The 58,420-nt window shown below is 36.0% G+C and overlaps 2 protein-coding genes across 2 annotated transcripts; one reads left to right on the forward strand and one right to left on the reverse strand.

Moving 5' to 3' along the window:
* Positions 1 to 1,249: 1,249 nt before the first annotated feature.
* On the forward strand, positions 1,250 to 3,437 carry LOC114930063 (glucose dehydrogenase [FAD, quinone]-like). The gene is made up of 2 exons (XM_029308371.2): positions 1,250 to 3,080; positions 3,195 to 3,437. Exons 1-2 carry the CDS (start codon positions 1,272 to 1,274, stop codon positions 3,345 to 3,347), a joined length of 1,962 nt encoding a protein of 653 aa, XP_029164204.2. The 5' UTR covers positions 1,250 to 1,271; the 3' UTR covers positions 3,348 to 3,437.
* Positions 3,438 to 28,505: 25,068 nt separating this feature from the next.
* Positions 28,506 to 37,468, reverse strand: LOC114942173 (fatty acid synthase-like). Its single transcript, XM_085480709.1, is given in 9 exon segments — positions 28,506 to 28,924; positions 29,494 to 29,767; positions 29,769 to 30,975; positions 31,061 to 31,402; positions 31,474 to 31,949; positions 32,139 to 32,347; positions 32,350 to 35,304; positions 36,969 to 37,313; positions 37,380 to 37,468. Coding segments are annotated over 9 exon segments (6,249 nt in total). The 5' UTR covers positions 37,426 to 37,468; the 3' UTR covers positions 28,506 to 28,529.
* Positions 37,469 to 58,420: the final 20,952 nt, after the last annotated feature.

The raw sequence follows: 58,420 nt of genomic DNA on the forward strand, positions 1-58,420 counted from the left end.
TGTTTGCTGGGCAGGTATTGCATTCTCGAGATGCGCAGAGAGATCAAAATTAGTGGCACATTTTTGACCAATCAATGCTTGCCCATAATGCAAAAGTCATTACAGGCAAGTATTTGATTGGCTGCTTCAAATTTAGTCACCGCCATTATGCGCAATGTAATACTTGTAATAATTCAAATAATGTGCCTCTTATAAATATAATAATAAAAAGGTTTGCAGTAATTAATTATCAATAAATATATATTTTATCGATAATTATCGATAAAAGAGTGACCAAAGAAAAAACTATTTGTATAAACTCGAAATTTAAATAATACTGATACATCGCATTTATCACGATTACAGTTTTATATAAAATTAATGTCCATAATTATAATTGTTAGAATTGATTAAAGAATTGGTGTAAAAAGAGATCAGGAACGTTAAATGGTTAGAAAATTGTCTTTTATTATTGTAATACAATTTAATATTACACAATGTGTTTTTTTTTATTCTTCTATTAAATTTTTACGTTGTCGATTGACTATCTAATAATATTTTTCTATGTAATACATGTCATCCAATAAATTATTGTTATTTCCATATATGTTTTTTTTTTGTTCAATAACACTGTTCTGTTACACTTATTACATTCTCGTGTTCTTAGTTTCTAACTAAAAAACTGTTATATTATGAATTTGAAGAATTGTGCTTTTTTTCCTTGAAATGTGGTATGTATAACAATACAATGTTTAATGAGAGCAAGTCGATGTTATTTTATTTACTTTTTGCGATCATTCTTAGAATAATTGATTCGTAGCGACCTCTTTTCTTCCTTGTCACACTACATATTGGATCGCTGCATTACATTAAGAATATATTATCATATACTATATCAGGTGTTCAAAATAAAGCGTAACAAACTTATATCTCGAAAATAAAGCATTTTAGAGAAAAATGTTTTAAACAAAAATTTTATGGCTTCAAGGGGGACATAAGATGGTATAACTGATTTGATCTTGGATAATCATTTGAAGGTCATCTTCAATTTCTTAAACAAAACCCCTATTTTTTATTGCATATTCTTGTAGCTTATCTCGAGACCTTTTCAAAGCACTCTAATAAAGTACTTTTAGAGTTTATTTTGAACACCTGGTATATGTGTTGTACATTTGCATATAGTGACACATATATGTTACACAACATATGGATCTCAATAAAAGTATATATATCCGAACATCCAGATACAAGCCTGTATTACTGTGCTCCACTCAAGCCAATTGCTCGGATACATGTTGAACAAGATGTGGAAAGTCTTTTGTGTTTTCAGTATCGTTGCCTTGATCGTTCCGACACAGTCGGCCAGGAAAATTTTTCCGAAACAATATAACAATCTGTACGGCGAGGACGCGAATAATGTACCAAATTTGCAGAATCTGCTCAGAAAGGGTGTTGGAATCCTGAACTTTTTGGAGAAGGGTCAATTCAATCTGAATCAAGAGATCCCGGACAGGACCCCGAGATACGGGGATGTTTACGATTTCGTGGTAATCGGTGCTGGCACAGCCGGTGCCACGGTAGCCGCGAGATTAAGTGAAGTTTCTCAGGCAAAGGTGCTGCTAATCGAAGCTGGACCCAACGAGAACCTTATCATGGATATCCCGCTGACTGTTTACTTCCTACAGCTAAGCAACGACATCAATTGGAAGTATCAGACCAAGCCCTCCGACAAGTATTGCCTCGGGATGGACAACAATAGGTGCAACTGGCCCAGGGGAAAAGTGATGGGTGGTAGTAGTGTGCTGAATTTTATGATTGCAACCCGGGGCGGGGCCGAGGATTACGATCACTGGGCTGAGATGGGGAACGAAGGTTGGGCCTACAAAGATGTCCTGAAGTACTTCAAGAAACTGGAGACGATCGATATCCCAGAACTGCGGTCGGATACTACTTATCATGGAACTGAGGGACCCGTGCACATCTCCTACCCCTTATTTCATACCCCATTAGCAGACGCATTCCTGAGAGCCGGCCAAGAGCTGAGGTACCCAATAATAGACTACAACGCCGGAAAGGACCTAATAGGATTCTCGTATTTACAGACCACGATTCAAAATAGCACTCGCATGAGCAGTAATAGAGCCTACCTGTATCCCATAAACACTCGTAACAATATTCACGTGACGCGCGAAAGCATGATGAGGAAATTGTTGATCGATCGACGCACAAATCGAACGATCGGGGTGGATTTTACAAAATTCGGCCGGCTTATCTCCGTGTTTGCGAGTAAAGAGGTGATACTGTGCGCGGGCGCAATTGGGTCGCCCCAATTACTGATGCTGTCCGGTATTGGGCCAGCCAAACACCTCGCCGAACTCGATATAGACGTTGTCCGAGATGTTCCGGGGGTCGGGGAGAATCTGATGGATCACGTCACCTTCGGCGGACTAACGTGGATGGTGAACGAATCAGTTAGTTTAAAAATACAAGAAATGATCAATCCCGCTAATCCATATATAGCGGATTTCCTAACCAGGCAAACGGGTCCGTTTACGATTCCGGGCGGGTGCGAGGCTCTGGGCTTCATAAATACTAAGAGTCCAGAAAAACTCAGCGGTTTGCCGGATATAGAGTTTTTGTTCATCGGTAGTGGCATAAAGGGGAATCCTTTTTTACCGATTGTGATAAATTTGAACGACGAAATGCGTCAAATATGGAATAAATATATTAATAATTATGGCTGGAGCATCCTGCCGATCCTGTTGAAACCCAAGAGTCGTGGGCGGATAAGATTGCTGGGTAACGATGTCAATGTTAAGCCTGAGATCGAGGCGAATTATTTCGACGATTCAGAAGACGTTAAAACGATGATCGCTGGCATCAGAGCCGCGATGAAGGTTAGTCAAACAAGGGAGATGCAGGCATTCGGTTCGCAGTTGTGCAATGACACTTTGCCCGGATGTGAAAACTACATCTATGACAGTAATGCTTATTGGGAATGTATGATCAGAATAATCTCTAGTACCTTGTATCATCACTCCGGTACTTGCAAAATGGGTCCAAAGGAGGATCCGACCGCCGTTGTCGATTCTAGATTAAAGGTATGTGGAAGAATACAGTGTAGCATTTACAAAAGATACGGTAAATATTGTAATCTACAAATTATATGCAAATTTATGGGTATTTATATACTTATGTAGCAACGTTTTGTACAGGTGATCGGTATTCAAGGACTCAGAATAGCAGACGCATCTATTATGCCTGAGATTATAGCAGGGCATATAAACATACCTATTTATATGATTGCCGAAAAACTAGCAGATATGGTCAAGGAAGATTGGGGTTACTTAAAGAAGTCATTATCGTGATGTCATAGTAATTATACCAGTTGTCATGCAAAAAATTATTTTATTATTAATTAAAATTACAAATGAAATAATAATATACTCAATCGTTAACGTGACAAATGAAAAGTATAAAAAAAAAATTTCTTAGAATAAATAAAATATCTTGGCATACCATGAAATATTCATGTCAGATTATTATATATGTAACTGATATAATTAAAAACTAATATATGTAACAGATAGTTAATATATGTAACTGAAGAGGACCCGGTCAGGGTCAAAACGTTTTACCAATTTTATTGAATAAACTTCAATTTTACAAAACGCTCTAACCACAGGACTTGGCGCAAAAGCTCATTTCATTTTTCCAAAAAATGACAATTTTATGTAAAAATAATAAATAAGAAATAAAAACAAAGTGATAAATATAAGGCCAACTTATCGAGCTGAATATTCGAGATGTTCAGTCAACTACCATTTATTACATGTATAAATTATAAAACTACAGTCATTATATTAAAAACTAACGCAAATACAATCATTCTATAACGTTTCGACCGCACGCGGTCTTCTTCAGTATAATTATTGAAATATAAATTCTTACAATTCACATAATATCGAAATTTAATTATAGTTATTCAGAATCAAGAGTTTTTGAGCAATTAACGCGTGTTTCAATCCGTCCTGTCCAACAATGTTCGCCTCGATATGATCCCTGATTTTGTTCAGATCTCGGATAGTTTCATCGTTAATATGCGAGAAATTAACCCGTTCCGTAGGCGCTGCGATTAATAAAAAATTACCGATCAACGTATGTCCAAATTATAATATGTATCCCCTACAATTGGTAGTATGCTTACCTATCATCGTTCTTCTTGACAATTTTGCTACTTATTAACAGTTATTAAGGATGACACATAACAAACCAACAATACAGAAAGACAGCTCATTTCAAACTCTACTTGATCGGAGAGCGTGCGTGTTTATATATGATCTAATATCTATGTTTTACTCGTTAATGTCCTATTTGTCCTATTATTATTTCTTGTTCGCTAATATATCCAAAATATCAAAATACGACTCGCTAAATAACTCAGTATCTTTGTTTAAATTTAGTCCATTTTTTGTTCCTTGATATGTAGCATCTCAGAAATGAGTGTTTTATAATCATTATTTTCGTTGTCCATGATCTTAACATTGTCCCAATTAAAAGTATGATGTTCATTTATTATGTGTTCAGAAATTACTGAATGTTTCGTTGAGTCCAACCTAATATTATTTTATGTTCTTTATTCGCGTCTGCAATTGCCTCTTTGTTTGGCCTACATAAGATGCATTACAATTATTGCAACTGATCTTATAAACCACATTCGAATTGCATGGATGTTTAGTTTTATCTTTCTGCGCTTTAATAATATTATCCAGTTTGTTGAGACATCTATACCCTACCATACAATTTTTATTTTTTACCGAGGAAACAATCATTTCTGAGATCCCATCTATATACGGAATGACAAAGAATTTTTTATTGACCGAGTCATTTCTATACTTTTTGTTCTTTCTATGTTGGCCTGTCTCTCTATAATGCTCCCCTTAGATATGATGTGTTCTATCCGATGATTAATTTTGTTAAAAATCAGATCAAGAGGGTAACCATTGCTTCTGAGTATATTAATAATTAACTCCAAATTTTTATTAAAAAATAGTGGATGTGATAGCAATAGACATCTGTCTACAAGGTTATATATTATTCCAATTTTGTGGCATAATGGGTGGTTTGAATAAAATGATAACGTCCTTCCTGAGAAGGTTTCTTTTGATACCAGTCTATATATATTTTGTTATTAATAATTTTAAGTGATAAATCTAACAAATTCAAGCTATGGTCAACAAAATGGAAAACGTTTTAAAAGATGTCAACACTTACACTATTGTTAAAAAAAATCCGTGCAAAAGAATAGAGAACGATTTGAATGATTTGTTGAAGAGATGGCTTAAGGAAGATTATATTTCAAATATTATAAATTACGTTGTAGTGATTCTCTCCTTCCAAAGCGTCATGGATTACCTAAAATCCATAAGGAAACTATCCAGTTAGAATCATAGTTTCATCGGTTGATACAGCTCTATACTCGCTGGCTTCGTTTTTACAAAAACACCTTACGAACTAGCCTACCCAAAGCGAAAAGTCATATTAATAATAGTTTTGATTTGTACAGCATAGTGTCTGGTAAAAAGATTTGATGAGAATGATAGGATGTTTTCCTGGATGTGGTGTCTTTGTTTACGAACGTTCCTCGGATCTTGCGATTGACGGTATTAACGATAGATGGGATCACATTGGAATAAATACTAAAATACCGAAAAACGAATTTTTGGGGGGTATAGAAATTCATATTGACTTCTACATATTTACATTTGATGACATAATTTATAAACAGACGTTTGGGACCCCTATGGGGTCACCGTTATCACCAATTATTGCAGACCTGGTTATGCAGATCTTGAGGATACACGTTGAATTTGGAAGGTTGTTTTATTTTCGTTATGTGGAGACATAATAGTGGCCACCCTCTATGACTAATATGACTCAGATTGTGAATAATTTTAACAACTATCATGAAAGACTATAAAGTTCACGGGTCGAACAAGAGGTTAACCATAGCTTAATTTCTTAGATTTAAGCACTTAAAATTATAATAACAAATATAATATAGACTGTATCAAAAAGAACCTTCTAAAAATTTAGGGCATCCTAGGGGGCCCCCATTACCCAACCGTTTTTGGGGCCGTTTTATTTAAGGGGAGATTTAGAAAAAAATTTTTTTTAAAACTCTTTAAAATTAAAACTTTTAAAGTTTCAATTTTCGCCCTTTTACAGATATGGGGGGGAGGGACTTTTTTGTGTTTTCCCAAAATTTCCAAAAAATTTAAAATTTTCTAATAACGTTTAATAATTTCAGACCCTTTTTTTGGAAATTTACTCCCAAAATTTAAATTTGTTTCTTCTTTTAAAATTCTTAAACTCCAAAGTCATTCGTAGAGGGAATAAACTTATCACGAATTGGTTTAGGAAACCTACTTGTTCGGGTAGATACATTAACTTTTTATCTTATCACCCAATCAAATATAAAATTAATACCATTTATAACTTAATAGACCACGCAATTTTACTTTCCGACGATCAATTCCACCGGACCAATATTGAGATTGTTAAAGATATTTTAATTAACAATAGTTTTCCTAAACACATTATCAATAAATATGTAAATAGAAGAATAAAAATTTTTTAAAAAATGACGGCAATAGTGATTTTCTGGAATCGTTGTCTAACGATAGTTCTGCTCTGCATCCGAAAAAAGCATGTGTTATTCCGCTACCATATGTAGAAGATGTTAGTGATGATATTAAACGTTCACTTAAAAAATTTAACCTGAATGTGGTCTACAGTATGCCTAAGAAATTAAATACTTTGATAAAACGTGGAAAAGACAAATTAAACAACAAGTTTTGAACTAATGTAGTGTATAAGATTGATTGTAAAGATTGTGATGCTTCTTATATCGGCCAAACAAAGAGGCATTTATGTACGCGGATTAAAGAACATTTCAATAACATAAAATTGCATACAACTAATCACTCAGTCATTAGTAAACATAAATGTGAATTTGGACACGAATTTAATTGGACATCGCCAATCATTTTACATAACGAGAAACACATAAGAAAGAGAGAGATTGCTGAAATGTTCTTAATTAAGAAGCATGACAACACAATTAACTTACAAAGGGACACTGAAAATTTGACAAATATTTATGATAAAATTATAAAGGTCGTATAGATTTCTTTTTAACTGTGTCAATTTAGTTGTTGACTGAGCATCATACTAATGAGACGTGTTTCTTCTTTTTCCTTATTTATATTTATTACTATGATAATTTATTAGATTCTTTTTAAGTACAATTTGATCAATACATCGTTTATTAATTAAGTACGTCCTTTGTAATTCTAATTTATATTTTATTATTATTTATTATAAATGCGTTCTAAATGTAAAAACTACTGTCTTTTTGTTTATAGTGTATTTCACTTGATAAGGACCACAACCAAATGGTCGAAACGTTGTGAATTTAATTAAATAAACTGGCTAGTTACGTCGATTTAACTCTACCAATTTATATTTACCACTAGCGATATATATACTATTCCTAAATTATTAAAAATAATTAAAATTAAAAAAATTTTTTTAAATATATATAAATTAAAAATGAAAAAAATTAAAAAAGAAAAATTTTTTTTAAATTAAAAAATAAAAAAAACTTGACGAAAAATCATCGTAGATTAAAACATTTTAAAACTTTAAGTTTTAACTTTAACCCGGAGTCGCTGATTTAAAAAAAATTTTTTATCTTTCTCTTGTATGCTTTAGAAATGGACACATTGATTTCTTCCTTAATATTACATATTTTTGACACTGGACCTTGATAAAAAAGTTTCTCACGAAAAATTCTACTTGAATTTCATAAAGTACAATATTTTTGCTACAAAACGCTATTTTTAAAATTTTCTTACGACCTTTTTTTAAGTGAGTTACATAATTTTAAAGGTAAACCTTTATTTTATTTTTATATATCGAGACTCGGCGAAAAAAAATCGTAAAAAAAAAATTAAAGAAGCATTTTACAGCTTGCAATTTTAACATTAATGTATTATTGGTAATTTTAAAAAATTTTTTTAATTTCTTTGTTCTGTGCTAAAAACAAACATATAGTTTTGCTTTATAAAATTATGTATTTTTGGCACTTTGATAAAAAAGTTTATCTTGAAAAATTCTACTTATATTTCATAAACTATAACATTTTGCCTACAAAACGCTACTATTTAAATTTTCTTACGATTTTTTTTTTGACCGAGTTATTAATTTTAAAACTAAATCTGTATTTTTTAGAAATGATGTTCATGCTCGACGAAAAATCATCGTAGACAAAAAATTAAAAAAGCATTTTAAAGCTTGAAGGTATATAGTTATATGTGTTAAGTTTAAACTTAAATAGAATCCAAGTGAACAGACGACTTCTATACTACTGCTCCATCCTCTGTCCTCCTCCCTCTTCTATTCAATTTGCTCTCTTAAGATGTGATGTAACTAAATCTTGTTAATTATTCAATTTGCTCTCTTAAGATGTGATGCAACTAAATCTTGTTAATTATTGATGATTTATCGTGATTTTTTTTAATTGACGCAATAGGGTGTGACTCTTTAAATATAACACACTTTACATATGATTTAAATATTAAGATTTATTCTGATTTTGGAATACATTAAAATTATATTTGTAATTATTCTTCAATTGAAAAACTCACTGATATTTTTTATCTTGAGAGATAACGACTACTTCTTGTGATTTATAATCGATTTTCCAAAGAACAACATTTGCATTTATTATTATTATTTTTTTTTTTCATTATAAATCACCCAAGGAAGCCATTAGTTATACATACACATACACACGATGTGCAAAATCCAACCGGCAACCTCCACATAGTGCACATTGGGTAACGCTAATATCGGTGATACACGTCATTTTTCAAGAAAAAAGGTTGTCTTTGAAATCGATGAAAAAAAATTGTAAAAAAATTTAAAAAAAAGTATTTTATAAATAAAATGTTGTAGTTTATAAAACATGAGTTAAATTCTTTCGAAAAAAAATTTTTCATGAAACTGCGGTGTGTCAAACATATGCAATTTTAAAGAACAAATCATTATTTTTAGATTTAGCATCAAATAAAAAAGATAAAAAACTTTTTATAACCACCGATATCGCGTTAAAGTTGATATTTCGAGCTTTAAAATGCTTTTTTAATCTTTTGTCTATGATGATTTTTTATCGAGTTACGACATAATCTCCAAAAAATACAAGGTTTATTTCAAAATCGTGAAAATCGGTCAAAAAAAGCATAGGAAACTTTTAAAAAAAGCGTCTTGTAAGAAAAATATTGTACTTTCTGAAACGATAGTTGAATTTTTCGAAAAAAATTTTTTTTATCGAGTTTCAAGTTGTCAAAGATACGTAATTTTAAGAAACAAAACAGTGTGTTTGTTTTCAAAGCATACAATAGGGAAGATTAACAAAATTAAAAAATCCATTGACTGTGCGTTAAAGTTGTGTGCGCGACGGAAAGCAGGATAAGAAGGTCGGAAGCAAAAAGACAGCGAAGCACTGCACTCAACACACGCGTAACGTGAACAAAAATTATATTTAAACTACGAACAACAAAAATTACAATTGTTTAAACCGCACAGAAATTGCCAGAGAATTAACTGATAAGAATAAACCAAAAGAAATAGCCGAGTCGATAATTAATAACTAAATGTTCCGCAAGCAACGGTAATTAGACACGAAACACGAAAAAGACAAGCGATCTTTTTCGTAAAGTATAAGCACACTCTTGACGCAACAAGCAATCGGAAAAGAGCGATCACGAGAGAGGAGGTTTATATAGGCCCGTATTTCTAGAATAGTCGAGAACAATTCCATTTATTTTATCGTTCGGCTGAGGGCGAAAGAGCGTTTAGTGTAATTATTTACAATAAATTAATACAATTGTCGCTCGTATATTGAAAACAAAGTGATAAATATAAGGCCAACTTATCGAGCTGAATATTCGAGATGTTCAGTCAACTACCATTTATTACATGTATAAATTATAAAACTACAGTCATTATATTAAAACTAACGCAAATTACAATCATTCTATAAACGTTTCGACCGCACGCGGTCTTCTTCAGTATAATTATTGAAATATAAATTCTTACAATTCACATAATATCGAAATTTAATTATAGTTATTCAGAATCAAGAGTTTTTAAGCAATTAACGCGTGTTTCAATCCGTCCTGTCCAACAATGTTCGCCTCGATATGATCCCTGATTTTGTTCAGATCTCGGATAGTTTCATCGTTAATATGCGAGAAATTAACCCGTTCCGTAGGCGCTGCGATTAATAAAAAATTACCGATCAACGTATGTCCAAATTATAATATGTATCCCCTACAATTGGTAGTATGCTTACCTATCATCGTTCTTCTTGACAATTTTGCTACTTATTAACAGTTATTAAGGATGACACATAACAAACCAACAATACAGAAAGACAGCTCATTTTAAACTCTACTTGATCGGAGAGCGTGCGTGTTTATATATGATCTAATATCTATGTTTTACTCGTTAATGTCCTATTTGTCCTATTATTATTTCTTGTTCGCTAATATATCCAAAATATCAAAATACGACTCGCTAAGTAACTCAGTATCTTTGTTTAAATTTAGTCCATTTTTTTGTTCCTTGATATGTAGCATCTCAGAAATGAGTCTTTTATAATAATTATTTTCGTTGTCCATGATCTTAACATTGTCCCAATTAAAAGTATGATGTTCATTTATTATGTGTTCAGAAATTACTGAATGTTTCGTTGAGTCCAATCTAATATTATTTTTATGTTCTTTCATTCGCGTCTGCAATTGCCTCTTTGTTTGGCCTACATAAGATGCATTACAATTATTGCAACTGATCTTATAAACCACATTCGAATTGCATGGATGTTTAGTTTTATCTTTCTGCGCTTTAATAATATTATCCAGTTTGTTGAGACATCTATACCCTACCATACAATTTTTATTTTTTACCGAGGAAACAATCATTTCTGAGATCCCATCTATATACGGAATGACAAAGAATTTTTTATTGACCGAGTCATTTCTTATACTTTTTGTTCTTTCTATGTTGGCCTGTCTCTCTATAATGCTCCCCTTAGATATGATGTGTTCTATCCGATGATTAATTTTGTTAAAAATCAGATCAAGAGGGTAACCATTGCTTCTGAGTATATTAATAATTAACTCCAAATTTTTATTAAAAAATAGTGGATGTGATAGCAATAGACATCTGTCTACAAGGTTATATATTATTCCAATTTTGTGGCATAATGGGTGGTTTGAATAAAATGATAACGTCCTTCCTGAGAAGGTTTCTTTTTGATACCAGTCTATATATATTTTGTTATTAATAATTTTAAGTGATAAATCTAAGAAATTCAAGCTATGGTTAACCTCTTGTTCGACCGTGAATTTAAGTCTTTCATGATAGTTGTTAAAATTATTCACAATCTGAGTCATATTAGTCATAGAGGTGGCCACTATTATGTCATCCACATAACGAAAATAAAACAAACATTCCAAATTCAACGCTTTGAGAACTGTATCCTCAAGATCTTGCATAACCAGGTCTGCAATAATTGGTGATAACGGTGACCCCATAGGGGTCCCAAACGTCTGTTTATAAATTATGTCATCAAATGTAAAATATGTAGAAGTCAATATGAATTTTATACCCCCCAAAAATTCGTTTTTCGGTATTTTAGTATTTATTCCAATGTAATCCCATCTATCGTTAATACCGTCAATCGCAAGATCCAGAGGAACGTTCGTAAACAAAGACACCACATCCAAGGAAAACATCCTATCATTCTCATCAATCTTTTTACCAGACAATATGCTGTACAAATCAAAACTATTATTAATATGACTTTTCGCTTTGGGTAGGCTAGTTCGTAAGGTGTTTTGTAAAAACGAAGCCAGCGAGTATAGAGCTGTATCAACCGATGAAACTATGATTCTAACTGGATAGTTTTCCTTATGGATTTTAGGTAATCCATACGCTTTTGGAAGGAGAGAATCACTACAACGTAATTTATAATATTCGTTTTTTGAAATATAATCTTCCTTAAGCCATCTCTTCAACAAATCATTCAAATCGTTCTCTATTTTTTTGCACGGATTTTTTTTAACAATAGTGTAAGTGTTGACATCTTTTAAAACGTTTTCCATTTTGTTAATATAATGAGATCTTTCCATTGCCACCGTAGCATTACCCATCTCGAATATTCAGCTCGATAAGTTGGCCTTATATTTATCACTTTGTTTTCAATATACGAGCGACAATTGTATTAATTTATTTTTAATATACGCTGGCCTTACAATGCGTCAATTTAACACAAAACGGACTGATTACTATTTTAATTTTAATTTTATTCATAGAGTTTTTGGAAGAATAACCGCAGATTATTTTAAACAATGGATTAATGCGAATTACTTGTTAATAAGAGCGAGAGCAAAATTGGAATTTTTAAGAAATTGTAAAAATGGCGATATTTTTCCTACACATTTAGAAGGTTTTTGCCGCATTAAATTTAACGTTTTTCATCACAGATCGATCAGAAGACTAGATAGTATGTTGTACAAATTCAAAACAAATGCGATGAGCATTGAAATCTTTGATTTGCATAGACAGGTAGAGTCATTACAAAATAGGATTTTTCATCTCACCAGCGGGTTATTTAATCGTTTACCTGTACTCGCGTGGAATAGAATTTTCGAACATCATAACATTGCTTTTAAAAATTGCCACAACAGATTGGTTACTGCACACGAAAAGAAATTCAATTGGCTTAAGAGAAAACAACACTATAAGTATATCAACAGCATCAAACCTATAGATATACATTGTTCTTTACATTTTGAAACTTTACAACCGACGAAAATATCACAAAATTCTCTCAGGGCAATCACTAATGATGCCAAGGAGATCAATATACACATAGAAGCCAATAAATTTCTCAATGATACAATTAACCCTTTGGAAAATACTAATAAAAAATGGTTTGTTAATCTTTCCAACACAGACATTCCGCCTAACGTTTCTAATCTGTTGCAAATGGGTGATAAATTCTGTCTTCCGAATATTAGTAAAAAAACAGCGATACATGAATTCATCAAAGACATAGAGAGTAATAGCAAACGAAATAATATTAATAATCTCACAACGATCAGAAATATCGCGGTTCCAAAATTTGCACAACTTCTGAACACGAAGGATAAAAATGACGTAAGTCAACAAAAATTACTTGGTGCACACAGAGATTTAATAAAATTTTGTAAAGACAATCCGAATGTTCTATTCACACGCGCGGACAAGGGTAATGCTACGGTGGCAATGGAAAGATCTCATTATATTAACAAAATGGAAAACGTTTTAAAAGATGTCAACACTTACACTATTGTTAAAAAAAATCCGTGCAAAAAAATAGAGAACGATTTGAATGATTTGTTGAAGAGATGGCTTAAGGAAGATTATATTTCAAAAAACGAATATTATAAATATAAATTTAACGTATAAGACGGGCAACAAGAGCCAAATCGCGGATGACAATGCGTTATCCTAACGAAACTAAATAATTTTTCGTTAGAATTAAATACCGGTGCACAAGGCACCAAATTTTTACTTGGACACGGCCAAGATTTTAACTATGAAATAATCTCATATTTTGAGATTTAATTTCAATACCCCTTTAACCCCCCTACGGAAAATAAATAAATGAATGCAAGAGAAAAATATAGATCCGAAAATCGCTGAATCGGGAATATTATAAATTACGTTGTAGTGATTCTCTCCTTCCAAAAGCGTGTGGATTACCGAAAATCCATAAGGAAAACTATCCAGTTAGAATCATAGTTTCATCGGTTGATACAGCTCTATACACGCTGGCTTCGTTTTTACAAAACACCTTACGAACTAGCCTACCCAAAGCGAAAAGTCATATTAATAATAGTTTTGATTTGTACAGCATATTGTCTGGTAAAAAGATTGATGAGAATGATAGGATGTTTTCCTTGGATGTGGTGTCTTTGTTTACGAACGTTCCTCTGGATCTTGCGATTGACGGTATTAACGATAGATGGGATCACATTGGAATAAATACTAAAATACCGAAAAACGAATTTTTGGGGGGTATAAAATTTATATTGACTTCTACATATTTTACATTTGATGACATAATTTATAAACAGACGTTTGGGACCCCTATGGGGTCACCGTTATCACCAATTATTGCAGACCTGGTTATGCAAGATCTTGAGGATACAGTTCTCAAAGCATTGAATTTGGAATGTTTGTTTTATTTTCGTTATGTGGATGACATAATAGTGGCCACCTCTATGACTAATATGACTCAGATTGTGAATAATTTTAACAACTATCATGAAAGACTTAAATTCACGGTCGAACAAGAGGTTAACCATAGCTTGAATTTCTTAGATTTATCACTTAAAATTATTAATAACAAAATATATATAGACTGGTATCAAAAAGAAACCTTCTCAGGAAGGACGTTATCATTTTATTCAAACCACCCATTATGCCACAAAATTGGAATAATATATAACCTTGTAGACAGATGTCTATTGCTATCACATCCACTATTTTTTAATAAAAATTTGGAGTTAATTATTAATATACTCAGAAGCAATGGTTACCCTCTTGATCTGATTTTTAACAAAATTAATTATCGGATAGAACACATCATATCTAAGGGGAGCATTATAGAGAGACAGGCCAACATAGAAAGAACAAAAAGTATAAGAAATGACTCGGTCAATAAAAAATTCTTTGTCATTCCGTATATAGATGGGATCTCAGAAATGATTGTTTCCTCGGTAAAAAATAAAAATTGTATGGTAGGGTATAGATGTCTCAACAAACTGGATAATATTATTAAAGCGCAGAAAGATAAAACTAAACATCCATGCAATTCGAATGTGGTTTATAAGATCAGTTGCAATAATTGTAATGCATCTTATGTAGGCCAAACAAAGAGGCAATTGCAGACGCGAATAAAAGAACATAAAAATAATATTAGGTTGGACTCAACGAAACATTCAGTAATTTCTGAACACATAATAAATGAACATCATACTTTTAATTGGGACAATGTTAAGATCATGGACAACGAAAATAATTATTATAAAAGACTCATTTCTGAGATGCTACATATCAAGGAACAAAAAAATGGACTAAATTTAAACAAAGATACTGAGTTACTTAGCGAGTCGTATTTTGATATTTTGGATATATTAGCGAACAAGAAATAATAATAGGACAAATAGGACATTAACGAGTAAAACATAGATATTAGATCATATATAAACACGCACGCTCTCCGATCAAGTAGAGTTTAAAATGAGCTGTCTTTCTGTATTGTTGGTTTGTTATGTGTCATCCTTAATAACTGTTAATAAGTAGCAAAATTGTCAAGAAGAACGATGATAGGTAAGCATACTACCAATTGTAGGGGATACATATTATAATTTGGACATACGTTGATCGGTAATTTTTTATTAATCGCAGCGCCTACGGAACGGGTTAATTTCTCGCATATTAACGATGAAACTATCCGAGATCTGAACAAAATCAGGGATCATATCGAGGCGAACATTGTTGGACAGGACGGATTGAAACACGCGTTAATTGCTCAAAAACTCTTGATTCTGAATAACTATAATTAAATTTCGATATTATGTGAATTGTAAGAATTTATATTTCAATAATTATACTGAAGAAGACCGCGTGCGGTCGAAACGTTTATAGAATGATTGTAATTTGCGTTAGTTTTAATATAATGACTGTAGTTTTATAATTTATACATGTAATAAATGGTAGTTGACTGAACATCTCGAATATTCAGCTCGATAAGTTGGCCTTATATTTATCACTTTGTTTTCAATATACGAGCGACAATTGTATTAATTTAAGCAATAAAAAAACTAATACATTACGAAAATGGACATTTTAATCAATATCAAACAATCATTCTTTTTAATGTTAATATTTTGTTGAATTATCTTCAAATTTGAAAGTATTTTTAAAAATAAACTATATTTTAAGTCAAAAATATAGATCTTGCTTTTATATAATTTTAAATTGCATCAAGTGCTTATTTTAATTTTTTAATTTTGTTTTTCTAATTATTTCTTATTATTAATAGTCGATGGAATTTACATCAAGAATTTGTGAAGGCATTACTGATACAGAGTGCTGAAAAATACATATATTTATAAGCTAGCATTTGTGTTATGCAGTCTTATTTAAATAATCGTAAGTAAGTCATTTATGTGCTAGCATTTACATGAAATATACAGCTATTTCAGCTGCATATTTCATGTAAATGCTAGCACATAAATGACTTACTTACGATTATTTAAATAAGACTGCATAACACAAGCGCGCGCTTCACGCGCGCTAAACAAGTTTTTCCTCCGCGAGTGTACATAATTTTAATTTGCCGAATATCAATTATGTAAATAACTCTAATTCCCGAATTTCTATTATACATATACATAATTTTAATTTGCTGAATTTCTATTATGAACATAATTTTAATTCGCCGTATTTCTTTTATGTCCCTGTAAAAACCTACCCTACCCTACAAAAATTAATAATATAAAAAAATTATGCTAAGTAAAAATAAAAACTTTAAAATATTTTAATTTTATTTTTTAATTAACCAAAAAGATTATATAAAATAATTTTTTAATTTCCTACATCCTACAAAAAATAATATTAAAAATTTGCAATAATTAAAAAAATTAAAAATAAAAATAATTAAAAATGGGTAGAGTTAAATCGACGTAACTAGCCAGTTTATTTAATTAAATTGACAATGTTTCGACCATTTGGTTGTGGTCCTTATCAAGTGAAATACACTATAAACCAAAAGACCGTAGTTTTTACATTTAGAACGCATTTATAATAAATAATAATAAAATATAAATTAGAATTACAAAGGACGTACTTAATTAATAAACGATGTACTGATCGACGGTTTTTTCAAACATCTTACGGAACAATATAAAAAGGACACCACCTGTCTCTTCAAATCATGGATCAATTATAAGAAGAAGCTTTACACATCTAACCATCAACTAAAATTCTTACTTCGATGCCAAAGACACGACTTACTCCCACCACACATCAGGAATTTAAAGATTAGCATTTCATTTCACAGTAATTATGCGAAACGCAAATTTAAAAACATTATTAAAGATAATCAATTGAGATTATTAAATTTAGAAATTAAGGATTCGAATATTAATTTAAGCGTTATACGTGCAAAAATTGATAAGATTGAGAAAAGATTGTTTGAATTATTACCTCATGATTTAGTAGTTCAATTTTTTCAATTTAACAAACAAAGATTAAATTATTTTAACTTTAGAACTAAAAGTAATATTATCAAAAAATTCAATAATATTAAAGAAAACCAAAATAGTGGTTCGAATCCGTTAGAAAGTATAGATAATTCAAAATGGTTATTAAATATTAGTTCCAAAGATTCCTGATATCGTTTCCAGACTTTTAAGTTTGGGTGATAGTTTTTCTTTACCTTTACAATTTTCTGATAAGAAAGACCGACTTAATTACACTCTTGAAGTTGTAAAGAACTTTGAGTCCAAATCCCAATTTGTCCCTGTAGATTCATTGGAAACCACAAGAATCGCTATAACCAATTCACTACAAAAATTCTTATCGAAAAAGAAACATATAAGTTACTTTGATAGATTTATACATAATGCTTTTTCATTATCTAGCAAATATTTACAGAATAATAAAGACTTAATTGTCACTAAGACTGAGACTGATAAAGGACAAACCACTGTCGTTATGAATAGGAACGAATACTTACAAAATATGGAACTTATGTTGCATGACTCCTCTACATACAAGATATTAAATAAAAATCCTATTAAGAAACTGACTAATAAAATAAATACGTTAATTAAATCTTGGCTTAAAAATGACATCATCGACTACTCTACATATAATTTTTTAAACTGTACTAATGGGAATTTACCTCGTTGCTACGGACTTCCAAAAATCCATAAAATCGATTACCCATTGCGCATTATTGTTTCATCCTTGGGCAGTCCATTATACAACATTTCTAGTTATATTCACAACATATCACTTAATTCTGTTAAAAAACCATATTCATATGTAAAGGACGGGTGGACTTTTGTAAAAAAACATAAGAAATATTACTATTAATGACGATGACACAATGATTTTGCTTGATGTCAGTTCTTTGTTTACTAATATCCCTAGAGAACTAGTGTTTACTGCTATTGAAAACCGTAACCGTTGGAATGATATTGGTAAAATAACAAAATTAAATTTGCAACAATTCCTACATGCAGTCGAAATGATATTGAGCTCGACCAGTTTTCAGTTTAACGGACAATTTTATGAACAGATCTATGGCAGTCCTATGGGGTCCCCATTATCACCGATTTTAGCCGATTTAGTAATGGACGATTTAAAAACAAATTGTTTAAACTCATTAAGTTTCAATGTTCGAACCTTTTACAGATATGTGGACGACATTTTTGTGATTTTACCAAATTCCAAAATAAATGAAATTCTAATAACGTTTAATAATTATCACGAGCGTTTGAAATTTACTCACGAAATTGAAGTTGATTCTTCTATTAATTTCTTAAACTCCAAAGTCATTCGTAGAGGGAATAAACTTATCACGAATTGGTTTAGGAAACCTACTTGTTCGGGTAGATACATTAACTTTTTATCTTATCACCCAATCAAATATAAAATTAATACCATTTATAACTTTTTACTTTCCGACGATCAATTCCACCGGGCCAATATTGAGATTGTTAAAGATATTTTAATTAACAATAGTTTTCCTAAACACATTATCAATAAATATGTAAATAGAAGAATAAAAATTTTTTAAAAAATGACGGCAATAGTGATTTTCTGGCATCGTTGTCTAATGATAGTTCTGCTCTGCATCCGAAAAAAGCATGTGTTATTCCGCTACCATATGTAGAAGATGTTAGTGATGATATTAAACGTTCACTTAAAAAATTTAACCTGAATGTGGTCTACAGTATGCCTAAGAAATTAAATACTTTGATAAAACGTGGAAAAGACAAATTAAACAACGAGTTTTGAACTAATGTAGTGTATAAGATTGATTGTAAAGATTGTGATGCTTCTTATATCGGCCAAACAAAGAGGCATTTATGTACGCGGATTAAAGAACATTTCAATAACATAAAATTGCATACAACTAATCACTCAATCATTAGTAAACATAAATGTGAATTTGGACACATTTAATTGGACATCGCCAATCATTTTACATAACGAGAAACACATAAGAAAGAGAGAGATTGCTGAAATGTTCTTAATTAAGAAGCATGACAACACAATTAACTTACAAAGGGACACTGAAAATTTGACAAATATTTATGATAAAATTATAAAGGTCGTATAGATTTCTTTTTAACTGTGTCAATTTAGTTGTTGACTGAGCATCATACTAATGAGACGTGTTTCTTCTTTTTCCTTATTTATATTTATTACTATGATAATTTATTAGATTCTTTTTAAGTACAATTTGATCAATACATCGTTTATTAATTAAGTACGTCCTTTGTAATTCTAATTTATATTTTATTATTATTTATTATAAATGCGTTCTAAATGTAAAAACTACTGTCTTTTTGTTTATAGTGTATTTCACTTGATAAGGACCACAACCAAATGGTCGAAACGTTGTGAATTTAATTAAATAAACTGGCTAGTTACGTCGATTTACTACCAATTTATATTTACCACTAGCGATATATATACTATTCCTAAATTATTAAAAATAATTAAAATTAAAAAAATTTTTTTAAATATGTATAAATTAAAAATGAAAAAAATTAAAAAAGAAAAATTTTTTTTAAATTAAAAAATAAAAAAAACTTGACGAAAAATCATCGTAGATTAAAACATTTTAAAACTTTAAGTTTTAACTTTAACCCGGAGTCGCTGATTTAAAAAAAATTTTTTATCTTTCTCTTCTATGCTTTAGAAATGGACACATTGATTTCTTCCTTAATATTACATATTTTTGACACTGGACCTTGATAAAAAAGTTTCTCACGAAAAATTCTACTTGAATTTCATAAAGTACAATATTTTTGCTACAAAATGCTATTTTTAAAATTTTCTTACGACCTTTTTTTAAGTGAGTTACATAATTTTAAAGGTAAACCTTTATTTTATTTTTATATATCGAAACTCGGCGAAAAAAAATCGTAAAAAAAAATAAAGAAGCATTTTACAGCTTGCAATTTTAACATTAATGTATTATTGGTAATTTTTAAAAATTTTTTAATTTCTTTGTTCTGTGCTAAAAACAAACATATAGTTTTGCTTTATAAAATTATGTATTTTTGGTCATTTAATTTATCTAATTTGTGCATTGTCATCCGCACAGGGCTCCGATTGCCGTCGATATTTTATTTTTTTATTGTAACACAATAATTCGAACCGAGATTAACAGTTTTTTTTATATTATTTATTCAATCACAACGTTTCGACCCTTCTTTTGAGTCCTTATTCAAGTGATCTAGATATACATAGGACAGAGATTAATACAATAAAAACAAAATTACCTCACTAACAATATTACAAAATGATAAAAAAAGCGAAACATACTTGTGAAAATAAAATAAAATTATAATTTTAAGATGTCAAGAACGAACATAGTGTCGGTTTGACAACACGTCAAGACTCTTAGACCAGTTATTGGAGACTAAACGACCTTTATTATTTTGTCGTAGATATTACTTAGATTGTTGGTATCCTTTTGTAAATTAATAGCGTTTATTATTTCTCTTAATAAAAACATTTAGCGATTTCTCTTTTTCTTACGTGTTTTTCACTATGCAAAATAACAGGCGAAGTCCAGTCAAAATCGGTGATCGAATTCAATTTATGTCTGCTGATAACTGATAAATTACTCGAATGCATTTTGATGTTGCTGAAATGTTCCTTTACACGTGTACAAAGATGTCTCTTTGTTTGTCCGATGTATGACACGTTGCAATCCTTACAATTAATTTTGTAAACTACTTCAGTTTGTTTATCTGTAGGCAGTCTATCCTTGCCGAGTGTAATTAAATAATTCGGTTTTTTAGGAACATTATGTACAACATTAAATCCGATATTTTTAAAAATTCGTTCGATATCGCCTAAGCTATTAACATAAGGTAATGAAATGAAAGAAGACTTATCAACAATATTTCGCTCATTACTCGATTCATTCATGTTTCTCTGTTTTAAAAAATTAATTCTTCTAATAACCCAACAATCGATTACATGTTTAGGAAAGCAGTTATTAAATAAAATCTGTTTCACGATATTAATATTCTCGTCGTGAAACTGGTCATTAGATAAGAGAATCGCGTGATCTACAAGATTAAAAATGTGTTCATTTTATATTAAAAGGGTGATTGGAAAAGAAATTTATATATCTGTTCGAACACGTTTCCTTCCTGTACCAATTGTTACAAGCTTTCCATTGACCGAGAGATCATTGTATTCAAAAAATTAAGACACCCGGTCTGATTCCGTCCATATGTAAAGATTAAACGGTGGTGATACTTATTAAACGTATTAATTTATTTCGTGGATTTTTGTCTTTGGAATAATAGCGAAAATATCGTCAAAGTATCTATAATAAGTCGGAACATTAAATCTAAGTTGACTTAAACAATGTGTTCAAGACCATTCATCACCATTGTCTGCCAAGATGGGTGAGAGAGGAGGTCCCATGAGACTGCCAAAGATTTGTTCATAATATTGTTCATTAAAGCTAAAACTAGTAGAATTTAAAATAAATTCGACGGCATATAAGAACTGAGCACGACTAAAATTCGTGTTTTGAGAAATGTCACTCCATCGTTTCTCAATAGCGCGTAAAACTAATTCTTTTGGAATATTAGTGTATAGGGCGGTCATATCTAAAGAAATCAAAGTATTATTGTCGTCAATGATTGTATCTTTTAAATTTGCGGAAAATGTTCAGCCGTCCTTAACGTAAGATTTCGGTAACAAAATAGAACTATGTAAATATTATGAATATATTTAGCAACATTATATACTAAACTACCTAATGAAGATACAATGATGCATAGAAAATTTTTTTTTTGTGAACCTTTGGCAGACTATAACAACGTGGTAAATTACCATTAGTGATATTTAATGACTTATAATGTGAAATCGTCAATCAAATCGTTATCTTGCCAGGATTTTATTAAGGCGTTGGTCTTTGTAGTTAGTTGTTTGATCGGACTTTTCTTTAGCTTTTTGGAAGTAGATTCGTCATTCAATAACGATTCCATTTTCTGCAAATAATCATTTTTACTCATTACTACGGTGATCTGACCCTTATCAGCTTTGGTGACAAAAATATCTTCATTATTTTTTACAGAGCGAAAACCTTGTAAGATGTGTCTGTCAGAAGAAGAAATGTGTTTATTTTCACATAAAAACTTTGGAGAGAATCAGCTACTGAAATTCTGGTGGTTTCTAGTACGTCACTCGGAACGTTCTTGTGATTAATCTCTAAATTCTTTATGTTCTCCAGGACGATATTCATTCGATCTTACTATTTCCGTGATCTATCGGCAAACCAAATTTGTCACCCCAAGCTTAAAACTCGAACACCTTATCCGGAATAGTTTTACCACTAATGTTCACTAACCACTTAGAATTGTCAATGTTTTTGAACAAGTCCGAAAATGCGTCTTGTTTAGTGCACAATTTGTCAAATTTACTGATAGACTTATTTTTATTAGAAAGTTTAAGGATTGCAACGTGTCATACATCGGACAAACAAAGAGACATCTTTGTACACGTGTAAAGGAACATGTCAGCAACATCAAAATGCATTCGAGTAATTTATCAGTTATCAGCAGACATAAAATTGAATTCGATCACGATTTTGACTGGACTTCGCCTGTTATTTTGCATAGTGAAAAACACGTAAGAAAAAGAGAAATCGCTAAAATGTTTTTTATTAAGAGAAATAATAACGCTATTAATTTACAAAAGGATACCAACAATCTAAGTAATATCTACGACAAAATATAACAAAGGTCGTTTAGTCTTCAATAACTCGTCTAAAAGTCTTGACGTGTTGTCAAACCGACACTATGTTCGTTCTTGACATCTTAAAATTATAATTTTATTTTTATTTTTACAAGTATGTTTCGATTCTTTTTATCATTTTGTAATATTGTTAGTGAGGTAATTTTGTTTTTTATTGTATTAATCTCTGTCTATGTATATCTAGATCACTTGATAAGGACTCAAAGAGGGTCGAAACGTTGTGATTGAATAAATAATAGTTGCCAGTACCTTCGAGAGAAGATTCTAACCTTTTTTATACTCATATATATTTTAGTGAAAAAAATTTTGTTAAAACAAATATCTATCATATTTCGTTTTTCAACTGCATTATTTTGTGTAATTCTGTAATATTGTACGTTGGTCAACTTAAAAAAATATATGTATTACAGATAAAAAATTTTTTTTTATGTATTGATTATTATTTTAACTCTATGAAATATATTTTTATAACGTAATTTTTTTTAAATGGCTATTTTTCTTATTCGAAACTAAGATAACAGATGAACTCTTTGATAATTATAATTTTATAATGGTTCTGTGAAATTTTTCTATTTTTGTTACCGTACCGGACGGGAAGCCAATATATTGGCTCTGTAAGAGTCGCTTATTTTTCATAGTACAACACTATAATAAAGATATAAAAATACTTACTTCAAATTACAAAAGTTTACGAAAAAATACGCCCATCCTCTAAAGATTAAAGACCTCAGCGAAAATATGAAAAATTCCCTTTCTAAAGCAGGTTTAAAGGTTGTATACTCTGTCCCCAAAAAACTAAATACATTAATTAAACGTAGCAAAGACGAAATTCCAAAGCTTAACCAAATCAAAGTAGTAGAAGTATATAAAATTAATTGTAAAAATTGCGAATTTTCATATATCGGGTACACTAAAAGACACTTAAGTACCTGCATCAAAAAACATAAAAATAATATAAAGATGCATGAGAGTAATTACTCAGTTGTAAGCAATAACATAGAGTTGAATTTGAGTATGAATTCGATTGGGACAATCCGACTATTTTACATAACGAGAGACATACTAAAAAGAGAGAGTTAGCAGAAATGTTTTATATAAAAAAAATTAATAATAAGCCTTTTTTAAACTCGCTGAGGTCTTTAATATAAGACAAAGTAATGCAAGATGTAATGTTAACATTTTTTTGTTTGTCATTTGCAATGTGTGATTCGTTTGGATTTTTATTTTGTTTAAGGAAATCTAAATGGTTTTTAATAATTCTATTAACAAGATCAGAAGGGAAACAATTATTGGTCAAAATTTGTTTTACTAATTCAATATTCTTTTTGTGAAATTGGTCATTAGACAATAAAATTGCGTGATTAACTAAATTTATGATAGTGTTAATTTTATATTTATATGGATGATTTGAAAAGTAATTTATGTATCTACCTGAAAATGTTGATTTCTGATACCAATTAGTGATTAATGCTCCATCTTTCCTCAAGATTGTAGTATTTAAAAAATTAATCATGTTGTTTTCTTCAATTTCATGTGTGAATTTTAAGCGATCGTGATAATTATTAAAAGTAGTAAGAATAGTATCAATATTATTGCAAGGGGTCACCGCAAAAATATCATCCACATATCTAAAGTATAGAGACGCACTAAAATCCAACTTCTCTAAGCATTGTGTTTCCAAATCATTCATATAACCATATCAGCTACTATGGGAAACAACGGTGACCTCGTCGGTAGCCCAATAATAATATTTTCTAATATAATAAACCAAGGAATATCCTTTTAATTTTTTTGTATTTACTTGCAAAATACCCTGTATACTTTTATATATTGTCAAATGAACCATATGCAAATATATATATGAAATCACTTTTCCATGCAAAATTCTTGTCAAGATTAAGTTTTGTGTGTTTCTTATATTTAAATATTTAAATTAAATAATGCGGAATCGAGCAATTGTCAATAAATTTTACGCCTATTTATCTGTACTTATATATATAAAATAAATTATTTATTTATATCGTTTCAAAATAAAGATGAAAAATGCTAATCTAATAAATATATACATACATGAAATGTTTTTTATAAAACGGGCCATCTTATCTGCTCAAAAAGACTAATCAAAGAATTTCTTTCAAGGCTTAAATTGTAGCTGTATATATTTAATTTTATTAACAATTTGATCTTTTGGAAAATTCAAATTAGCAAACCCAATATGACAGCGAAAGTTACGAGAAATGTTTAAAAAATTTAATTTTTTGAATAATAAATTATAAATTTATTTCTAAATAAAGTATTACACATATAAAAGGCTAATAAGAGCAGAAGTAATATTACGGTTATAAACACTAATTTATTACATTTAATCAATATGTACTGATAGAAACAATAAAGTTTAAATTAATCTAAAATTATAAAAATAAACTCGAAAGTTAAAACAAATGAGAAAGCAAACGTTTTGATCGAATTTTTCGGATCCTCTTCAGCGCAGTACAAAAAGCAAATTAAAATCACCAAAGTCTAAATGTTTTTAGCGTATAAACGTCTAATAAACATATTTAAACGCGGTTACATCAGTAAACGAAATAAAACGTCGTAAGATTAACATTAATATGATTCTCACTAAGCCATCACATGTACATTACTGTGGGAAGCGATCCTCTCTAGTTTTTTGACTACGAGGTTGGCAGGTGTTAAAATATAAAATATTAATCGCATCATATATTTATGATGTAACAATATTTTAATTGTAACAGTAGCAAAAGTGACGCTAGTGTAATCTTCATGTTAGTAGAACGGCTCAGAAAAAACTCTTTATTTCTAAATTTTTTAAAATTTTTATTCAAAGAGTTAAGATAATTTTTTAGTTTTTCGTAACTTTCGCCGTTATATTAGATCTACCAATTTGAATTTTTAAAGTATGCACAACGAAAAGCGGAAGAAGAAATCGGAAGCTGGACGGAATAAGTTCGAGTTACTCATCACGCGTAAAGTTAACACTCACAATATATTTAATATACTAACACTTAAAAAAAGTACAATTAAAAAGGACGAGAATAATTAACAATAAAAAGAAAAGACGATTCAAGAGTCTAATTACTTTGCGGTCCGCAAGCTACGGAAATGTACTCGAAAAAAAGACAAGCAATCTAATTTTCGTGAAATCGAATCGCACTCTGTTCGCGCCGACAGACTAAACGGAAACAGCCCCACGGTCTCGCGAGGGGAGACTTTTATAGAGACGAAATTCGAGAACGTTCGAGAAAAGAACATGCTAATGTGATTGTTTATTAGTGCAACAGTTAAATATTTGTTATTAATACATACATTTTTTGTCTCCTCTCGCGCGCCTGCGGTGTCGTTTTTAAAGCGAGATAGAGCGAGCGTTTATTTTCGAAGGCACGGGCTAAAAGTATACTCCTGCGGCCGAACGCTAATTTTCCTAATGTAGAATTACATTTTTATTTTACTATCATTTGCTTGATGCATGATGCATGAAAAAAGCTACATGCGGATGATTAATGCTTTTACTTTGCAGGTTTCTCAATTTTGAGAGTTCGATTTTGAACACAAAGAAATCTGTTTATTTATAAAAGTAGACATAAATAGCTATGATCTAAGACAAAAAAATGTTAGCAAAAAATTTTAGTTTAAAATTAAAAGGTTTGTAACACAGAGTATTAAACCACAAATAGTTTTGTACAAAATTACATCTATTTGATAATTAGAAAGAAATCATCGTCATTTGTGATTTGTTTATTATTATATTATCTTTATTATTATATGTTCTAATTAATTGCTTTTCGTAAACTTGCGATTTAAACCAACTTTTATTTAAACGCAATATTTTTTTAATCACCTCTAAATTACACTTGAGTAATATTTATTATTATTATTTTTTTATTATTATATGTTATAATTAATTTTTTTTCGTAAACTTACGATTTAAACCTACTTTTATTTAAACGCAATATTTTTTAATCACCTCTAAATTACACTTGAGTAATTTGTTATAGCCCTAAATAACTATAGCGACTTGTATTACATCCACTTGATAACGGATGTCGATCGCGCGAAAAACGCAGACGCTGCGAGATACGCGCGAAACCGAAATTGCCTAAAGTACAAGCAAAGCAAAAGGAATTCAAATTTGCTTCGCTTGCACTCAGGTTTTTGACCAAGAAAACCTGTTGCCAGACACCCCTTCAGAGTAAGAGACCTCCCAAAATCCGTTCATATAAATCGAGCAGGAGACGCGCTTGAGGCAGTCGTTAATAAAAAGTAACCAAGAGTTCGTAAAACGTAACGCTGTCGCCACTCGAATGTCAGTATATCCCCATTATATTGAATATTATATTCAAATATAAGTTTATAAGTAAAGTATAATTAAAAAACCCAAAAGTGTATGCGAATTGAATAAAAGTGTATTAGATAAATCATAAAAAGTTCCAATTTGACAATATCCGAAGACTTCCTTGACGCCCCGGATCCTTATCCAAATTCGGCGCGACCCTTGTGCCGGTCCAGCGGCATACAATAAATTTTATCTGACTCAACTGAATTCAAACAGTAATCCAATGCGTGCACGTATTATTTTCATATAGTAATTATTATTTATCACAAAAAACCATGTTAACGCATTTCCAGCAAACACAATATATAAATGTTATATACTTGAGCATGTTACATGTAACGTATATGTAGTTAGTTGTAATTTCCCACTCATAGATGTAACATTTTTAATATTACATATATTACATTGTAGTTATATTGTCATTATATCCCAAGATAGCACTGACTTATCAATACATCAATGTGCTATTTGGTATATAATTACAATATAACTACAATGTAATATATGTTATATTAAAATGCTACATCTATGAGTGGGAAATTACAACTAACATGGATGTTACATGTAACGTACACGTTATATATTACCTGTTATATTCCGTTTTATTATAGCAATGTAACAATTATATATCGGTGTTTGCTGGGTTGCATCTCAAGGTAAAACAGCGAGCGTCTCAATAGAAGAATAATTACATATTCAATGAAATCAAAATCAAAATAAGTCTCAATATTTAAATATATACAGAAAGAGGCAAAAATTCCGAAACGACAAAATATCTCAAAAAATATTTATTTGTCTCATTTACTTTTATACAGCAAAATGTACTTATTAAAATAAATACAATCATCATTATATTACCAGACAGAAGAAAAAATAGAACTTTAAAACAATAAGACTTTCATATATAAAAAGTTTTAATAAAATAGTTTAAATATAAATCATAATAAATATATACTATAAAAAATTCGCAGTTATGTTTACATTTTTTCTAACTCGTAGAAGAATCACAAGATACGTCATTTGCCAAAACTAAATCTCGCAATTTGCCTACTGTCAAAGTACGGATTTCTCGGAATGATAATACTATATCATAATCTTTTTCAAGAATCTGTTTGATCTCCACATAGCCCAGTGAGTCAACACCCAGTTTCTCCAAACTGTCATCGAGATTTTTTGACAGAAAGTTTTTGATACCGAGAACATTAGAAATTTCAGCAAAATTAACTTTGCTGTCGCTATTCGCGGTTTTATGTTCCTTATTAACTACTACCACAGACGATAGTATAGGATATTGCTGTTGAAGAAAGACATCCATAGTTGCGAGGCAGCTGCTAATAGATTGCGGTAAAATATTGCTTAAATTGATATTCTTATTCTTCATATCTGTAAACAGAAAAAGCATAATGGTATCATAACAAATAATTATTATTAACTTAGCTAAGAAAAATATCGAAAAAATTTTATATATTGAAATATTAATTAATTAGTTATCTTTTTTTTAATAAAATATTAATTATTAATTACATTCTAATTATTTTAGAACAAAACTTATAATATATCTCGTATTTTTTCTATACTGTATTTATATTTTTTTCAATACTAAAATTACACTCTTGATAATAAGCACATAATAAAGAATACATAGAATACAAATTCCTTAGTTTCCAAATTTTCTTTCTTTCTTAATTGTCGCAATAACATCGCGTGTGGCTCTATTGGCTGAGAGGAATGGAGTGTAGATCGTGTTTATAATAAAGAATATAATTATTTTTCTAAAGAGTTGTACAAAATCACACTATATCGACAATCTTATAAAAGACAAATTTTATAAAAAAGATTTGAAAATGAAATTTAAAGGTTATTTTATAAAAACCTCAAAGAAATGCAATAAGATCTGAAGAATATTGAAAATTACAGAAACTCATGGAAAAACATAAAAAGAAAAGACTCACCTACGTATAAACCGACATCTCCGATAGGACCCCATTGAATAGCGAGACCGGGCAAATCCGAAGCACATCTCTGTTCCATCATTCTCTCCATAACCGAATTTGCATATCCGTAAGCAGATTGACCTGAATTGCCGCGACCGCACGACACGGACGAAAACACGACAAAATGATCTAATGATGGACAGCATTTTCTCGATATCTCATCCAAATTCCTCGTAGCGTTGACTTTTGGCAATATTACACTCTCGAAGTCGTCCACGTCAAGGTTTTCGAAACAAAGCATCGCGCATCACAGCCGCCAGATTAAATATACCACCTACCGGAGCCAGTTGGTTACTTTCTTCGATTAAACGTTCGGCGCCCAATGATGTTGTGACATCTACCGTAGAAATGACGATACGGATGCCGCTTTCGCGCCAGTATTGCACTCGCGATTCCTGATAACCGGTGCGTACACCGGTACGTGACACGAGAATTATAAACCTGGCACCGCGAGCAATCATCCAATTGGCCAATTCCAAGCCAAATCCACCGAGACCACCAATCAGCACGTATGACTTCTCCGGATGCATGTAAGTTCGCGGCATAGCAGCCATCATTCTAGAAATCGGTAGCACACGCTTCTGCGTTTCCTCTTCCCGAATTCGGAACAATATCTTGCCGATGTGTTTGCCTGCCGCCATAAATCTAAATCCCTGTTCGAGGTGTTGGTCTGAAAATATCGTTGTTGATAACGGGCGCACCACGCCGTTCTCGATTCCTTCCGAGAAAAGCCTAATTGTTTCTCGTTTGTCCACGTAGTTCTCGAAGAGCATTTCCAACGGTATACCGTGGAAGGCAATGTTCTTTAAAAATATCGACATATCTATGCGGTTGCCATTCATCATGTCATATTTTCCTATCTCAAGAAAACGACCGTTTATCGCGAGACACCGTACGCTGGCATGCAGCTTTTCTTCCGCTAAAGAGTTTAATACCACGTCCACCCTACGTCCTTGGGTATTATCGAGGATTAATTGCTCGAAACTCGTATCCCGGGAATTGCCAATGTGCTTATCGGACAATTGCGGAAAATTTTTTTTAAGATACTGCCGTTTCTCCAATGTACCAACAGTGGTGAAGACTGTGCAGCCGGCATGCAATGCAATGGTGATCGCTGCTTGACCAACCGCGCCCGCACCAGTGTGAATCAACACGGTTTCTCCCCTTTTTAACCGACCTCGTACAAACAGAGCGTAATAACTAGTCATATAAGCGACCGGGATTGTAGCCGCCTGCTCCAACGTCCACTTGTCAGGTACATTCCAAAGAAAATCGGAATCAGACACAACAGTGGTCGCCAAACCTTTGCCTCTGATTATACCCATGACTCTATCCCCATTTACATCTCTTCCGGAAAACTCAATACCTAATATAAAGTCCTCTTTAGACAATCCCGATATTTCGTTCATTGATATTTTACCGGTTGCTACCATGATATCCCTATTATTAATACAAAATATATTTGCTACATGTTATCCAACTATGTTATCAACTGGACGAACAAACGACACTCCGCGAAACTTACTTGAAGTTTAACGAGGCGTAATACACACTGCAGAGAGATCTTTGATATTTAGTCTGGCAGTATGTTATCGGGCTTTGAATCCATTCCAGACTGCTCAAGTCTCCTTTCGTTAATGTATTCACGTAGGCGTGCTCAACTTGAATTTTGCCAGAACAATCTAATTGAAAGTGCCGATAACTACCCCATTGACCTCCTTTTAACACATTAGCTATTAATCCTTTATCTAATTGCTCCACATAAAACTGAGTGGATAAATCGAATTTGGGAGCGTTATCATCCTGAATAAACACGTAACGTACATTTGTGTTCTCACGCCGAATACAATTCATCAATCCAGTTAAGCTTGCAAATTAAAAATAAATGTGCTTCACAATTTGTTGATAATACACGCAGATGTATAAACTAATTTGTACATTATTTATTTCATAACTTTACCAAGTGGATCTTTGTCCTGAGACACAAAAAGTATTTCTTGATTTTTACTATCAAATTTTTTAAATACTTGTTTCGCATTGTCCAACCATGAAAGATGTTTTCCTGTAATTGATATTACAATCGGTTCTCTTTTCTTATTTCGCTTTCTCAACAAAACATAACTCTTTCCCGAAGAACCAAATTGTTTTCCGACTAACACCAGATTCTCCTCTTTCAACCTGGTCTCAAAATCGAATTGTTCAGCAATCACTTCCAGAAGAATAAAACAACCTGATTTCAAGGCAGCAGCTAGATTTGTAAGATATGTGCAAGACTGAATATCTGCGGCTATAATAAGATGCACATTCTGACTTAAGGAAGCTTCATTCCACGTCACAGTGTTAATTTTTACATTTACTTGATTGAAATGTTTTGCGTAATTTTGTACGGAATTGATGGCTATCTGTAAATCCACCTGAAACAAGCAATATTTCGACACCTAAAATTGTGTATGAGATAAACGATGAAATAAAAACTTGCTGGAAAAAGTTGCAAATTATATGCAAATCTACATTTGCAAATTACAGAATCTTTATCCATTATAGTTATTATTTCAAATATATTTTGATTTCTGAAATCATGTTTTTTTGCGATTAGTACTCACATTACAGAAGGGTTCGCTGTATAAAATGTCGTGTACAAGCGGCATTAAAAGGTCTTCTGCGGCTCGATTGCCCACAACTTCTACGATTTTGATTCTCGATGTCATAACGTTTTCATAAACTGTTTGTAATAACACGCGAAGCGCGTGTGTTTTTCCTTTTATGGGATCTTTCAGAATAAAGTTGTGCGGATTTTCATAGGATACATAATATAACTTTCGTATTTAGGTCTGACTTGAACCTGTTGTCGTATAGGTGCACTAGGTTTTATACCTCTCACTTCGATACCACCCGATTTGATAACGTCGATGTTCTTGTAATAATATACTGGTAATCCACTGTGTTTTGGTAATTCATCAACCAATTGTTTATGAAGAACAGGATCGATTGCGACATAACGGATTCCTGATATGTACACCAATTTTCTTTCATCGAACAATACGGTAAATTGAAACATACTGTCTATGTACGAGCTCCATTCGTTAAAACAATATAGCTCACCTATGGTTTTGTCGCAATTGCAGGATTTTATCCCTTCAAAAATGTCACTATATTCATAACCGCGCAGCCTCATTTCCTTATAAATGTCCTCTGTATTCATCGGTAATGAGTGCTCCTTATTAACGAGCAGTATCGGTGACCGATTTAGCTGCTCTTTTTCGATGGCCTCAGCTACGCGTATGTTTCCACTGACAACAACCGCATCGGACTCACAGATCTCAAAATTACCCGTTACTTCAAAAATATTTACGGAAAACTTGATTGTTTTTTTTTCCGGCACAAAGGTAGCACGATGGAACTGTAGGTTCTCGAAGATTACCGGTATTTGTTCGAAATTAATGTCACGTAGTTTGGCAAAAGTTTTCCAAGTCATCAGAATAAGAGCGGCGCCAGGGAAGATAAGTTTTCCGTCAACTTTATGTCCAGTTAGAAACGCATCCGTCTTTCTTGTTAGATTTACTTCCACAATGTGCTTGTTCGACAATTCTCCTGACCTGTGCTTGAAATTTGGCACTTCCCACGTAACGGAATGGTCCCATTTGACCAAAGGTCCGATCATTGGTGTTCCACGACCAACAGGAAAACTGACCGGCAAATACAATTTGGAGATATCTGGTTGCGCTCCGGCATTATACAATTTTCCTACATTAGACAACAAGAAGATAAGATTGTTTGAATGATTCCGTTTTTGAAGACTGACATTTGTCACCGTCGGTGGTAGCGATCTACAAAGGATCGCCTGAAGTAAACAATGCGGCGAGATTTCAATGGTTATGGCGTTCTCTGGGATGTGCGCAGTCGCTTCGTAGAAGAGTACGGGCGATAACATATTATTCACGTGATAATCAGTTGAGCTGAATTGTGCAAGTGGACTTTTCCATGCGACCTCGGGAACCGAACTAGAGATCCATCTGTGAGATCTCTGCTTCGGTTTTGTTATGATCATGTCGAGTGAATTGCGAAACTTAAATTCTGCCTCGGCAACGTATTTGCTGTGGAAAGCAATGCCAGAGCATTTGATCATTTTGGTAAAAATATTTTTATCCTTCAGCTTTTCGACAAACATGTTTACAGAAATAGATAAGCCGCATATAGTAACCGAACGTGCGGAATTGTGACAGGCTGGAACGATATCGGACGGACATATCGTTTTAGCTTCCTCCCAGTTCAAACCAATCGCTGCCATAGCACCTGGTTCCAAGTTTGAATCTACAATCGCTTTGCCTCTGTAGTAAACTGCCAATATGGTTTGTTCCAATGTAAACGCACCGTCGGCATAGGAACAGCTTAATTCACCGATAGAGTGTCCAACTATGCCGTCTGGTCGTATGCCTATAGATATCAACATATCGACGAGAGCAATTTGGATGGCCACAATTGACACAAAAGTAACTATTACGTTCTCGTAAATCTCGTCAGTACCATTCATGATGATATTTATTAGGTCGATGTCTTGGTTCTTTAAGATATTCGCACATCGTCGTAAACTGCGTTGGCAAATTTCGATGTGAAATAATTCGCGACCCATACCTGGCCATTGAGAACCCATACCGGAAAATACAAACCAAATGGGACGTTTCTTATCATAATTGGCCTTGGCCACTTTGCGCGTATTATCATGACCAAGTATCTCGTAGCCGCGAACGTTGTGTCCTGATATATTATCACTATGCACAGCATGTAACAGTGATAGAAACTCCTTGTCCTGCAGATGCTCTGTTGCCTTATCCAGTAACACGTCTGTAGCATCTTTCGTTCGACCTGACACGATAACTAGCTTCGGCAGCATCGGTTTGACAGTTTCTGACACTGACGACGTCTTTGCTTTTGGGTTACTGCGCAGAATGACTTGCGAATTAGAGCCACCAAAACCGAACGAATTGATACCCACGAGACCGCCGTTCCAAGGTTTGACTTTGTCGACCACACGCATTCGTCCTTCTTTTAATGCAGGGAGCATTGAATTTGGAATAGTGAAGTTTAAATTCGCAGGAATCACACCTGTTTCCATCGCGATCAGCACCTTAACAATGGAGCACAATCCACTGGCGGGTTCCGAATGTCCCATATTTGACTTAACCGAGCCTATCAGCAGTGGAGTCTTTCTATCTTTACAGAGCAGTTTATCAATGGCAGCGAGTTCTTCTGGATCCCCCGTTTTGGTACCGGTTCCATGAGCCTCCATGTAAACAACATTTTTGGGATCGAGACCCACCTTGTTGTATACCTCGTGCAACATCTGATATTGAATGTTCCCGTTTGGATACGTGATACCTTCAGGCTTATAACCATCCGTGTTTACCATTGTATTCATCACTGTGGCGTACACTCTGCGTGCATCAATTGCCTTCTCCAGATATATTGCAACCACTGCTTCGGCTCTCGCATAACCGTCAGCCGTAACATCGAATGTTTTGCACTTGCCATCGTTGGATAGCATATATAGTTGATGAAAGTGAAGAGCATTCGCCGGATCGAGCAAAAGACTCATTCCTCCAACGATCGCGCTGTCGCATTCCCCGGTCCTTATAGCGAGGACTGCTTGATGCAAGGCAACCAAAGACGAGGAACAGGCTGTGTCAATCGCGTAACTGGGACCGTTCCAATCAAAAGCATATGAAATTCTGTTAGCGAACATTGCTCTGCAACATCCAAGCAATCCATATCCTGCAAACAATCGATAAATATTCAATGTTGGAAAAAATTAAATAATAATCACAAATAAGAATGACCTAAAAAGCCATACGCGGATGTTGCTACGTACATTTCCAACGAAAATTAAGTTTTTGTTGGAAAAAATTAAAATTGATAAATAAAATATTAAGATGTAGTTTATATTGTGTAATTGGATTTATATTGTTGCGAGAGATATATGTTTTTATTTTAAAGAATTTGTTCTATATAGGGACTCCGAAGTCATATAAAAGTAATCACTTTTCTTAAATCATAATTTTTTTAAACATTTGATTTATTGAAATATTTACAATTCAAGGTCATTTAAGATTCCGTCACAGATCGTTTGTAAAAAAATTTTGATTATTGTCTTTTTTACTTGCTAAAAATTTTAGAATTTATTGTTATTTTTTATTATATATATATATATATAATAACATACAGTAACTTATTATATTTATGTCAGTAAATATCACGATATATTATAATATTAACAAAGTCAAGTTTAGACCCTCCCTTTATTTCTCTTTCCAATTTTTAGTAAACTATACTTTTGCTTTCTTAAAAAATTTCAAAATATTCTGTAATATATTTACATTATTTGATTTGAAATGCAAACATATACAAAGAGCATTTTCTCTTAGAATTTATTTTTTATTTCATGACAATCGTGGGACAATATGGTATCGTAATAATATTTAAGAATTTCACTGATTAATATTTAATTATTCGACTAACTTTAATATATATATATATATATATATATATATATATATATATTAATAATATTTATAATTTCTATAAATTTAACGTATAAGACGGGCAACAAGAGCCAAATCGCGGATGACAATGCGTTATCCTAACGAAACTAAATAATTTTTCGTTAGAATTAAATACCGGTGCACAAGGCACCAAATTTTTACTTGGACACGGCCAAGATTTTTAAATATGAAATAATCTCATATTTTGAGATTTAATTTCAATACCCCTTTAACCCCCCTACGGAAAATAAATAAATGAATGCAAGAGAAAAATATAGATCCGAAAATCGCTGAATCGGGAACTTTCGCTTGCCGGGCGACTGCTCTTCCGATTCAGCGATTTTTGGATCTATATTTTTCTCTTGCATTCATTTATTTATTTTCCGTAGGGAGGTTAAAGGGGTATTGAAATTAAATCTCAAAATATGAGATTATTTCATATTTAAAAATCTTGGCCGTGTCCAAGTAAAAATTTGGTGCCTTGTGCACCGGTATTTAATTCTAACGAAAAATTATTTAGTTTCGTTAGGATAACGCATTGTCATCCGCGATTTGGCTCTTGTTGCCCGTCTTATACGTTAAATTTATATTTATATTACAGAGCCTTGTTAAAACTCATATATTTATAATTTCTAATAATTTTTAATATTAATTTTCAATATTATTATAATATTAATATTCAATTTTAATGTTTACCTTATTCTTTATTTATATTTTTGTATCATAATAATTCTATATCTTGTGTTTCTATATACGAATTTATAATTCTAACATATCTGATATCTTATATTCGTTACACTTGTTTATAAATTAATTTCATTATGTTTAAAATAAATATTTTATAATATTATTTTATGGGTCAGAAATTTTTAAGGAAAATTTGCAAAATGTACAAACCGTTCGCATCTCTCTTCCAAAAATTGTTCGCATCCGAAGAAGAAACACCGACGAATACACCGGTGCGTGATCCTTTCAAGGTGGAAGGATTAACGCCAGCGTCAATTAACGTCTCGTATGTCACTTCTAGCATAATGCGAAGCTGTGGATCCATTACGCGCGCCTGTTTAGGATGTACCCTGAAAAACGAGGCATCAAAACTGCCAAGATCCTTGAGTTTGCCAAATCTGGATGGCACTTCATAAGTACCCTTTGACCAACGGCGCTCGTCCTCGGTGACCATGTCCATTCCTTTCATTAAATTTTCCTTAAACTCCTCAATGTTTGAGGATTCAGGTAAACGGCCTGGAAAAATATCGATGCATTACTTTGATATACGAAATTGATTGATTGTAAAATCAGCACAATTACCTGAAATGCCCGTGATGGAGATATCACCTTCAAAATGATCAGACATGTTGAATGTTTGAGTATTTAATGTCGATTTTCCTTTATCTGATTTTTTTGATCTGAAAAGACACAATTAACTAATGCTTTTTGTATATACCATAATTATGCATTATTAAATATATGTATATATATATATATATATATATATATATTATATTTAAGGAAAATAGCTTTCATAATTAATTTGTTATTGTAGATAATAGATTATCCTAAAAAAATCATAAAAATGAAAAGGTCAGGCCATGTTCAAAAGAAGGTACTCAAAAATTTAAACGATCTAATAATAAATTATCACGAAAAGTAACTGATATGTTATTCAAGGTGCCAGTTCAAAGTGAACATACGTAAAGTGTATATTATCTAAATTTAGTAATAATATATTACCATGAAAAGTAACTGTGATATTTTATTCAAGGTGCAAGTTCACATTGAATATACATACATATAAATAAAACTGATTACAATTTGATTCTAGAAAATAAGTGCGATATGTTATTCTTAGTGCACAAAATATAATAGTCGTTTATAGAGATTTGATTTGAAATTCATACTAGCCCGTACAATGAAAAATAATTGCTCGTAATTCCAGAGTACCAATTTGTTAATGACTCAGAAAAATAATATGGCCGCCATATTATTTTTCTGAGTCATTAACAAATTGGTACTCTGGAATTACGAGCAATTATTTTTCATTGTACGGGCTAGTATGAATTTCAAATCAAATCTCTATAAACGACTATTATATTTTGTGCACTAAGAATAACATATCGCACTTATTTTCTAGAATCAAATTGTAATCAGTTTTACTTATATGTATGTATATTCAATGTGAACTTGCACCTTGAATAAAATATCACAGTTACTTTTCATGGTAATATATTATTACTAAATTTAGATAATATACACTTTACGTATGTTCACTTTGAACTGGCACCTTGAATAACATATCAGTTACTTTTCGTGATAATTTATTATTAGATCGTTTAAATTTTTGAGTACCTTCTTTTGAACATGGCCTGACCTTTTCATTTTTATGATTTTTTTAGGATATCACTTACTTTTTAAAGTACAGATATATAGAGCAGCTTTCTAGTAATTCAAGTATCACAAATATATGTATTTTCGATTCTTATCACATAACTTTGTATAAGTAACAATTTATGCAATACAGTTCAAAATAATTGAAATATATGGTATATATGTACATATATAAAATATATAATTATATTATAGTATACATATATATTTTATTTAATCATATATGTAAATGTTTGTATAATTGTAATAACTTTTAACGATACATTGCACATTTATTTCAATTGCAACAGAATTAATTTATATTCTTGTATGAATATTGAAAATAAAGAATGGGCCCCTCCATCGCCCATTCTCGTGAGAACGCAACCATATATTTTTCTTCGTCTCTCCGATTTTAACACGACATACATATTTCTGTCTGATAATTTTTTTCTTGATGATACTTTTTGAAATGTCATGAAGCCTAGGTCAAATTAGAAACTTATTGTACTCGTTTTAATGCAGCGCTTACAGCAGCTTTTATAAAGCGCCAGAGCAGCCGATATTTTATTTTGGCGCTTACGGCAACTTTTATACAGCGCTAGAACAGTTGATGTTTTAATGTAGCGTTTACAGCAGCCTTTATACAGCGCCATTATTTAATCTGTTCTAAGAACAATATGTATGCCCCTTGTGCTCCTTTGGGCCATTTTTTCTTGAACACTTCCATATCATTAGAGTAATACCATTCCGATTTTGTGTCAGCTCTCAACATACACGTGTAGTGACTACGATTCATTTCTTCACCTTCGTGAAATATAGCGCTTATTAACTTTTTTTTATTAATCGTGATATTACTCGTCGGCACGGCGGTAATCCGATTGTTGATAATTTTTTTAGAAGCACCGTTTATAAAAGTATATAAATTGAGCTGTATTACTACGACGGATAAAGTTGATTCGATTACGGTTTTCTTTTTCAACACGGTGCTCTTACATTCGTTACAATTGCCGTTTATCGTTTCCCATTTAGAAAATTCTACATTAATCAAACTTTGTAGAGTGACACCTTTTTTCCTTTTTAATGTCGAATGTATAGGTAATATTAACAAACTACTGCTTTTCAGCTTAGTTACATTGTAATTACATTTGACATTCGAGCAACATGTTACGTGCTTTAATTCGAGTTTTAATACATCATTGATGTCGGAATACGTCGACATTAGAGCCGTAAAAAATTCCGAAACATCTTGTTGTGTTCGTTCTTCGAAGCGTTTTCCGACAGATCTTCTAACCGCTTGAATGTTGCAATATTTACGTTCACCATACGCGCAGATAGCATCAATCAATGCATTCGATGCTTTATTTTTCAGTATTTGTTGCCTAATACGTACGCAATGAAACGCACATTGTAATATTACATTAGCGTAACACGCAACAGCATCGTTATTGCAAAGGCCATATATTTTCCACGTAACTATACTTTCTGGTTCTTCACAATCATAATTCTGCATATCATCAATGATACTAGGGATATCCCATCGACGATCGTACATTTTCACAACCTTTTTCTCGGACGGATTGATTTGTGGCAGTTCAGATTTGAATATAGATCTCAGTCGATTATATTCTACAATGGCTCTCGAGTTTGCTTTAACTGATGCTGGATTGAAATTTATCAAATGTAGGCCTTCCAATTTACTTACTCGTGACAAACCTACATAGGCTTGACCATCACTGAATACAGTCGTTCCTAAATCCATCATTGCATTGTTACATGTAATTCCTTCGATTATAAATAATTCGACATTCTTTAATTTGTCTCTCAAAGTTTTCAAGACCATGTCTGACAATTGCGTATATTTTGGTGTAGATTCATGACTAACCGATAGTTGAAACATTCTATGGATTGTCAAGCCATCGATATTGAATGCTGCGATATCCGTGGGAGCAGATATAGCAGTCGTTTTTTCCAAATTTATTCTGATCCAATGTTTAATCGTTTCAATTAGAAAACTTTTCCCTGTACCACCCTCGCCACTTACGTACAGTCGCAGAATCTGATTCTTATCTTGTAAAACTTGGCATACTCCATCAAAGACTCTTCTCTGGTCTTTGTTCAATTGCGACATCATTTGCGATAAATCAATCGGGTCGTCAATCTTACCAAAATCTTCCAGATCTTTCATCGCGTCGTCAGCTTCTATCGGATTACAATCCAGTTCATCGTCATCGGATTTGTCTCTGTCTGCTGTTTTCAGATCATTTTCGCGCTTCTCGATTAATTCAGCAACGTTCTCTAAAGCTTTCTGTATTTCTTCGAGCCTTTTGTGATATTTCATTGCCTTCGTTAAAATAGACTCTGAATTCTTAAAGGCATCCGTGTAAGTCTCGAATGTACCTTTAAGTTCACTCAAATCTCTCCATGGTTTGAACAGAAGAAGCAGCGAGTAAAAGTATTTTTCGGGCTCAGTTTTTATATTAAATCGATAATGGTTAATTAAATAACCCTTTTTTCGTTTTTTTAAAAATAAACCCGATGCCAGTTTGTAACACTTGACTTCGTCATTATTTGACATCTGTTTCGTAATTTCCCAGAATCTGGCAAAATCGTACAAATTCAATGATTCTAATTCCTGAGGTCTATTTGGATAGTAATCATCGATGAGTGACCAACAGTAAATATTCGTAGAATTTTCATCAAGAGCTTAAATTTCATTAAATGTTTTAACTTTTCTATTTCTCACCTCATTAACATCGATCCATTTGACCATGGTATCATTATCCGTACCGTACAAGGGATTCCCTAATAGTGTATCCGCAGTTTCTAAAGCACCGCATTCTCTGTTATTTAATGAACGCATTGCAAAATTCCACAGTTTCGATGCCAAGGACTTATTCGAATCTATCACTTCAAAGTCTGTATTGCATTTTTCCGACTTTGTCGTTTATTTTGTTAAATATGAGTTTAAAAACTCTGATTTTTCTCTAATAAATTGTATGTCCATATTTCTTTCCCAGGCTAATTTGATAGACGGATTATAATCATTTATAAACCTTTCCGACTCCTTGCGAGGAAGATCGTACAATCTGCTCTTACTGCGTAAATTTTTTCTACCGACTATCGAAGTGATAACGTCTCTTAAAAAGAAATTCTCAGTAACCGGCCGAGGAAAATCGAACCGACACTTTCTGTATATATTAGTTTCCTTTTTTTTTGTCCGCATGCAATACGAGTTATGTTTATGATTCTGATCACTTATTACCGTATCGTACAACGTTGGCGAAACATTTTCATCTGGAATTTCACACGTTACGTATTTTCGAATAAACGTAGCAACTTCTTCATCCGGCGATTTTCCTATTACTGGAGCATCTTTTATCCAAATCATACAATGCATGTGCTGGATACTTCTACGTTGATATTCCAGTCGCCAGAAGTAATGAATAACCTTTCCTATTGGATTATCGGACGAACAAATAAAATCAATCATGGCTTTGAATTTTATGCACATGAATCTAGAAGTACTTACAGGATCGTATGCGATTAGTTCGCTGATGCCTAACTTCTCTTTATCGGGATTCATATCTCGTAAATATTCACCCAAATCGGACCATTTCCATTCACTAGGACTCAAAGTCAAAAACCACGTCGCTGGACCGTAATGCAACGTCATGCATTTTACATTATTGGACGGTTGTCGCCAAAATTGATCCGTATTTCTCAATTTTGCGAAAATACTCATTAAATTCGATTCTAATTGGTAACCTTTCAATTCGTTCAAGTATCTACCAGCAGTGTATTTCCATCGTGGGTTAGTAACCATCATCGTATAATAGATACCACTTTTCAACTGTCGGTAGTTAGCATCATTGAGAAGGAAGAACAGATACTGCAGATTCAACCTGAATCTACTATGTTTCGACATCAATCGTGTTCTAATAAATAAATATTCCGGCAATGCCAAGTTTCTATCTTCTCGTTGTCCATTGACACCATCAGGATATAAATCAGGGAAACACATGACATCCAGATATTTATAACGATTATCCATTGGAAAATCTTCAATTTTCACCATTTGATAAAGCTTCAATGCAGATTTGTTATCGATTTTTTTCGCGTGTATTGGGTATATTGTATACTTATCGTTAATATCCAAATGTTCAGTGATTTGTGTGAGAAAAGCCGTACATTTTAAAACGGTTTGATCATTATTATTTTTGTTTTGCTGTACATTGTACAAATTCAATGCTGGTAATTCCTCAACCTCCTCATTTATTTCGTCATTGTCGCTTTCCTCATCGACAATCCTATATTCTGTTTTCTGCAACTTATCCTTTAATAGATCATCAGATGACGCTGGAAGACGAATTTTTGAGTAATGAGGATTATTTTCTTTCAACCATTGTAAAGCCTTATACATTTTATTAATATCTACCAAATTTTCCCAAACCACTTTAGATTTCTTGGGTATACCTCAAACGAGAATGTGCAACTCGTGATTCAAATTTATAGGATCTTCCGGAGGACATACCTTATCCAATGTTTCTTGTAAAGGCAGAGGCAAATGAAATGTTCTACCTTTTCCTAAACAGAGTTCGATTATATAAGTTTCTTGATTTAAAATGTGCTATATTTAAATCATTTAATTATTTTTTTCGTTTAAGTACAATTAACAGCAAAAACTGCATATACGTAGGTATGTATTTGACTCTACTGCCATTACTTGAAACAAATACATTATTCGATATTAACAAATTGGAACACTGGAATTACGAGTAATTATTTTTCATTGTACAGACTAGGTTTAAATTTTTGAGGACCTTCTTTTGAACATGGCTTGACCTTTTCATTTTTATGATTTTTTGAAGATAGGGTGAGAGAGGACGAATGAGGGTAAGAGAAGACGAGATAGGCGAAAGAGGGTGAAAGAGAACGAAAGAGGGTGAGAAAGGACGTACGAGGGTGAAAGAGGTGAGAGAGGGTGAGAGAACGAAAGAGGGTGAAAGAGGACGAAAGAGGTCGAAAGAGGGTGAGAGAGAACGAAAGAGGGTGAAAGAGGACGAAAGAGGGTGAGAGAGGACGAAAGAGTGTGAAAGAGGTCGAAAGAGGATGAGAGAGGGCAAAAGAGGGTGAGAAAGAATGAAAGAGGGTGAGAGAGGACGAAAGAGAGTGAAAGAAGGTGAAAGAGGACGAAAGAGGGTAAAAGAGGGTGAGAAAAAATGAAAGAGGGTGAGAGAGGACGAAAGAGTGAAAGAGGACGAAAGAGGGTGAAAGAGGACGAAAGAGGGTGAGAGAGAATGAAAGAGGGTGAGAGGGAATGAAAGAGGGTGAAAGAGGGTGAGAGAGAATGAAAGCGGGTGAGGAGAGGACGAAAGAGGGTGAAAGAGGACGAAAGGGGGTGAGAGGGAATGAAAGAGGGCGAAAGAGGGTGATAGAGGGTGGAAGAGGACGAAGAGGGTGAGAGGGAATGAAAGAGGGTAAAAAAGGCGAAAGAGGGGTGGGGGTGGGGGTGGGAGTGGGGCGGGGGCGGGATGTGGGAGGGAAAGGGGTGGGTGGAAGTTGAGGGAGGTGTGACTGAAAGGTGAGAAGAGATTTATACGCGGACAGAGAAGAAGAAGAAGAAGAAGAAGAAGAAGAAGACGACGTTACTTCATTTTTCATGAAAAACGTAACTTTTTGACCGCTTGTATCTCCAGAACGGCTTGACCGATTTTATTTTTTCTTGGCTCAAATTACTCGTGGCGATGCCGCCTTTCAGGTTATATTACGTGCAATTCAAAATTTTTTATATTTTAGTAGTTCTACACCCCCAAAAAATGGACTTTGATGGTGCAGGATAAGGAGACTTGTAGTGTCTTTTAAGGTCTTTTAAGGTTTGAACATGGCCGGAGACACTACCGCGTCTTCTGATGCAAAGTCGAAATATGAAAAATTTCTATTAAGAAACGTCCCCGTCATCATTATTATCATCATCGACCACGCATACATAGTAGTATCGTGTTACACGTATTCACACTTACACAACACATGCGCACACATATATCACACGTACACAACACATGCAAGATGCATGTAGTGGTAATTTTGTCCATCTTGCACGTTTTACAACAGACGGCGTTAGTGGTGCTCCGCGATATTGGCAGCGTGCGGGGTTATGTTGGCTAACTCTCTCTCTCTCTCTCTCTCTCTCTCTCTCTCTCTCTCTCTCTCTCTCTCTCTCTCTCTCTCTCTTTCTCACACACACACGCACACACACACACACTCTCTCATTCTCACTCACTCACTCACTGTTCGTCTTTTGTGTACTTATTTAGTACATTCATGATTAAACATCTATATGCATTAATGTGAAATTTACTTACAATTAGTTTACTTGAAATATTCAATTTTTAAAGTGTTTATCTTATAAGATAGACAAAAAAATCTGAGTAAATAATAAGAAAAAAAAACAAAAAGATTATTATTGTCATAATTTTTTATCAATTAAGTACTATCAACTATCCAATAATTAAATAAATACGTACAAATGTGCGCGCGTGTACACACATACACATATTGATATTAAAGAGATTGAAGGAGAGGAAGGAGAAGATAAAAATTTAAATATTCACATATATTTTCAAATATTATATATGAATTTATAGTTTACATATCTAATTAATAATGAATTTCTAATTATATTAAACATATCAAAATAAAGACATACATGTATTTATCAAATGAATAAAATTATTGAATACAGACTTAAAAAATTTATTAAACATAGACTTAAAAAATTAATTAATTAAACATATTCCAAATTTAGAAAAAATAAACTTTATTTATATATGCAACAGCTTTTTAAACTAAATTTTTAAATTCTATTTTATATTAGACAATTATCTCAATCAACATCTACGTTCACATTAGCTGCACTGCAGACTACCTCTACAGCCACATTATCTGCTCCGCGGATATAGCGTTATGCCAATACGATACATTACATGTACTTACTTACTTGCCTTTACTGTACCAACTCTTGTTCTTTCCACGTAATCATGTTTTTACAGTTATCGTTTGCTGTATATTTTCCAACAAACTTTATTTCGTGTGAAGTGTATTTAATTAATTAAATCTCTGCGAAAGATTGAGAAGATGAAGGGATAATTCAAACTATGAAGACATGGTTACATGGAAAAGACAAGAGTTGATACAATAATAAAGACATACAGGTATTTATTGTATCCTGCTGGCATAAGGTTATAGAAGTTGATTGAGATTGAAAAATAATAATAAAAATAATAAAAAAAATAAAGACACATGTATTTGTATCGTGCTGGCATAAAGTTATAAAAGTTGATTGAGATTGAAAAATAATAATAAAAATAATTAAAAAAAGGAAATATTCAATCATCATTTAAAAGCATATTTGAAATCTGTAGAATAAACAGTTTTTGCAAAAAATGTGGAGCATATTTGAGCTCAAGTAAGTCTAAAAATAAATGTAAACATCAATTAATAATAACTGATGTTATATATATATTATATATATAAACCAATTTGTTGCAATATTCACTATAAAAGGTTGTAAGGGTAAGATGGCTAAAAGTGAATAATTTAAAAGATAGTTAACATAATTTTACATAAACTGAAATATTTCATAAAATAAAATATTTGTAATATTTCGAAGTTTATGTAAGATTATGTAAAAATTATACCTTTACAACTTTTTATAGTAAATATTGCGAGGAATCGATTTATATGAGAAAAAATAAGGTAATTCTATTTTGAAAATATATTAATTATGATAATATAAGTGACCTTTAAATAACCTTGAAAATCGCCGTTTAGGAAAAAGTCTGTGTCAACTTTTTCTTTTTCGAAATTCTGCAACTTTTGTGTAAATTTAATAGAAAATGTATAAAAAATGCTTGACATTAGTGTTGGAAACGAAATAATCCCGATTCGAACTTGGCGCGAAGCGCCCGATCAGAAAGGAGAAAGCGCTCGCGATTTTCGAGGACCGAGAGCGCGCGCGTTATCCGGCAACGGGGAAGCGGCGATCGTACGTTCGAATTAGTCTCGTGGAAATGGTCCTGGCGAACGTTTCGGAAAGAAAAGATAGTCTCAGCGGAAGTGTTGGTAAAATCGAGAAGAGAGCGCAGAAACGCTGTACACAGTTAGCTGAATACATATATTTGTTTGTTCACTGAAACAAGAGTTTTTCGTGATTTCCTCCACGCAACCTCGCCCTAAGATAAAAATCCTTCAATTAGTACACACACACACACACACATACACACACACACACATATGGGTAAATTTATATAAATAGGGTGCTTTAGGAGGAATGATCAGGATTCTAGGATATGATTGTACACATCATTTTAAGCAAAGAAGTTTAGATAAACATGTTTAATAATAATTGTTCTATTCCGGTCATAAAAATATACAAAAATGAATGATATAATCTCTAAAAACTCACCTTTAAAAAAAGGTAAAAAAAGGCGACCAGTTAAGGGCACGCCATTAACAAAAATTATCCATTGCAAACCCATGTAGAATCCTATTAACAAAAATTATCCATTGCAAACCCATGTAGAATTCTATCCTATTGCAAACCCATGTAGAATCCTATGAAAAATTAATCATTGCAAACCCATGTAGAATCCTAGGCAAAATTAATCATTGCAAACCCATGTAGAATCATACCCATTGCAAACCTATGTAGAATCCTATGAAAAATTAACCATTGCAAACTCATGTAGAATCCTATGAAATTTAAATTTGCAAATGTAGAATCGTACCATAAAAAAACTTATCTTTTAAAAAAAAAGATAAACAAGATGCCAAGTCCATGCGCCATGTGAAAAAGAAATAAAAAAATTTTAGTTAAAAAAACTGGGCGCGCTGCTAAGTTTCAAAATTACAATGCACCTTAAAGTAACATTAATTAATTTAAACACAAAACATATTTTAACTGTAATGAGTTTAAAAGTAACAATTTAATTTTAATATTGTTAGAATATTATTTAGCAGCGCTCCCAGTTTTTTTAACTAAAATTTTTTTATTTTTTTTTCACATGGCGCATGGACTTGGCATCTTATTTATCTTTTTTTTTAAAAGATAAGTTTTTTTATGGTACGATTCTACATTTGCAAATTTAAATTTTTACTGATTCATTATACGACTCTATATATGTCTGCAACTTTAATTTTCCACTGGTACAAGTTTCTACTTTCACTTGGCGCAATTTTTTTTTTATTTCATTACTTTTGTTACGATTGTACATGGGTTTATAATCGATAATTTTTCATACAATTCTATTGTACAATACATGGGTTTGCAATGTAGGATTCTACATAAGCTTGCAATGGATAATTTTTAATACAATTCTACATGGGTTTGCAATGGTTAATTTTGCCTAGGATTCTACATGGGTTTGCAATGATTAATTTTTCATAGGATTCTACATGGGTTTGCAATAGGATAGGATTCTACATGGGTTTGCAATGGATAATTTTTGTTAATGGCGTGCCCTTAACTGGTCGCCTTTTTTTACCTTTTTTTAAAGGTGAGTTATTATACTCGTCACTCTGATCAGAAATTGATAATGATGATAATGATTGATCGCTATCATTATTATCAATTTCTTCATGTACAGTGTGAGTTTCCGAATTACTTGTATTAGAATCATTCAAATCTTCTAGTGCTCCTACGTTTGTATTTTCCATATGATTTATATCCGAAATAATAAAATACTTGCTCACTGCTATATATATATATATATATATATGTCTAAAGGCAGTTTTGACGACATTTTGCAGTATAATTTGGCAGTTTTGACGACTATTGGCAGTTTTCACGACCGTCGTCAAAGGCACCGCGATATAAAGGCAGTTTTAACGACAGTCGTCAAATCTACCTTTATATAGCTGTATGCCTATATATATATATATACATTCAGTAAACAATGTAGAAAAATGCTTGGTTAAAATATTTTCATATTTAAATGTTGTTATATTATGTATATCTGTGTTTTACATGTTGTACTGTTTAAAGCAATTAATAATTATATATGGTGTTTTTTTGCACGTAAAATCTCACTGCCGTGGCATGAAATTTTAAGCGCCAAAGAATATAGTACAGTTATTAAATGTTTACGTACAGTATATTATACGTAAAACAACTATACAACAAAATAATACTGCTTATAAATAATAGTTATTTCAACAAAACGTTTTTCTACGTTGTTTACTATGCATATAGTATATATATATGCCTAAAGGCAGTTTTGACGACATTTTGAAGTATAATTTGGCAGTTTTGACGACTATTGGCAGTTTTCACGACCGTCGTCAAAGGCACCGCGATATAAAGGCAGTTTTAACGACAGTCGTCAAATCTACCTTTATATAGCTGTATGCCTATATATATATATACATTCAGTAAACAATGTAGAAAAATGCTTGGTTAAAATATTTTTATATTTAAATGTTGTTATATTATGTATATCTGTGTTTTACATGTTGTACTGTTTAAAGCAATTAATAATTATATATGGTGTTTTTTTGCACGTAAAATCTCACTGTCGTGACATGAAATTTTAAGCGCCAAAGAATATAGTATAATACAATTATTAAATGTTTACGTACAGTATATTATACGTAAAACAACTATACAACAAAATAAAACTGCTTATAAATATATAATAGTTACTTCAATAATACAAAACGTTCTTCTACGTGGTTTACTATGCATATAGTATAAATATTTATATAAAGGTAGATATGACGACAGTCGTTAAAACTGCGTTTGTACTGCGATATGTTTGACGACGGTCGCGAAAACTGCCAACAGTCGTTAAAACTGCCTAGTTATACTTGAGAACGTTGTCAAAACTGCCTTTGGATAAAAATATATTATATTATATTATATGTATACATATATGTATACTCTGCACATATGACAGGAAGCTTAATTTTACATATATCATTAATTTAATATCTTTGTGACGACCCGATTAGCCGTCACTAGTCGCCCGCGCTCGTGTAAACGGCCCCTTTCGGGGCCACCACACGAATACGTTGGGAATCCGCCTTTTCGCCCCCACCCGTCACTCGACCCCCTCCAAGCTAGTCTTAGAGTGGGGTGGCCGACGGGTATAAAGAGCGGCGCAGCCGAGACTTCGACACCAGTCCCGTCCTGGTCCCTCGAGCGTACTCAGGGATCACTCCTCAACTCCCACACTCCAAATCACCCCGGCCGACGAGCGTTCTCGTCGTGCAGGCCGAGCGTTCTCGGTCACCGGGTCCTGTCCGTAACTCACCCCGGCCGACGAGCGTTCTCGTCGTGCAGGCCGAGCGTCCTCGGTCACCGGGTCCTGTCCGTAAATCACCCCGGCCGACGAGCGTTCTCGTTGTGCAGGCCGAGCGTTCTCGGTCACCGGGTCCTGTCCGTAACTCACCCCGGCCGACGAGCGTTCTCGTCGTGCAGGCCGAGCGTTCTCGGTCACCGGGTCCTGTCCGTAACTCACCCCGGCCGACGAGCGTTCTCGTCGTGCAGGCCGAGCGTCCTCGGTCACCGGGTCCTGTCCGTAAATCACCCCGGCCGACGAGCGTTCTCGTTGTGCAGGCCGAGCGTTCTCGGTCACCGGGTCCTGTCCGTAACTCACCCCGGCCGACGAGCGTTCTCGTCGTGCAGGCCGAGCGTTCTCGGTCACCGGGTCCTGTCCGTAACTCACCCCGGCCGACGAGCGTTCTCGTCGTGCAGGCCGAGCGTCCTCGGTCACCGGGTCCTGTCCGTAAATCACCCCGGCCGACGAGCGTTCTCGTCGTGCAGGCCGAGCGTTCTCGGTCACCGGGTCCTGTCCGTAAAATCACCCCGGCCGACGAGCGTTCTCGTCGTGCAGGCCGAGCGTCCTCGGTCACCGGGTCCTGTCCGTAAATCACCCCGGCCGACGAGCGTTCTCGTCGTGCAGGCCGAGCGTCCTCGGTCACCGGGTCCTGTCCGTAAATCACCCCGGCCGACGAGCGTTCTCGTCGTGCAGGCCGAGCGTCCTCGGTCACCGGGTCCTACCTGAAAGTCACCGGCGCCCGACGGAGCTCGCCCTTCTCAGGGCGCCCGTACGCGTGTCCGCGTTGGAAACTCTAGCAATAAGTCGTGTCCGCGTCCGTATAATCTGGTCGCGTCTCGTCCGTAATATTTCTATCCGTCAATCCTAGCAATAAGTCGTGTCCGCGTCCGTATAATCTGGTCGCGTCTCGTCCGTAATATTTCTATCTGTCAATCCTAGCAATAAGTCGTGTACGCGTCTGTATCATCTGGTCGCGTTTCGTCCGATTATACTGTGCTGTGTATAATGGTTTGAATCACGGGAGAACCACAGGAAGGTGGCCCCGAATAAACTCTACTTTTACCAGAGCAACCGTGTGTCATTGTAAATCTGAGTCTCCCCTCTTCCCGAATCCTGGCACCGACGAGCCGATCCGTGGCGTCGGGAAAGGTGCTTCGTTACATGGCGCCCGAACAGGGACCTAACTCGACCGTCTGAGACTCCGGTTTGCAATCCACATGCTTGGGTGGATCTACCGCCTAGATAAAGAGGAAGCCGTCCGATACCTCGCCACCCGCGATCTAGACCCAGAAGGGAGATTAATCGACCTCCGCCGCCGCATAAGAGACCACGTAATGGCCAATCAGCCAAACACCGGAGCGGCCGAAACGCTCCACGCGTCGCTTAGCCGCGAAGAACGTTACCGGAGTGCACGCGGAACCCCCGAACCACCAGAAGCCGACCCGGCTAAGGCCCTCAACCAGATACGCAAATGGGGATGCCATTTTGATGGTAAGGACCCCCTCGCTTTCCTCGAGCATCTGGAGGAACTCAGTGTGGCCTATGGTCTGGAAGACCACAATCTTCTCACCGGTCTGTCCGAGCTGTTAAAGGGCGACGCCCTTCTGTGGTGGCGAAACACCAGAGAACAGTGGTCCACATGGGCCGGGTTCCGAAAGGATTTCTTGGCCCAGTATCTATCACCCGGGTACAAACGACAATTACGACGGGAAATACAAGGCCGGCGACAGAAGCCAGGAGAGGCGTTTACGCGATACGCTACCGCCGTACAGACAATGATGCGTCGGGCTGGCGGCTACACTAGCCAGGAACGGCTCGAGCAATTATACGAAAACGCCGACCCGGAACTCCAGCTATACGTTCGATTGGACGAACTGCACTCCGTTTCCGCGCTATGCAGTCGTGCCGCCGAGTGGGAGGAAATCCACCGGCGTCGCCAAGAACAACGCCGCGAAACATTACGGTCCACCGAGGCGAATCTTGCCGCCACTACCTATGACCGTGCGAGTTGCTGTTGGCGATGCAAACAGCGAGGGCACACACGACTCGACTGTCGCCGCCCAGCACGGAAGTTCTGCTCGCAGTGCGGGAAGGATGGCGTCCTAACGCGAGACTGCCACCCTCCGACGGAAAACGACCGGCGGGTCGGAAACGAGGCGGCCATCGTCCGACCCGCGTCCAGATAGAGTACACACCGCGGCCGCATTTACCAGTCCAGATTCACCGATTCAACACCTGGGCACTTCTCGATTCCGGATCCGAAGTGTCGTTTGTGAACGCCGCCATGGCCAAACGCTTGTCTGATCGCGGCCTCCAGATCCAGCCGTCCGAAGAACCGGTCAACTTAGCCGACGGCTCCAAGGCACCCACCTCCGGTTCGATCCGCTTCGCCATCCGAGTCGGCCCTCGCTCTGTCCGCCACCGCTTCCAGGTCCTGGATAACCTCAGCAGCGAGGTACTAATCGGAGTCGACCTATGGGCTCGGTTACGCATTACGCTGCCGCCTCCCCCATCCAACCGACCAGGGAGGACGGCTCCGGCCCAGGTGGCGTCTGTCTACGGCAAACTGTCCGCCGGAATCTCCCCACGCTCACCAGAGGAAGACCAGCGTTTCCGGCAGTTCTTGGATATCGAACTCCGGTTATTTGAGTCCGTGCAGGGGCCCACCGATCGCACCAAACACCAGATCAGATTGCGGCCTGGAGCCCCAATAAAGCAGAGATACCGACCCCGTAATCCGGCCATGCAGGCCGTCATTGATAGCGAGGTGAATAAAATGTTGGAAGCCGGAGTGATCGAACCGTCCAACAGCGCCTGGAGTTCCCCCGTAGTCCTCGTCAAGAAGAAGGATGGAGGACACCGATTCTGTATCGATTTCCGCAAGTTGAATCAAGCCTCCGACAAAGATGCCTACCCACTGCCGCACATCCTCGCTACCCTCGATAAGCTCCGAGGGGTCCAGTACCTTTCAACACTAGACTTAAAGGACGGATATTGGCAGGTGCCACTAGATCCGGTCAGCCGTCCAGCCACCGCCTTTACAATTCCTGGGCGAGGACTCTACCAATTTAAAGTCATGCCTTTTGGGTTACATTCGGCACCGGCCACGTTCCAGCGGTTGCTGGATAGTGTCCTCGGCCCGGAACTCGAGCCACACGTATTGGTCTACCTCGACGACATCATCGTAGTCAGCTCGTCACTGGAGACCCATATGGAACATTTGGCCGAGGTCTTCAGACGGTTGAGACAAGCGCGCCTCCGCCTTAACCCACAGAAGTGCCACTTCTGTTGCAGCCGTCTCAAATATTTGGGGCATATAGTGGACAAAGACGGCATTCGAACTGACCCAGACAAGGTCAGCGCGGTAGCCGCGTGGACGACCCCGACAACCGTACGTCAAGTGCGCCAATTCCTCGGCGTCGCCTCCTGGTACCGCCGTTTTGTACCAGACTTCTCCACCACCGCCGCACCGTTGACACGCTTGACCCAAAAAAGAGCACGTTTTGCGTGGGGACCAGAAGAAGAAAAGGCTTTCGACGAGCTGAAGCGGGCGCTCACCACCGCACCAGTTCTTGCTTGTCCCGATTTCAGCCGACCATTCACCCTCCAGACCGACGCCAGCACGTGTGGGCTAGGTGCCGTGCTCACCCAAGAACTATCCGAAGGCGAACGCGTCATTGCCTACGCCAGCCGTACACTAAATAGCGCAGAAAGGAACTACAGCGCTACAGAGCTAGAATGTCTGGCGGTAGTGTGGGGAATCCGTCGAATGCGCGACTATCTGGAGGGTTATCACTTCACGGTTGTCACCGATCACCAGTCGCTTCGATGGCTGCAGAGACTGGAAGCTCCCACCGGTCGCCTAGGGAGATGGGTATTCGAGCTTCAGCAGTACGACTATGACATCCGGTATCGTAAAGGAAAACTGAACATCGTGGCCGACGCTCTCTCTCGTCAACCCGAGGCCTGTGTCATACAAGCCGCTCCAGACTGTCAATGGTACCGCCGCCTTTATCACCAGGTACAACAACACCCGGCCGAACATGCGGACTACCGCATCCAGAACCGACAGTTGCATCGAAACATCCTGCATGATCTCAACTTCCACGACTCGCCAAGCGAGGAGCAATGGAAACAGTGCGTCCCGAAACCCCAGCGCGCGGAAATACTGCACCGACTGCATGACGACCCGACCGCCGGACACTTTGGCATTGCGAAGACCATCGCACGAGTAGCGCGCTTATATTATTGGCCAGGAATGTTCCGCGACGTCACTCGATACGTCCGTGACTGCCGAAACTGCGCCACCCACAAGGCCGCACAAACCTTGCCGGCCGGGAAACTTCGAGCCACCAACGTCACGCACCCGTGGCAACAGGTCTCCATTGATCTGGTCGGACCATTGCCACGATCGACCAGTGGCCATACCTGGCTGCTGACCATGCAGGATCGATTCTCCAAATGGATAGAGATGACGCCGCTCCGCCAAGCCACCGCCGCCAATGTCACACGAGAAGTAGCTGGACGTATTATATATCGTCACGGCTGCCCGGACACCATCGTCTCTGATAACGGGACTCAGTTGAGATCGCACCAGCTCGAGGGATTACTACGATCCTTCGGGATCAAGCATAGAACCGCCCCCGCCTACGCACCGCAGTGCAACCCGGTCGAGCGAGCCAACCGCACCATAAAGACCATGGTGGCGCAATATGTGGAAGGCCGACATCGCCGTTGGGATGAACACATTCCCCAGCTCCAGTTCGCTTTCAATACCGCACGACAAGAATCCACGGGATACACCCCGGCCTTTCTGATGTACGGCCGGGAGTTACAATCACCGCATCCCGACGACCGCCGCCCGGCAACGACCAGCAACGCTCCTGAAACAGTTCGACGTCGACTCGAAGACGCCTACGAAATTGTCAGAATCAACCTGGCCCGCGCCTTCCAACATCAACAGCGAAACTACGATTTACGTCGACGCGACTGGCGTCCACAAGTTGGAGACCGAGTATGAAAAAAGGAGCACCCGTTATCGAACAAAGAGCGCGGCTTTAATGCCAAACTAGCACCAAGATTTGGTGGCCCGTTGACGATCAGACGCATCATCTCCCCCGTCATCGTGGACCTGAAGGACGACCGAGGTCGATGGCATCGGCACGTCCACGTGAGGGATTTGAAATCCGCCTCCGAACCGCGTCCTGCGACCGAACCCTAGTCCGATACCCGAGCAACGCGCGCCGATTAACGCCGCCGGTCAACCGTTAGGCATGTTCGCGGTTTCGAATCAAAATACGTGGAGCGGCACTCTTCATGGTTCCGCGTCTTGTCGAAAATCTTTGGCCGAATACCGGGAACGACATTCTTCATGGTCCGCGCTTTGCCACCCGGTCCCGAACCGAGAGCGGCACTCTTCATGGTCCGCGCTTTGCCACCCGGTCCCGCACCGGGAGCGGCACTCTTCATGGTCCGCGTCCAGATCACCGAGGGGTATAAAGAACGGGCACCCTTGGGTCGGAACTCATCCCGTCACGATGGAAACACCAAACGAAGAAGCAAACCAGCGCTCAAAAGAAAATCCGTCCGTTTCCGGACGAAATCTGCCCGTTTCCGGGCGAACCACCCGGCCAGTACCGGGAATAGGGCCCCGCATCCAGCGGTCCGACGCCGAGCAGCGACGTCGGAACTTGGTGCTCTTGGAGGCACCTCCGCCTCCCCCGGGCAGACGCCGACCTATCCCGGTGAACACCCGGCATCGACGACCACCGGTCCCCTCCGACTCCCCGGCCTCCACCGTCGCCGGCGTCACCAGGCCCACGACGACACCGGCCAGCGCACGCCAGCCCGCTCGACCATCCGCGAACCGATCGGTTCCCTCAACCGGCACCCGCCGACACACGCCATCCGCTGTCGCACCGCCAGCCACCACGCGCCAGTCAGCGACGCCTGACGAAGCGGACCAGCCAGCGCATCGCGCCAACACAGGCCAACAGGTGCGATCCCTTGTCGCGCCACCAGCCAGGGAGCCACCCCAACCGGCACCACGCCCGGGACCGCCACGACCCATCCAGGTCACTCTGGGGGATGGCCAAACCGTCGACATACCGTACCACGCCGCCACCATCTCACGGCGGTATAAGGTACGCACCCCGACGGGCCGGTGGATCATCAGATTCGACCGACGAGGAAGACCGCGAACGATCCGTCGAATAGCCACCCCCCCCTAGAAAAGGAGGGTGATGTGACGACCCGATTAGCCGTCACTAGTCGCCCGCGCTCGTGTAAACGGCCCCTTTCGGGGCCACCACACGAATACGTTGGGAATCCGCCTTTTCGCCCCCACCCGTCACTCGACCTCCTCCAAGCTAGTCTTAGAGTGGGGTGGCCGACGGGTATAAAGAGCGGCGCAGCCGAGACTTCGACACCAGTCCCGTCCTGGTCCCTCGAGCGTACTCAGGGATCACTCCTCAACTCCCACACTCCAAATCACCCCGGCCGACGAGCGTTCTCGTCGTGCAGGCCGAGCGTTCTCGGTCACCGGGTCCTGTCCGTAACTCACCCCGGCCGACGAGCGTTCTCGTCGTGCAGGCCGAGCGTCCTCGGTCACCGGGTCCTGTCCGTAAATCACCCCGGCCGACGAGCGTTCTCGTTGTGCAGGCCGAGCGTTCTCGGTCACCGGGTCCTGTCCGTAACTCACCCCGGCCGACGAGCGTTCTCGTCGTGCAGGCCGAGCGTTCTCGGTCACCGGGTCCTGTCCGTAACTCACCCCGGCCGACGAGCGTTCTCGTCGTGCAGGCCGAGCGTCCTCGGTCACCGGGTCCTGTCCGTAAATCACCCCGGCCGACGAGCGTTCTCGTTGTGCAGGCCGAGCGTTCTCGGTCACCGGGTCCTGTCCGTAACTCACCCCGGCCGACGAGCGTTCTCGTCGTGCAGGCCGAGCGTTCTCGGTCACCGGGTCCTGTCCGTAACTCACCCCGGCCGACGAGCGTTCTCGTCGTGCAGGCCGAGCGTCCTCGGTCACCGGGTCCTGTCCGTAAATCACCCCGGCCGACGAGCGTTCTCGTCGTGCAGGCCGAGCGTTCTCGGTCACCGGGTCCTGTCCGTAAAATCACCCCGGCCGACGAGCGTTCTCGTCGTGCAGGCCAAGCGTCCTCGGTCACCGGGTCCTGTCCGTAAATCACCCCGGCCGACGAGCGTTCTCGTCGTGCAGGCCGAGCGTCCTCGGTCACCGGGTCCTGTCCGTAAATCACCCCGGCCGACGAGCGTTCTCGTCGTGCAGGCCGAGCGTCCTCGGTCACCGGGTCCTACCTGAAAGTCACCGGCGCCCGACGGAGCTCGCCCTTCTCAGGGCGCCCGTACGCGTGTCCGCGTTGGAAACTCTAGCAATAAGTCGTGTCCGCGTCCGTATAATCTGGTCGCGTCTCGTCCGTAATATTTCTATCCGTCAATCCTAGCAATAAGTCGTGTCCGCGTCCGTATAATCTGGTCGCGTCTCGTCCGTAATATTTCTATCTGTCAATCCTAGCAATAAGTCGTGTACGCGTCTGTATCATCTGGTCGCGTTTCGTCCGATTATACTGTGCTGTGTATAATGGTTTGAATCACGGGAGAACCACAGGAAGGTGGCCCCGAATAAACTCTACTTTTACCAGAGCAACCGTGTGTCATTGTAAATCTGAGTCTCCCCCTTCCCGAATCCTGGCACCGACGAGCCGATCCGTGGCGTCGGGAAAGGTGCTTCGTTACATCTTATTAGAGATATTTAGTTCTAAACATATTTAAAAGTTTACGAGATTTTGGTCTTTTCTTCATTTCGCAATAGCATTGGGTAAATATTTTTTGTTATAAAAGAATGTGCACATTTAATAATGTAACAAATTCTTAAATGTTTATGTCATAAGATATACATTATAATTAGGAACGAATATTTTTTAATGTTTATTTAGTTTTTAATACAAGAGTATGTGCGACAAGCCTAAAAAGTTTTTTCAAATCATTAATCAATCTTTTTTACTTACAGTGCATCCGTTACCCTAGGAATAATGCAATGTTAAATCTATGCATGCGTATATTTACCAGTGCTGAATATGACTAGAGTGTAACTAGAGTATGATATAATATTTTTAAATATCATGTCTCCTTACCTTTTTGTCCTTTCAATCTAAGGAAAGACTGAAGTGTGACGATGACAATTATACTGATAAGTTTGCTGTAGAAACAAGGTTTAAATGTCACATTCTCTATTAATTTTGTTTTTTTATTTTAAACAGCCCAAAGAACTTGATGGATACTAATTTGCAAGTCATATATCCAGTTTACATCAAATGTTAGGGAAGAATCCATTACAAAACATGAGAATCTTTTAAGGGAGAACTTAATATTATTGTATCCACTGATAGAATCTTGTGACCTGTAATAAAAAGATCATCGAATGACCATTTGAAAATATTATATACTGTAATTGCACTAGTCATACCCAGTACTGATATTGTGTCGCATAGATTCAACATAGCATTATTTCTAGTAATGATTGCGCTATAAGTAAAAAAGATTGATTAAAAATTTTAAGGCTTGTTGCATATATACATACTCTTGCATTAAAAACTATAAATATACAACAAAAGTTATTCGTTTTTAATTATA

The sequence above is a fragment of the Nylanderia fulva genome, unplaced genomic scaffold, assembly GCF_048542155.1.
Source record: "Nylanderia fulva isolate GAGA-0341 unplaced genomic scaffold, ASM4854215v1 Scaffold159, whole genome shotgun sequence".
In the NCBI taxonomy this organism is placed as follows: domain Eukaryota; kingdom Metazoa; phylum Arthropoda; class Insecta; order Hymenoptera; family Formicidae; genus Nylanderia; species Nylanderia fulva.

Bases quoted from the DNA above. Each gene is read 5' to 3' on its own strand.
- LOC114930063 (XM_029308371.2), top strand. From the start codon at position 1,272: ATGTTGAACAAGATGTGGAAAGTCTTTTGTGTTTTCAGTATCGTTGCC. The intron at 3,081-3,194 runs GTATGTGGAAGA...CGTTTTGTACAG, and splicing joins TTGTCGATTCTAGATTAAAG to GTGATCGGTATTCAAGGACT.